Below are 72,089 nucleotides of genomic sequence, written 5' to 3' on the forward strand. Positions count from 1 at the left end.
AAATGTCAAGGGTGGAAGATTGTGAATAAAAACCTCTCAGAACATGCATTCAGATGATAATGTAATCCTTGGTGATGAAAAGGTTGAGAACCACCACCCTGTCCTCAAGTCCAATGTACCAGCTTGCTGCAGTTTCCCACACAGACTTGTATTTTCATGGCCCCCCAGGACTTTGTGAATGCAGTTCCCTCTGCCTTAAATGCCCTCCCCACCATCCCCCAATACCTAAGTCTTCCGCATTCTTTAGAGCCCTTATCAGATGTCACCTGTGTCCTCCACATCAGCCAGGACCCCCCTAAGTACTGTCATCTTTCCCGGTTCTGCAGCCTCCAGCGCTCCGTCTTTCCTTCCAGATCCAGAACTGCATCTCGCATCCAGGATCTCACCCAGTACTTAGGGAACGGTGAATAACATGGAAATTGTGCTGAACAAAATAATCCTGTAACCCTCGGAGCCCAGCCCCAGTCCGCCCCCGCTGGGCTGCCCTGAATGCATTTCCACAGTAGCTCGGCCCAGGCTCGCCCCCACCGGTTCCCGCTCTGTTCCCCACTCTGACATGACCGCCTCCTTCTTCCTTCTCTTTTCCCTGTCATCTTGCCAGCGCAGCTTCTATCGCCTCACGGATCGTCGCTTCGTCTCTCTTTCCCGCGAGCCTGTCTGGGTCTCTGTCTTCGCGTGTTGCGCTCTGCCCTGCGTCTCCTGTCTACGCTCCGCTCCGGAGCCCCCTACGCCCCACCCTGTCTGAGTTTCTCCAATCCCTACAGCGCGGGCTCGCGCTCCACGATCCCATTGGTCGAACCCCTCCCCTCCACACACACACCGCCCTGCCCTCCCGGCCCCCCTCCCGGCCCTCCATTCACACAAAGTTTGGCTCCAGAGCTGAGGAGGGAGGGGGCGGCCCGGCCCGGCCCAGCTCTGCCCCCAGCCGGCCCGACCCCGGCTCCGGCCCCGGGACTAGCCCTTATCTGATCCCAGCTCCTGTTTAAGAGTCCTGGCCCTGCCCGTCGCACAGCTCCGTTCCTCACTCCTGCCCGTCCCTGCCTGTCCCGCTGCCCATCCGAGGGGCCATTCCACGCGGACCCAAGGTAAGCCCCTGGCCCTGATGAAGGAGTTGCTGCCGCCCCGGCCGGAGTCCTGTCCAACTCACTCTCCAGAGATATCGGAGCCCCAAACCCCAAAGTCCCTACCCTGCCGGGCCTCCGTGGTATGACCCTATTTCCCAACCTCCCGCCTTAGGCGGCCCCACACTGACCTTCCTGGGAAGGGCTCCCCAAGAAGGTAACTTTACCCAAGCTGGTCACCACAGTCCTTTAGACTAAGGAAGGGGCTTTTCTGATGCTCCTTCCCACTGGGAAGACCGGCAGTTGCATCACAGCTCCCCCAACAAATGCAGTGGCCATCACCCTATAACCATGCATCCCCACACTGGCACTCCAGACAGTGCCCCCTCTTCCCAGGATCATCAGGTTACTTCCACTCCCATAATTAGCCCCTGCGCCCTACCCCATACAGGGACACTCACATAATGACACCCACTGATCACTAGTTCACACCTGGGAAGACAAACACATACAGCTTAGATTAGGGATCCTCCATAGCCTGTTGTGCCTGGGACCCCTATTCACCCAGTCTTCCCTCCATTCTGACTTACCTTCTACTTCAAGACACTCCTCCGCATTACTCCTCCTCTCCCCCAGATGTTTCACACTGAGATCCCCAGGAAGGAAGCAGCAGGGCCCTGCTAGGGGAAGAAGGGTAGATTGGACTCTAACATTCACCTTCAGATGGAGATGCCTTTTTTATCCCACCCCTTCTCTCCATCAGGAACTAAGGGCACCTGTCTTCAGAAAGAAGTGAGGGTTGGAACTTCCTGGTTTGGGGGAGGAGAGCTGAACCCCAGGATGGATAGAAGGACAAAAATGGACAAAAGTGGGAATAGTGTCTCTATTATCTTGAGATTTCATTCCTGTTAATGAAGTACCCCAGGCAGAGTAAGGCAAACGGGGTAGTGGGGATGCTGCAGAAGCCAGTACAAATGTGCACCCAGAGGAGGCCAAGGCTTAAAGCCTGATCATGTTGCTTATCATAAGAATTCTGGCTACAGGTTTTTGACCAGTCTATCTTGGCTGTAGGGTTTGAATTTTTTCCGTACCAGGACTGCTTTAGGCAATTCTGGATGGGAGGGAGATGAAAATGGGAGATTTGGTATCTTTATTGTGAGGAGTGCCACTTGCTTAGGGGTGCTAAGGAGGGCCTGGAGCGGGTTTCAAGAGACAAGCCTGAGGAAGGGCCAGAGCCACCACTGGGTTCCATTAAGTTTCATCTCCAAACCCTCACTCTAATCTCCAAGAATTTCTGAACCTGTTCCTGGCATGATGGAAGGCACCATCCTATGCTGAGGAGTAGGGCTTGTTAATTCCTCAGAGTATAGGCTGGATATGGGGGACCAAGTGTAGAAGGAGGCAGGTGTCCTGGCTCATAGCTAGTTTTTCAGGGAGGAGGAAATGAAGGAAGAGGGGGAGGGAAGATGCCATGCTTGGCAGAGGGGCCAGGGCTGGTCTGCGGAGGCAATAGCATGGCCCAGGCAGTGCCAACTTCTTTTCCCCCACCCCCCCAAAGTCCTTTGGTGGTGGTGGCAACGGAGGGAGAGAGGGGGTGTTGGGGGGTGATCTGGGCCAGTCCAGCCTCCCAAAGCCTTTGCCAACCTGGGTCCTGAAAGGAGCTGCTGTTTTCTGAGCCATCCCCCCAGCCCCCACCCGGAGCCTGAGCAGCCAACTTGTCTCAGTGGATATCAAATGGCAGTGATTCCACTGTGTGTGTGTATGGGAGGGGGGGGGAGGGTTATGGTACCATTCCTGTGGTTCTAATGCAGAATCCCACTGCTGCCCCCTACCCTAAGGAAGAAAAAGTCTCTCCCCAACATGCGCCCCCACATGCAATCTATTGACACATGTTTGTGTGGAAGAATTCATTGTCTGCCCTCTGGCGTCCCAAACCTACTCCCTGTGCCCCACTGAACAGCACCTGTGCCCCACACCTGCACCTCTATGCATGAGCTCATTTATAGCTCCAGCTTGGTTGGCTTGGACTATAAGGGAAGGGCCTGGCAGAAGACCTAGAGGCCTTCTTCCCTTGCTCTCCGTAGAGACCAGAGAGGCTGGGTCACTAGGATCTGGGTGGGCTCAGATGAAGTCCTCTGGGGTCATCCTGGGAGTGGTGGGATAAAGGGTTTAGGGCCCTGTGGTGAGTCATGGAGGAACACCCACCTCCTCGGAGGAAACAAGGCCTCCTGAGCCTTCTAGTAAAATGCACACAAGATGGAAGAGAGGTTGAGCCCCTGGCACTGGTGGAGAAGGAAAGAGACGTTGGGCAGTGGAGCCCCTCAACTTTCTTGCCAAGGGTTATTTAGGATGGAAGGAAAAACCTCCACTCTCCCTCCCCTTTCTGGCCTAGATTCTTCTCTTGCCTGACTGGTCAGTGCTACTGTTCAGGCTGAAGCCAAGCTGTCCAGGATAGTGGTGAGGCCCTGGAAGGGGGCAGAGAGAAAGGATAATCTGAAGTACACCATTGAGATGAAACAGTAGAAAGACTGGAGAGAAGGGGAAGATTGGAATCCAAGTGTTTTAGCACCCAACAAAGGGTGGTTGGCCAGGGCAGCTCCCAGGAACTTTTTGAGTTTACCACATCACCCCACTCTACCACAGCCTGAGTTCATTGCTTATCTTCCTTCATCCGAGTTTAACATATGTGTTGCCGCCATTGTTCATGCAGACAGTGCATTTAGGTAGCCCCTCTTCATCCCCTCCCCCTCATCAGAACCTTGAAAGAGCAAAGAGAAAAGGATTGTGGGAAAAACTCTCTCATGGGTGCTTGCCAGCTTGGAGCTGGAGTTGAGGTAGTAGGGAGGAGGGGGAGGCTGACTCTGGAATGTGGGAGAGAAGTAGGAACTGAACTGTGTAGCCTGGAGAAAGAGGATGAAGAAGCAGGACCTTGAGGGACGTGAATTAGCACTTCGGGCCTATAAAAAGGTGTGACATAGAAAGGGTGTATATGGCCATCTGCTCCTCTTCCAATGGCAGACGACCTAGGAAAGCGGTGAGGCTGCATCTGGAAGGACTTAGGTTAGATTTCAAGAAGCTCGTCCCATAAAAAGAAAGAAACCTGAAATGAAGATTGGGAAAGAAAGGTAGACCACCTTCTGGACTAAAAAATAAAACAAAAACAAAAATCCCAACACAAAAATGCCAATTGTTAAGGCTTCTGAGGGGAGATGTAGCTCAGATACACACAGGGATTATTGTGGCAGTTATCAAGAGGCCTCTCCTGGGTTTCTATCCCTTGCACAGCGCTGTCCTCTGGCTCCTTTCTGTTCTGGCTTTGTCTGAGAGGCAGTAGGTGTAGTGGTTAAGAGCATAGCCTTGGAGTAAGACTACCTGGGTTTAAATCCTGGTTTCACCACTTAGCTACACAAGTCTCCTCATCCTGACAATGCAGCTAATAATAGTTGTGGATTGAAAGAGTCAATATTTGTAAAAGGCTTGGAATGGTGCTTAGCCTGGAGAAAGAGCTCTGACTTTTTCTACTCTGTCATCTTTCCTGGCTCCTGGGCCTTGCCCCAGCCCTTCACTGTGGTTTTTCTGAGGTTCTGTCCTAGGTCTCCATTCCTCCACCCTTCTAGAGTTTGGGAAGGTGGGAGAATTATCACACAGTTTAAGATGAGGTTCCTGTCTTTACTCCAATCGGCTGGATAGCACCAGGGCCTGGGTTCCCATACCATAGCCCTTCCTCCCATGCTTTTCACCAAGCAGAAGTCCTATCTTCAACTCAGATTCAATAACTTGAGCTTCCCCCAGATAGTCTCCTTCTCTATTCTGAGAAACTTCTGTCAGCTTCTCTCTACCCCATCTCCCACCCCTGTACCCCTCCAACCTCACCTGTCCCTTTCCCTGCCCATGTTTCCCCCATACCTTCTCTCAAGTGTGTGTCCTCCTCTTATTCTGTCCCCTCGTCAGCCTGTCCATCACATCAACTTTGGCACTCACATTATGACTTCCCTGACTCTAACCTGTCTCTCAGAGATTTCTTCTCCACTCTACCACAGAATTTTCACTGTGCAGCATCAGTTTTATCTTGCTCCTTTCCTACCGAGACATCCCCTTTGGTTTTCAGATGAAAACTCCCAATCATAGTCTTCGAGATACTTTGTGTAAGCCTTTTCCCCTGCGCCCTCCAGCATCACCATTTTTGGGGACTGCCGCATTCAGACTTTGTTCTAGGGGAACATATCCGATGGCAATTCTGAGCCACACTCTTTCTCCCACTCTAGGCCTTCACACAGACCATTTCGAGTCCTACCCCTCTTGCCAATCTCCATTCCCCTGTTTCCCTGTCTGCTCTGTCATCTTCTGAACCCCCTTCTCCTCAGCATCCTTTGTCCCTTGTGTCTGTGACTTTGCCTAGGATGCCAATGCAGTGATGATGTTGGAGGGGATATCATGTCTCCTTCATTACATGGGGGCTTTTCTGGGGTTGGGCCTCTGCCTGTGTCAGATTGCAGACTCCCTGAAGTAAAAGTGTCTTTTTCCACCACAGACCCTCAGCCCCAGAGTATCTGCTGACCAGCTTGGCTCTAGCTAGGAGACCTTTCTGATTGCTGATTCTGGAGGGGAGGATTCTGGTTATGAGTGTCCCTGAAGTAGGACATATACCCTCTCCTACCAACAGGCCCATCTTGTGGAGATGGTGTCACTGAAGATTATAAGCATCAGACCCTAGAACCCCCAATTTCCAGTCCTTTAAGGGCTATTGGCCCAAACACAAAAATCCGTGTGGGTATCCAGGCTCCACAGAGCCTTTCTCTCCTCACTGGGGAGGTCTACTTCACCTGATGCTGGGCTTGTTAGCAGGCATACAAAGTGGAACAATGGCAAAGGTCAGAGTCCAGTTTAAGATAGGCCCATTGTCTCAAGCATACCTCTGAGCAGGGTCTTGAAAACTGAGAGACATGTGTGGACACCTCCCAAGTGGGGTGTAGGCCTGACCTGTTAGTTTTACATTCCCCCAGGACTGTCCCCTCATCTCCACCCCTGATGCTAGTCCCAACCACGAGACCCTGGCACATACCTCCTCCCCACACCTAAACCTCCCTGTCTGACCCTCTGATAAAAAAGACACAGGCAACTGGCAAGAAGAGAGGGTGACTATGTTTGAGTATAGGGCAGTGGTTCTCAAACTTTTTGATTTCAGGATTTCTTTACTCTCTTAAAAATTATCAAAGATACCAAAGAGCTTTTGCTTGTGTGGATTATAGCTATTGATATGTTAGAAATGAGACCTGAGGAGACTTAAATAGTTATTAATTCATTTAAAAATAACAACAAACTCATTGTATGTCAACATAAATGACATTTTTAATGAAAAATAGCTGTATTTAAAAAACACAAAAAGTTTAGTAAGAAGACTAGCAAAATGTCTCACATTTTCACAAATCTTTTTAATGCCTGGCTTAATAGAAGACACTTGATTTCTCATAGCTATGTCTGCATTCAACATGTTGCAATATCATATGTCATGTACGATTCTGGAAAACTCCTCTGAACACTCATGAGAGAAATGAAGTGAAAAAAGCAAACCACATATTAGCATTAATATGAAGATAAGTTTGACTTCAGAGAGCCTCTGAAAGGGTCTCAGGGACCCTGGGGTCCCAGACCATGCTTTGAGAATTACTAGTCTAGAGGAACCTCAGGAAACAGTTTTCAAAACTCCCGGGCCAATCTGGACATCCTGACTGATCTCCCCCAGCTGCACATGGTATTTTGAATGTTTTTACTAGGGATGCAGTATGGGGCCATAGTTAATCATGTGGATTCTGGAGACAGACCACCTACTTGAGCTTGAATCTCAGTTCTACCACTCACTAGCTGTATGACCTTGGGCAAACTATTAACATCTCTGTGTTTCAGTTTCCTCCTCTATAATATAAGGCTTTGAGAAAGTGTCTGCTTTTTAGAGTTGCTGAGAACTAAATGACATAATACTAGAAAAGGGCTCAGCATAGTGCTGAATAATGTGAGCTCTTATTAAATTCCAGAGCCTTGCCCCTGAGTTCACTGCCCATCGACCCAGAAGGCAGTGAGCTACAGAGGTGATCCTTCCCGCATTACAGATGGGGCTTCTTGGCCCAAAGAGGGAAAGTACTTGTGCAAGTTCCCAAGGAAAGTTAACAGGGGGGTTGGGCCCTGAACCCAGGAGTTCTAATTCCTAGCCCTATGTTCTCCTCACCAGACTTTTCCAGTGTGTGTGTGTGTGTGGGGGGAGCGGGGGGGGGGGATGTTGGGGGGGGGCAATGGGGACGGAAACAAGGTCCTGAGAAGGGGAAGGAAGCAGACCTTACCTTTCCCCCAGCAATCCAGGTGAGCCACCCAGGGCCTGTGGTAGCATAGCAGGAAGCCTTGAGGGCAGGTAGCAGGGAGGACTTCCTAACCTCACAGCAACTGAAAAGAGGAGAAAGAAAGTCAGGAGAAGACATTGCTAAGCACAGAAGATCTTTCTGTCTTGCCTTGTGGGGAACAGTTTTGTAAACTAGCCCCAGGCCTCTCTCCTGTGGGTTTCTGGTCGGGGCAGAGGAAGTCTCTGATTGGGCAACACTGCTTCTCGTGTGGGACCTGAAGCCCCTTCTCAGAGCACTGCCTGCTCTCAGTGCTGCCACCAGTTCAGCCCCGCTCCTTTGCCCAGGTTTTCCTGACTTGCCCTCTGTGCTGAGGTACCATAGGACAGGGCACTGCACCTTGGGAAAGGCAGCGGCTGGTGCTGAGGGTATTAGTGGGGGTAGGGGTCCTCAGGGCAGGAGAAGAGAAGCCTCTCCCTACAGCATGAGGAAGGGGGTGAGGTAGATGAGGAGACAAACAGATACAAGTTCTGGGGAAGAGCTAGTCCTGGCTCTTGGGCCCATCAGGCAAATTCCCTGAGCTGGGATGCAGAAGCCACCTTCCTCGGAATCCCAGATACCCGAGTCCTGAGCACATGCGCTTTCTGCATTCCAGAGGTTCAGATCCCACCCGCAGCCCCCAAGACAACTCTGAGACGCCACAGGCTTCAGTTTGAGATCTTGCTGTCTGTTGCTCCGTTTCTCTTCTGCCCACACAATTCCCTTGAATAAAAGGGTAAAACTGAGGCAAAAAGTGGGTGGACTCAGACTGCCCACCACTGCTTTCCAGAGCTTGCCTGAAACGAAGGGGTCTGGCCTCCACAGCTCCTCCTCCCCCATCCCTACCGTCCCCAAGCCTTTTTCCCCTTGGAAAGTCCTTTCTGGCCAGTGGAATGTTTAGGGACCCTGGTCTAGTCTCCCTGCCCTGTCTCTTAAACCCCCATGGTCTAAGATCTATTCAGCCTCAGCCTTGCCCCACCCCCTGCCTCCATTGGTGTGGCCAGCAGCCCCCAGTCTCATGCCCTTGGGCTGTGGGACAGGGAGAGGAAGGCTGAGGGGCTGGCTCTGCATACTAATGTCCTCCCCATTGTCAAAGCCCTTTTGTGCCGGAGAGCTCCATTGAGGCGGCTCTGGGGCAGGCACAATGGGGGCTCTGTCCCCAAGTTCCCCCAAACAGTCACCTGCTTTCAGAGCCTCCCCCAACCCGCCCCAGTGTCCAGAGGGCCCAGAGAGTGTGGGGGAGCTGGCCCAGGGCCAGGGGGGATGGGCAGGAGGAGCACCCCCCCCCCCACACACACACACTCCCTAGGCAGGCTGGGGAAATGGGCACACAGAAGGGAGAGGCCCCAGCTGGCAGGGCGGGGGCAGCTGTGGATGGCGTTGGAATGCAGGTTCTGTGCAGCCAGCAGAGAGAAGGGGAAGGGAGCACAGCCTGCCCATTCCTCAGTTCAACTTGCCCAGCTGGGCCAGGCTGCCACCTCTCCTCCTCCTCCCACCTTAGGACTCATATATGCAGAGACACACAGGCACACACTCATCTATGCAGCCCCACATACCGCACAGGGAGCAGATGTGCCCAAACACTGCAGCCACCCTAGGTCCACAGACCCAGACCTGCCTGCCACAATCCACTTACAGATGCCCCTGCACACCCGCCCTCAGCCCCCCCACCCCCACCGCCAGCCTCTGCCAGCTCAGCACCATCCCCCCCTCGTGCCCTTGATGCCCCCTGCTGCTCTGACACAGGTTATAACAAGTTTGCACTTGTTGTGACCTGAGAATGTGGCCCTGGGGCGGAGAATGTCCCGCTGCCCTGACCCACCTGCTTATACGTTAACCACAGACATGGCCTCTGCTGAACTCTGAGCACAGCACCCCCACCCCGCCGACTATGGAGGAGTTGAGTGGGCCAGGATACTTGCCCCCCCAGAGCTGAGCCAGGTACCCTGGAGGAGCTCTGTGTGAATGACCAGACCCTGGCCTGCTGAAGCACAGGCCCAGAGGGACCATCCTTGCATTTGCCCAGTGCACGTGGATATGTCACAGCCCCTCATGGCCCTGTGAGATAGATGGGACAGTTATCATTTTCCCTGAGAGAGGTAACATGATGTGTCTAGGTGGCAAGGCTGGGACGAGAATGCAGGTTTCCTGCCTCTAGGATTTTTTTTCTCTTTTTTTTGAGTGTCACTATGTGCCTCTTGGCATCACTCAGATTCCCCAATGTGGAATTTTCACAGAGCTATGTTTTACCCACCTCCTTGGGAAGGAATGGGGGCATGGTGGGAAGGTGGGGAGGGTGAACAACAGGTACAGGGATCTTAAATAGGATTCTGGGTCTACAAAGAAGGTCACCTTGACCTGTCCATTGCCTCTAGGCAGGATGAGGCTACCTTCTTTCATTCCCTACACTCCTTTCAGCCCCCCTCGCCTCTTGACTCTGGATGGCTGGAGAGAGAAGCCAATGACCTTCTCCACAGGGTTTAGCATTTGAGAACTTTATTAATTGCAAGTCCTTTGTGATGCCTGGCTCTGATCCTCCCTGCTAATATCCTCTGTCTGTATAGGATCTGTAGGGGGTGTCTATGTCTCTCTTACTATTCTGGTCTGGAGTATCTTCTGGAAGTCTGGAGCAGGAACCCTAAAAATGGAGGAGATGGAAGGCCGATCAGGACCCCAAGGATTTGAGGGCTGCCTGCACAATGCTGTGCTGGAACCTGGGGTGGATGGGGTTACAGCAGTAGAAACTCCATCAGGTAGAGAGCTAAGCTGATATTGGTTTGCTCATCTACAAATATTATCAAATGCTGATCTCCATGATATTTCCCTTATATCAGAATGGCACAAACCCTTGCAGGACCCTTCTACTCCTTAACCCTACTCCTCACCTAGAATGCTCCCCATCTGGCTACGGGATTCTGCTTAAGCCACCTCATCCAGAACACATCTCCCTAACCCTTATATCCTGGTGTGGTTCTTCTGCCTCCAAATGCCCCTTCCAATGTCCCTTGTTGGCAAAAGAGGCCCATCCCAAGTATAACTGCAACCCCTCCAGCTACACTCAGGCAGTTAGCTACTGCAACAGGGAGGACGTGGACATAGCCACCTCTGAATCTAGTTCTGCATCTAGTCAGTGTCTTCATGCCACCCCTACCCCATCATTCTCTTCAAACAAGGAAAGTGGGTAAGGAATGAGTGGAAAGTTGGGGAAGGGGTAGAGAGATCCCTCCCAGAGCGATCCCCTTAGACTTCTCTGTGTAAGGGTCAGAGGTTGCTACACATATATGGGACCAGGAGCCCTTCGACAGAAATGGAGTTGAGAGGACCTCTGTCAGGGAAGGTGGCTCAGTTGTCTGAATATGCATTCTAAGTACAGGGTACCTATGGGTCTCCATCTCCACCAAGGTAAAAATAAGAATAAACTGCTTAGGTAACAGCAGGTAAATTTTGATATACCAGGAAGCATATCATGAGTATAAGGTTTAACTAGGCAAAGGGAAAGGATGGAAAGAGTTGGAGAACTTACACCCCCCAGTGAGAAAGGAAGGTCTCCTATTGAACAAAGGCTGGTGACCAGGGAAGGGAGATAGTTCTAAAGACACTCAGAGCTCCTGTGGGCCATGGGATTTCCAGCTGTCTCAAAGAAGTCCCTTGCCCATTTTCACACCTCCAGCAGAGAGCATTATTGAACTTGTCTCCTCCCTTTGGGCCCACAATTTGCTGTTTTTTCTTGATTTTTTTGTTGGCTTATTTCTGGGCCAGCTGCTGCAGGGCTGAGGAGAATTCCTGATACTTGCTGATGGACAGGGCACAGTGGACACCTCCTGGGCTGCAGCTGTGGTTGGACGGTGAAGAGCTCAGTGGATGATGTCCCAAGGGTGACTCTACACTACCTGGCCCTTCAGGACCTCAAGATCAAGAAAGAATCTTGTAGGAAGAGGGAGTTTGGGATGAGGAAGAAAGCCAGGGTTATTGCTTTAATTCTGATTAAAATCACATGTGCTACTAGCCATCTGTGTGGTCATGGGACAGTTATTCAGCTTTTCTAGGCCTGGACTTCTTCTTCAGTGAAATGAGGGGATTGAACAGGACACTGTGAGGGCCTCCCAGCATGGCCGTTCTATGATAGTACAGTGGCAAGGAGAGAAGCATGAACTTTGGTTTAATCAGGCTTGGGTTCAACTTACAGTCACCCCTTACTTCCTAGTCCTCCTGGGCAAGTCAGCTACCCTTTTTGAGTTTGGTTTCCACACCATCAGTATGAGGATAATGGCACTACCTGCCTCCCAAGGAGGATAGGATGAGGTGGTGTGCAAACATTCAGCGCAAGTCCTGGCTCATTGTAGAGGCTGAGGTGGGGGAGTCCATGGCACTCTGGGAACACAGATGAGGGGCCACAACACCCACTGGGTGTGTGGGCATCTGGAAAGGCTTTCCAGAGAAAGTGACATCTAAGCTGAGTCCTGAAGGAAGCATAGAAAATAACCAAGCAAAGTAAGGAGAGGAAGAGTGCTCCATGGGAGAGGTTCTGTTATTTGCCAAGACCTGTTGTTGGTAAGAGAAAGCGGAGCCTGGTCAAGGGCTGAGAGCAGCTTAATGTGGCTGGAGGGCAGAGTGTGTGTGTGTGAGGTGGGGGATAGAGCATGGACAACACTGACACTGAAGAGGTCAGCAGAGGTCAGGTTATTATGGCCTCTTTTCCTCCTGTAATTCTAGGGACTTAACAGCTGGTGCCCCTCTGCTACCCTTCCATCTTCCTTTTCCTATTCTTTCTCCCTACCTCCCAAGTCTCAGTTCTCTTCTCCTTGGTCACGTGGGCACGAGGAAGCACTGGGCTTCCCAGAAGGAACTGTTTGGTCCAGAGAGAAGCTCAAGTCTAAAGTTATCCAACTCTAGACCAGTTTTTGGCCCAGGTCTGAAGATTTCTGACCCTCTCCCACTATGAAAGAGCAATCTACTGCCCACAGAAAGAAACCTCTGGATGTCTGGCATTAAGGTCCTCCTGTTAAACATTGTGCACCCTCTTTGGACCTGTTTTCCCATCTGGCTCACTCATTACAGAGAGTTGGGATAATGATGGAGGTGGGCTGAGAGCAGCATGGAGTGAGGACTGAGGAAAATGAGAGAAAAGATGGCTCTTCAGCTTGGGGTAAAGGCTGATGGGGGAGACTGAGTCAGTGCCCCCAACTGTTGGAAGGTTGAAACTTCAATAGGAAGCTTGGAGGGAAAAATTCCCAAGGAGGAAGCATGTCACACACCAAAAGGAGGCATGAGGGAGGAAAAAGGAATGTAGATCAATCCTACGGGCTCTTGTAAGCCAAGAAATACTTAGCCAAAGCTCTACCAGGCACTGAGGAGGACACAAAAATGAACAAAATATAGGTTAAGAATCAGTTCAGAAAAGACTCTCCTGTTTGGGAAGGTAGGCATCGTCTTTCCTGGAAGAAGTGGGGAGATGAAATGACCCCTATGGAAGCTGCTCCTGAGGGTGCTTCCATACTGTGGAGTGACTCTCCTGCCTCCCTGCCAATACTGTCCCTTGGACTCCCCACCAACTAGGCCCAATCCCTTCCTTATCACTAGCCAGTGCAACCTCTAAGATCACAGATAATGTGTATAGAGGAGGGGCCTTCAGCTGGGATCTAGTTGGCCTGCCTCTCTTTTCTCAGGTAGAGGACCCCACTGGTCGTGGAACCCTAAGGAACAGGTCCCATCAGCTCAGCTCTTCTCTGGTTTCTCAGATTCTGGTTGCAGATCTTGTGACAGCTCAATGGCTCACTGGCCTCCACCCAAAAAATCTTATCTCCTGGGGCCTGGCCATCCTTGGCTCTGAGAAGACTTCCAGCTGCCTGGTGCCACCAAGGCTGGGGAAAGTAGGAGGGCAAGGGGCTGAAGGGCAGTAGCTGAGGAACTTGGCTCCATGAAGCACCCCTTACTGCATGCCTCTCCCATGTCTTGGCAGGTTGGAAGGGTTTTGGAGGGAGCCTCCTCTTGGGAATTATAGGAGGTGGGATAAAGCACAGTAGGTTGGAAATTTTCTCCAATTCTGTGGCTATGGTAACTACTACCCTACAAATCACTGTTCCCCTAGAGAAAAGAGAAATAAGGCAGGGGTTTACCTTGAGCATCATCAAGCCCACTGGGGTGTAGAGAGGCAATGTGACTCAAAGACCACAGAACTGGAGACAGAGGTTCCAGTTAAATAAATGTAAGCAAGTTACTTTACCTGTTTGAGCCCTAGTTTCTCTAATTCAGTAGATACTTTCTTTCATCTACAAAGTAGGGTAATAATAATATCTTGTATTTGCCTAAGGGCCTTACAGATTTCACATACTTTACCTCACGTACTTTATCACACAATGGAAGGTTTTATTGCCTCCTTAGGTGAGGAAACTGAGCCCTAGAGAGATTGAAAGATTGACTGAAGTTCCCATAACTAGTAGATGACACAGACTAGGATGGCAAATAGTGGGAAAGAAGAATAGATAGGGACCTTTGGCTGTGACCCAGACATGCCAGAATAACAAATAGGTTTCATTTGTTAGGCTAACTCCATTTGATTGATAATGGCTGCCTGTATCACCATGTTGAGAAAGATTCTGAGGCTCAGGAAGAACTCAAGTACTGTGGTGAATTAGTGATATCCATTAAGGGTGGGGACAGGGTGAGTGGTGGCCCACATGTTGTATGTTTGACGTTCTTAGCCCAGAATCAAACCAGGGATTTCAAGTCCAAGTCCTTCCTCTATATTAATCAATTAAGTTAAATTCAAAGGTACTAGTTTAAAAAGAAATATAAGATATAGTCTCTGACTTCAAAGAGCTCATGATCTCTCAAAAAAGACAAAGATGTACTATACTGATGATGTGGCAAAATGTCCCAGGAACATAAAGGGAGCGTCAGTCCTTCTAGAGAACATTCTGGGCAGAGGGAACTTCATGAGCAAAAGCATGGAACATGGAAGTGATGTGCAGCCATGTTTGAAGGACAAACGGAAGTTCTGTGTAGCTAGAAGATAGGTACCCAGGGGGAAGTATCAAAGGAGAGTCTGTGAAAATTAGAGTGGCATCTGATGGTGAAGGGTTCTGACTGCTATGTCAAGCATTTGGGTTTCATTACAAAAGCTGTGGATTAAAGTATTTAAAGCAGGAGTGATGGGAAAGGCCCTTGTGGCAGCTGAGGTGGGTGGAGGTAAGGAAGGTGAGGCTAGGCAGGAAGGGCAGGAGATCATTGCAACATTTCAGGTGGAAGAGAGTATGAGGCTGAACTAGAGCAGCCTCCAAGGAGATGGAGAGGAGTCCACAAAGGCAGAATTGATAAGACCCAGTGATCAAGTGGAGAGGGGCAAGAGAGAAACCCAGGGTACTAAATGGATGGGAATGCTGTGAACAAGAGGGGAAATACAGAAGAGATTTCATTTTGAGGAAAGAGGACATGAGTCTGAACATGTTAAAATTGGAATGCTCCACATAGGGGGATCCTGTCAGTACTTGGACAGACAGGCAGAGGTGAGGTGAAATCCATGAGAGGGGTTAAAACAGCCATGGAAGAGAGAGTGGAGTGGTTAGAGATGAGAGCAAAGGGTGGATCCCTGAGAAACACCAACAGGTAAGGGGCAGAGGAGAGAGAGATAGATCAAAAGTAAACAGAGAGAGAACCTGGAGGATAATGTCAGAGAGTAACAATGAGGCTCTTCACATACTCAGTGCTTCACAACCCATGAAGTGCTCTTACGTATATAATCTTATCTCATTCTTCCAATACCATGGTGAGATAGGTATTATTATTAGGTCCTTTTTTGCAGATAAATAAAATGGAAACTCAGAGAGCTTAACTGATTTGCCCCAAATCACGAAGCCTAGAAGTGGCAGGGCCACTGAACAGTTATTCAAGGTGCACAAAAATCAGTGGATTCCCACCATATCACAGGGAAAGCCAAAGAAAAAAGTATCAGGAAGAGACGGGCTGGTCATCAGTTTCAAATGCTGCAGAGAGACTGCTGGTGTCAAGGACTGAGAAAATGCCCTTGGATTTAATGATTGGAAGGTCAGCTGTGACTTCGGAGGGAGGGTTGTGCTGCTCTAACTGCCACCCAGCCTGGCTGTGTAGGTCAAATGGAATTGTTTCTAACGTGCTTTGTAGACTGCAGAGCCTCATGGTCTGAAGGTGGCCGATACTCTTATTTTTATTATATATTAGTAGATTGAATCACTTGATATCGCTGACATGGGACCCAATTTTTTTAATTGGCAATTTCATATGGTTCAACCAAATAATAAAAGGAGTGGGCTGCATTGGGGACGGGGTGGGAAGAGACTATGAGAGAAGGTAAGCTGCAGAGATAAGCCCTGCCCTCTGGTGGTGGGGAGGTAAATCTTCAGTGCTGGGCAGAGACAGGTAGATACCTGGTGAAGCTTCAAGTTTGCAGGAGTTGCCCCTCATCTCCTGCTCCCCCTGCCCCCATCTGTAATCTTTCCAGCCCCCTCTGCTGTAAGGGCAGCTGGGGTGGGGTGTGAACTCTCCTGAGGGAGCTCTGTCCGGAAGAATACTTCTAACCTCTAAGCTAGTATGAGCCCCTCAACCGTATCTTTCGGAATGAGTTGGGTGCAGATATCCCCTGTGGAGAGTCTCAGGAGCCAAAGCCAGGTGATGAGTGATTAGAAAGCCAGGGCAGACTGGTGCATGAACAAGAAAGCTTGGACAGACATCTCTGTTATTGCCCTATTTCTACCTAACTCAGTGTCTGAGATCTCCTCCAAGGTCTTTGGGATCCTCTTCAGTGTCTCATGTCTCACTGATACTAGAATAACAATGGCAATAGAAGTTATTCCCATTAATATTGTTGCTTCCAGCTGTATCTTAGCACTGATACTGATTTTTCTGGCTCTTCAGTGGAGGTGAGGAAGTATGGGTTAACATCTCGAGTAGATGTTCTTCTGAAGTGAGGACCCAGATGGGGCCAGGCCAGGAGGCTCTCGGAATTGCTGGAGCTGGGGCTGGGGAGGCAGTAGTGCATCCTTTGTCCTCAGCTAAACTCTGCCCGGTGCCAAGCTCCTCATACAGGACCAGGATGTTCAGCCTGCTTCCCCAGACGGAGGGGAGGAACAGACACTGGTGGGGTGATGACTCGGGTGGGAGGGTGGTGCTGTGGGTGGGTGGAGGGGGGGCAGGTGTATCAAAGAGGCAGCACTCTTTCGCTGCATGTTCCAGGAAGTCAGTCATCCTCCCTCTCCAGCTGAGGACAGAGTGGGTCACTGAGATGCCTCCCTCTGGGCAGTTCTCTGCAGGAACACTCTCCCTTCCTGCAGGGGAGAGAAGGCACTGCCTGGGGATTGGGTGGAGGAAGGGGCAGTGGTCCTGATCAGCCCACACTGACAGGCAGGTGTGGTGTCTGCACAGAAGAGAACATCTGACGTGGCCCCATCTCTGTGTCCCTCCCTCTCTGGACTGGAAAATACACAGGAGGGTCAGAAGGGCCAGACAGAGGTCACAGGCTCCCAGGAAATGTTCTGAAAGCTTCTATCCTTTCTTTTGATCAGACTATGAGAACTTTTCAAACGCTGACACAAGGGAAGAAAAGCCCATTCTTTCCTTGGCTAGGACCTTGGTGTCAGGCTAAGGCTAGAGGATAGGAGGGAAGGGGATGGAGACCTAAGGGTGGGGGGCAGAGGCAACAGTGACTCAGCTGGAAAGGCAGGTCCTGGACACACACACTGCTCTCTTTTTCTCCACTTCAAGATTTGTGTGCATCTGGCTTTATTTCTAATTGTTTATTTCTCTTTGGGGCAGGACAGGAGGGAGATTAATGAATAAAGACATCCAATTTGGAAAGAACCCCAGACCCAACTCCATTCTTTTTCCAACCTTGGGGGCTTACATAATCCTGCAGTGCTTTTCTTACTAGCCTTCCTCTTATACTCCTTTCCTTTCTCTTCTTTTCCCCTCTCTTTCTTATTAAGAACACTTGGAAGTCAAACATGCTTCTTTTCAGTCCCCAATGCAAGCTGATCTTTTGGAGGCCTCCAAGATTGTTGTTCAAGTTGGGCTCTGTATGCAAAAAAAGAGATACATGGTTGGTGAGAGGAGGCTGAGTAGCTGCTTCCTCTCTCCACTGAGGCCAGTGGGAGGGATGTGTCCAAACTGCAGTGGGAGGGACTAAGGCTAGACATGCAGTTGTTTTTTTTTATTAAATTTATTGGGGTGACAATTGTTAGTAAAATTACATAGATTTCAGGTGTACAGTTCTGTATTACATCATCTATAAATCCCATTGTGTGTTCATCACCCAGAGTCAGTTCTCCTTCCATCACCATATATTCGATCCCCCTTACCCTCATCTCCCACCCCCCACCCCCCACCCCCCTTACCCTCTGGTAACCACCAAACCATTGTCTGTGTTTATGAGTTTCTGTTTCTCATTTGTTTGTCTTGTTCTTTTGTTGCTTTTGGTTTATATACCACATATCAGTGAAATCACATGGTTCTCTGCTTTTTCTGTCTGACTTATTTCGCTCAGCATTACACTCTCAAGATCCATCCATGTTGTCACAAATGTTCCTATATCATCTTTTCTTACCGCCGAATAGTATTCCATTGTGTATATATACCACAACTTCTTTATCCATTCATCTTTCGAAGGACATTTTGGTTGTTTCCATAGACATGCAGTTTTAAAGCAGAACGTGACCTTGATAATCTTCAAACACAGGACCTCCCAAACTGACCCAGTAATTCCTTCTGAAAGACAGAGGAGAGGGAATTGTACCCCAAAAGATACAGGGATGAGCCACCCGTTGGACATTCTTGAAATCTTTTTTGTCTTTTAAATCATGTAAATTTTTATTCCACTGTGTTATTTATTTAATATTAAAATAATATTTTACTTCAAAATCTTTGAGTAAAATTGATTATCTCAGGAAAATGCACTAAACTTAATCCTGTGGCTTTGAGTAACTCCTGGCACACTGGTTTGAGACATGTGGAACTAATATAACATCCTTATTCCATAAGTAAAGAAATAAAGTCCTGCAAGGTTTAGAAATGTGCCCAAGGTCACTGCGAGTCAGTGGCAGAGTTGAGAATGGCTTCTATGCCTTTTGCTTCCCAATTCAGCCCACTTTCCACAAAGCAATGATGCCTCTTTTTTCCTGGCAGTATCTTCAAACAGCCTTATGCCTGATTCTTTCACTCCATTTCAGAATTCTATGCTGGGCATGTACCTAGTTCAGATGTCCAAGATGAGTGTGGGCTTAGAGACCAGCCTAACCTCAGCTTCAGAGGCTGATACTGCTGTTTGTGTACAGGGCTCTCCCAACACATAGCACTTGAGCATGATGGGCAGATACTGGGACAGAGAGAGCTGGTACTATCACTCATTATTTCTATCCACCTATTTATTTATCTATACACCACAGTGAATGGTTCAGGAATGCCTTCAAACCTAAAATAATTGGATTAGTTAATACCTATAATGGAAACTGCCTCCCTTTCTCACCCTGTTTCTAAATCCTAAAATGAGAGGATGTTTTCTGGAGGGAAGAAGTAGGGAGACAAGGAGGCTGCAGGGCTTAGAATGCCTCCATTGATGTGGACATGCCGATGGAGATAGTGTGGTACAGAATTTGAAGGTTAGAGTGTGATTAGATATATAGCATACTATTCCTCCATAGCTTCAAAAATCAGCTCTCCAGGAGGCTGAAGAAACTATAATGAGAAGAAGGGACAGTCTAGAGAGGTGTGTAGGGAATGAAAATATACAGAGGAAGATGCAAAGGAGGACAGAAGGGAGTAACACTTTAGTAAGTCAGCATGAAATACAAAAAGGGGCAAGCAGGGCAGCACAGATGATAAAAGAGATGGGAAAAGAGCTGGCAACAGAGCCCAAGGGAAGGAAATGGGGAGAATAAAGACATGCCATGCAAACCCAGAAGAAGGAACTTAGGATAATGCAATAACAAAAAGAGTATCACCACCAACCAGCAGATACACCCTTGATGTCACTGCCGGTGAGTTTTCATACCAGGCGAGTTCCCGCTCACCTCCTAGCATGCTCTAGGTGTCATCTTCTCTGGTTGTTGAGTGTTGTTGTATTTGCTCAGTGAAGGCAAATTCACTATATGATTCACCTGATGACATAGTGGAAAGGACTTTGGAACACAGCCAGAACTAGGTACTAATGTCAGCTCTGCTGCTGGGAAGCGCTGTCACCGGGGTCTCTGAACCTGTTTCATCAGTAATCATGAAGACAAAAACTCTGTTTTACAGTGTTGTTGTTGCAGAGACGAAATGTGAAGTGCTGGTCTAAAGCAGGCATTTCAGTAAATGGTAGTCACCTCCTTCTCTCTCCTTCCATTTCGCTGAACCAAATGTTAGGAGGAGGAAGGACTCCACAGTCAAAAACAGTGGCTCTGGGAAAGGATGTCCAGCAGGCCAGTGCGCTGTGGGGAAGAGGCCACAGGGCTGCATTCCCAGGACGTTGCTCCTCATTCTGGTGATTGACTTGTAAACACATGAAGCAGGAGTGTGTTAAGGATCAGAGCACATCATTGTTTTCCCAATTTGTCCTATTAAATCTCTCATGTGCTCCCAACACTTCAACCAAAATAAATGGCTCCTGTCCCCTGGCTGGCCCTGGATTTCCTCAGTGTTATGCCTTTTGCTCACACTGTTCCCTTCCCTGGAAGGGCCTTCTCTTTGACCTTCAAACCCCAATCTCCAAAGGGTCCAAATCTTGCCTATCTTTCAGGACCAGTTCCATTGCTGCCTTTCTCTATAAAAATCTTCCCTGAGTGAGACAGTTAGATATGCAGGAAAAAACTCAGCTCCTGCTTGTTACTGATGTTTCCTGGTATAAATGGGGATAATAACATTCTGCTGGGGTTGTTGGGGGAATTATATGAGTTAGGATATAGAAAAAATCCCCAGCAACCTTACCTGGAGCCTAGCATGTAATAGGTGCTCAATCAATACACGCTAATTTCCTTCCCAGCCTTGCTCCCTTAAGCTAGATGTCACCTTTCCCTTTGCAAGCTCCCCTAGCACTTCATGGATACCTCTTCTATGGCACTTATCACTTCCTGCCTATTTTATTGTTACCTCCCTTGTTAGATTATAAGGTCTTCAAGGTCAGAATCCACATCTAAATCATCTTCATATTCCAGTGTTTTGTTTCGAATCTCACACCTAGTAGATGCTAAAAAAAATTGTTTATGAATGCATGAAAACACAGCTGAAACTGCATAGGTCTTCCTGTGTGATGGGAAACATCATTACAGATGAGAACATCTGGCTCATTTGCATATCTATCAGTGTTGATAATTAGTTATTGGGTTTCTGTGTGTACAAGAAAAAAGAAAAAACATAAGAAAATCAATACACAAACAAGAAGGGAAAATGAGAAGGTCCACATATGAGAGAGGCCCTGGACCAGAGGGAAGTTTCATCAGTCCTGCCCAGGACAAGAGCTTTCACATTTCCTTAGCCCTGCTATTTTGGAGAATTGTGGAGTCCATTCACAATTCTCTTAGATTGGCCCCTATAGCCTTAGTGGTTAGGGAGCCCTCTGAGGCTCACTCATTCACACATAAAATACTTCTTGAACACCTACTATTTGTCATACATTGTGCTAATCATACATCAGGCTAATCAAAACATATGCCCTGAATCCTTATTTCAATAAGCTTATTTGTAGTAGAAGACAAATGATGTACCAAATAAATGTGCCATAAACGTATAGCTGGATATGTAGTTGACCCTTGAACTATGTGTGGGGGGGGAGATAGGGGCTCTAACCCAACCCAGTGGAGCATTCATGTATAATTATTGACTCCCCAAAAACTTAACTAATAGCCTACTGTTGACTGGAAGCCTTACCTATAACATAAACAGTTGATTGACACATATTTTGTATATTAAATATACTATATACTATATTCTTACAATAAAGTAAGCTAGAGAAAATATTACTAAGAACATCATAAGGAAAATACATTTACAGTATTTATTTTTAAAATATGCATATAAATGGGCCCACACAGTTCAAACCCTCCTTGTTCAAGGGCCAACTGTATTTCTGATCCATAGTTGGGAATCTGTATATGTGGAGGGCCGACTTAAATGTTTGACTGCACAGGTGGTTGGCTCCCCTACCCACCATGTTGTTCAAGAGTTAATACTTAAGGTACTAACCCTGTGGGGATGAGAAGGCTTTATGGCAGAGGGGTCATTTGAACTGGGCTCTGAAAAAGATCTTGGACATAGAGACAAGAAGAAAGGTGAGGCCCAGAAGAGAGAAGAGCATGGATGTATACAACAGGAAGCAGGGAACAGTTGGTTTGCCTGAAGCTTTGCCAAAGGACAGGAAAGGTAGGAAATAAGGTGGAAAGGAGGTTTAGAAGCCAAGTAAAGAAGACCAAATGTGCCAGACTGAGTTTGGCCTTTCTTTGGTAGATAATGGGGAGACATTAAAATCTTGTGAGCTAAGGAAGGATCTGAGACAGTTATAGTACAATGAAAGTGGTTGGGTTTGGGAGACAGAGGACCTGAGCATGAGTTCAGTTCCACAGTTTACCAAGGCACGTCATCTCTCTGAACCTCAGTTTCCTTTTTCATAAAATAAGGATTATAATCTTAACGCTTTATAGGAATGACATGAGAATGAAATCTGGAAGTGTTTTGTAAAGTATTGGATACATGCTCATTGATTCCTGATCAGAGGTGTAGTTGAGGAAGAGTAACCCAGTAGCAGTGTGGGATGGATTTAGGAGAGAAAGAACGGAAAAGATGAGTGAGAGGCTGATGCAGTGATTCAGCCAAAATGCATTAAGATAATGAACCAAAGAGGAAGAGGCACAAGTAACAAGTCCACGTGGCATCAGATGAATGTTGAGATGTGGGAGTTTGAGGTGATACAAGATTTGTAGTGTGGTAACTCAGAGGATGATGACATCATTAACTGTTTAGGAAACCAAAGAGAAGCAGCAGGTAGGAGAAAAAAGAGGATTTGTTCACATTTGGAAATAAATGCATTTAGTATTAGTACCCAAAATTCCTTTCAGTCAAGTTGCTTTTGCCACAGAGAAAACAAAGTTCTTGGCTCAGGTTCACACTGCTGCCAATCTAACCTGACAGGAGAAGGTGCACAGCTCTTCCCTACCCCCTCCACCATTGCTCAGAGGAGGAGGTTGAAGCTTCCTTTTTAGACACTTAAATTGACATAGTCCACTCCAATGACCACAGCAATTTACAAGGCTCATTCTCTCTCTCCATCCAGCCTGCAAAGGGAACAGCTGACCCAGAGGAGAGCTGGGCCTAATGCCTTGGGGCTTGCTTTCTCCCTCCTTTGGAAAAAAGGATTTGTAAACATTTGCAGCTTTAGTGGAGCCTGTGTAAACTTGGGTTCCTCCCAACCTGCCATGGCACCACCTGAAGGTCTCCATAAACTCATCATCTCCTGTGAAACAGACAAAGGCTGCAGCGCTCACTCAGGCCTCTGCCTATCCAGATCAGGCTTTCAGTCATTTCTTTACTTATTCTTTCTTAACAAACTGCTGGGTACTAGGGAAACAGGTGAAAATCACAGTCTGTGACCTTAAATTAAGAATTCACAGGTGACAAACAATGGTAAAAAACCGTTGCAAAGCACAATGATTTTTTTAATGTGAAATTAAATTTGTACATTCCATTTTTTTAAGAATGTTTGATTTTTTAATTTTATTGGGGAATATTGGGGAACAGTGTGTTTCTCCAGGGCCCATCAGCTCCAAGTCCATCAGGTCCAAGTTGTTGTCCTTCAATCTAGCTGTGGAGTACGCAGCTCAGCTCCAAGTCCAGTCACCATTTTCAATCTTTAGTTGTAGGGGGCGCAGTCCACCATCCCATGTGGGAATTAAACCAGCAACCTGTTGAGAGCTCACACTCTAACCAGCTGAGCCATCCAGCCGTCCCTCTGGAAGCTCAGCGGCAGCTCATTGTCTTCAATCTAGTTGTGGAGGGTGCAGCTCACTGGCCCATGTGGGAATTGAACCGGCAACCCTGTTGTTCAGAGCTCACGCTCTAAACAACTGAGCCATCTGGCTGTCCCCACAATGATGTTTTAAAATAGGATGTATACAAGTCCGTGCTTAGTAAACCATGCTGGGGTAGGACGAGAAGATAGAAAAGATGAACTATTTCTTTGATGGTCGGGGAAAACTTCAAATGGCAACTAACACTTGAATCTTGAAAGATAAGTAGGAAGTCATCAGATAGGCATGGAGCGGGGCAACGTGAAAGCATGTCCAAAGGTAGAAAGAATGAAACAGTGAGGCTCTTTACAGGGCTGGAGTCCAGGATTCATGTAGAAGAGTGGTAAGAGTAAAGCCAAGAAATAGGCAGAGACCAAATCAAGAAGGGTCTTGAATTCTGTGCTCAGAGGCTTGCAGCTTATCCTAAAAGCAACAGGGAGCCATAGATCAATTTGAGTCATGAGAGGCACCAGATCAATGTTCATACTCCAGAGAAGTCCTGTACTCAAGAAAGGCTCTGATAAATCCATTAATTCTGGAGAATAAATGACTCATGGGCTCACAGGTAAAGAAAGCAACTCTGGGTTGGCTGATCGACAGGCATGAAGCAGTGGGTGGCAATGGTATTTGCTGAGGAACATGCTGGGCATCACTGTAGGTATGACTAGCCTTTGTTTCAGGGAAAGAATCATTAGTTCAATTTTCAGAGGAGAAAGAAGGTGATTGTCTTTGTTTCTGTTTTCACTCCTCAGAGGCTGGTTTTCAGAATTCTTCAGATCCGGTCCCTTGCATCTAACTGGGACTGTTTTGGGGAAACAGCACCCTCTAGAGGAAAGAGTATGTGTTTCAGGTGGGGCAGTAACTACCATTTCCAGAACTTTGGCCTGTTCCCTTCCCAGGGGCCTGGACAACTGTGGGTGGAGTGTATCTGATTGTTTAACCACTTCTGATTCTCACCACCACCGAGAACAGAGCTGTTTGGCTGTGGGTGGTGGCATAACAGCTGGGAGCAGCAGGTAACAGCTGGAGGAGGCAGATCTAAAGGCTGACAACACACACAACTGGAGGCTGTAATCACAACAGAGTTTTAGCCAGTAGCCAAAATCTCCAGTGCTATGTCTGTAGCCTTAACATTGGACTCTAGAAGCTCCAGGCTCTGTCTTCTCTGTCTCAGCCATGATCCTCCATACAGGGTACCACAGAGGTATTATACCTCCTGAGAACATGAGATCCATGAGAATCAACCTGAGGAACACAGGAGCAGTTGCTACAATTACAAAGCTCTGGACCAGAAGTCAGAAGACCAACTCTATCACTGATCTACTTGGGGGAAATCTGTCTGAGCCTTAGTTTCTAACGATGTCTTTCCTACTTACCTCATGGTGTGTGGGTCAAATTACATATTTTATAAACTATAAAGTGATCTATAATCAAAGACTATTGTTTTGAGAATGATAAGCAAAGCTTTTCTTGAGCTTCCATTTCCCCAGATATGCAGAATCTCTGCTCAACACAGACAAAGTTAGGACTTTGGTGAAGGACCCCCGAATGTTACCATAGGAAACGCAGGGGTAGGGATTGGGAGGAGGAGGGAGGCATCTTGATCCCCATGAGTGTAAGTGGAAGCTTAAAGACAATCTTTCAATCTACCATCCAAAGCTTTACTCTCCTCTAGAGAATATCTACAAAGTGCTTGTCCAACCTGTACTTGAATACCTCAGGGGACAGAGTACTCGCGCTACCTTTCGAGAAGTTCTTTCTACATTTGAATGTCCCAGTTGTTACAGTGTTCTTTGTCATATGAATCTGGAATCTTTTCCTGTGTTGTTTGAACTCATTGATCCTGGTTGCTCCTCTTGGAGTGCAAAGAAAAATTCAAACCTGTTCACTTGACAGGCCTTCAAATCAAATATTTGCACACAGCCATCACATGACTCAAATCTCTTTTCCCAACTAAACTCCATATCCTTCAATAATTTCTTATACGATCTGGTTGTAAATCCTTTCATATCCTCATTTTTCCTTGCTACTCAATACTGCAGGTATGAGATGAACAGAGCAGAGCAGAATCATCTACTTCTTTATTCTACTTTAATTCAACTAAAGTAACCTAAGATTGCATTGCTTTTTTGGCAACCAAAACACATAGGTAAGTCATACATGATTCTTTTCTGCTAAAATTTACTTTCATAGTTCTGCTTCCTAAATCAAATCTTTGCAATCCAAAACATACTCAGGTAATTTTTGGACCCAAACACATAACCCAACATTTATCCTTTTTGTTAGATTTGGCCCACTCATCTGTCCCCTTTTGGATCCTAATTCTGCCCACAACCTTGCATTTGTGATTCATCTCATTTGTGTCATTCACATAATTGATAGCCATGCGTTCTATAATTTTGAATAAAATTAGTGTTAAGAACTTGGAATAGGGTAAGGCCAAAGATAAAGCTCTCTGGTACATCACTAAAAAACTGAGTCCAGGCTATTACAACCCGCTCACCAGTACCATTCTTTTTCTATTTTTATTTTTAATTAGAGTAGCATTCTGTTTATTGTTCTCTGACATATCCCTAAGGATATAATGAGAGATCTTGTCAAAACTCTTGCTTAGATATGCTATATCTATTGCATGTCTCTGATGTGTCAATTTGGTAACCTTGACATAGAAGGAAATTAGGTTAGTTTGATGTGACTTATTCTTATTAACCCCATGCTGGGTCTTACTGCTAACTACCTTTCCCCCCACTCTGCCCACATACTTACAGTCTTACTGTTCCATTCTAGAGTCTTGCCTAGTATCAATAGTTCACTTATTTGTCTGTAGTTTGTGAAACATATCTGATTTTTCTTATTGAAAATTACGTTCACTCATTCACAACTTTCCAGCACTTTCTCTGTTCTCTAACAGTGCCTCAAAATCTCTTATAGAGGTTTCACATATTTCAAGAGTTTGAGGATCAAATGAGAAGGCATGTGAATGTGTGAACTTTGAAATGGTATATAAATGCAGGCATTATAGCGGTTGTTTCTTAATATTCCTATTACTATAGAGTACTGAATGGGCTTTACTTGGGATCTAAATAAAAAACCTTCAAACTTCATAATCACAGAGCTTTCCTTTTGCTCCAAAGTAGATAAGGATATTGGGAAGTAGATGGTATCCAGGTCTGGCTGAGTAGTCTCACTCAGGCAAAAGTTCCAAGTGGGTGGGGGTTGGTAAAATGGGCTCCTGGTTAACTCTGAACATTCTGTCTCATCCATTGTTGATCTCCAACTTAGTGCTTACTTGGGTGGGTATATGAATGGACCCAAATTATTTAGCGTTTTCCAGGTGTAAGGCCATGGAGAAGATAGAGTTGGAGGCAGCGTGAAGAAAAATGATAAAATGCAATGGCTCAGACTTCTCAGAAGGGAGAATGTGATGAGCCTCTCTGTTCTCCAAGGACCAAACTCCCCAGAGATCACTCTGCTCCTTCCCAGAAGATCTGGCCATCAGATCCAGAGTCAAAGGGCTCAAGTGATTAAAATTATTTCTCTACTGGAAAACTACAAGTTACTCCTTGGGCAGGGGTGCCAAGCACCTTGTATTAAGTGAGCTGTCTCCTATTTCAGAGTCTTGTCCCACTTTCTACTATCAGGACAAATAGCAATCCTGAATTTAAGCTTGTGCAGACATAGCCACTAACTAACATATACTCCTAACCTCCTACTTCATTCAATCAGGACAGTTTTGCCACCTCCAACCTGGCATTTCTCCCAGTCCCTGGGAAAATATTCTAGTGCTGCCAGGAAGCTTCAGCATGTTGCTTCTCCACCACCATTGCTTATTTCTTCTTGCTCTTTTTGTCCTGTCTGTTGCTCTTCCTAATACCACCCCAGACCCTAACCCAGACCAAAGTTCCCCAGATGATGCAAATAGATGATGATGATGATGATGATGATGATGATGATGATACTAGTACATAGTGATATGGGCTGGGTGCTTAGAGAACATCTTGAAGGGTAGAAGAACAGGCAGTTTCTGCTATTTTCTAAGCTAGATGAATATCTTAGTATCATCAATGAGTATAGACTTGGGGCTAGGGGAAAGAATGGACAAATTAAGGGTATGTGTGTATTAAGCAGGGTTAGCCTGGAAGGATCTCAACAGGGTAGTCTTTCTTGCTGATGCCATTCATGAGGGTGAGGAGGGGTCTTATTTTAGAATTAGAGATATTCACAGAATTGGTTTTGTGGTAAATGGAGACCAGTAGAGCTCTCTTTACTCTGGCCCTACATTCAAGAAACTGTGAACTTATTACTCTTTCTTCTCTGCCTCTCCTAAGAATTACAAATACCTAATAGATGGTATTGCAATCATTTGCTCATTGAACACATGTCTTTCTCACTAGGCTGCGAGTTCTTAGACAGCAAGGATGATGTTATTTTCATCTTTGACTTACCAGCATCTTGCATAGTGCCTGGCATATCGCAAGTGCTCAAGAAATATTTGCTAATAAAAGAACAAATCAGTGGTACCAAAATGAATGTTATTTCTTCCTTCCCATGGGGTGATGGCTGGGAGTTGGCTGGATTCCTGCAATAACCTCCATTATACTGTCTTGCTCCCTCCAGATGACATCAGTTGCCAAGGTATATTACAGTCAAACCACTCAGACAGAAAGCCGGCCCCTAATGGGCCCAGGGATACGACGGCGGAGAGTCCTGACAAAAGATGGTCGCAGCAATGTGAAAATGGAGCACATTGCTGACAAGCGCTTCCTCTACCTCAAGGACCTGTGGACAACCTTCATTGACATGCAGTGGCGCTACAAGCTTCTGCTCTTCTCTGCCACTTTTGCAGGCACCTGGTTCCTCTTTGGTGTGGTGTGGTATCTGGTAGCTGTAGCCCATGGGGACCTGCTGGAGCTGGGCCCCCCAGCCAACCATACTCCCTGTGTGGTACAGGTGCACACACTCACTGGGGCCTTCCTCTTCTCCCTTGAATCCCAGACCACCATTGGCTATGGCTTCCGTTACATCAGTGAAGAGTGCCCACTGGCCATTGTGCTTCTGATTGCCCAGCTGGTGCTCACCACCATCCTGGAAATCTTCATCACAGGTACCTTCCTGGCAAAGATTGCTCGGCCCAAGAAGCGGGCTGAGACTATCCGTTTTAGCCAGCATGCAGTCATAGCTGCCCACAATGGGAAGCCCTGCCTTATGATCCGAGTTGCCAATATGCGTAAGAGCCTCCTCATTGGCTGCCAGGTGACAGGCAAACTGCTTCAGACCCACCAGACCAAGGAGGGCGAGAACATTCGGCTCAACCAGGTCAATGTGACTTTCCAAGTAGACACGGCCTCTGACAGCCCCTTCCTTATTCTACCCCTTACCTTCTACCATGTGGTAGATGACACCAGTCCCTTGAAAGACCTTCCCCTTCGCAGTGGTGAGGGTGACTTTGAGCTGGTGCTGATCCTAAGTGGGACAGTGGAATCTACCAGTGCCACCTGCCAAGTGCGCACCTCTTACCTGCCAGAGGAGATCCTTTGGGGCTATGAGTTCACACCTGCCATCTCGCTATCAGCCAGCGGCAAATACATAGCTGACTTCAGTCTTTTTGACCAAGTTGTGAAAGTGGCCCCTCCTAGTGGCCTTCGTGACAGCACTCTACGCTATGGAGACCCCGAAAAGCTCAAGTTGGAGGAGTCATTAAGGGAACAAGCTGAGAAGGAGGGCAGTGCCCTTAGTGTGCGCATCAGCAATGTCTGATAGCTTGGTTTCCCACCTCCTTATCCCTCTGGTTTCATTTCTTTTTTTGGCACCCTGAGTGAGAATATTACCCCAGCTTACTGGACAGTTCTAGAAACACCTATTCCCTATTCCCTTTCCTTTAAGCCAGTGGTCTGTGGGTAGTCACCTCATCCCACTTTTACCGTATTTTACATACCTCCCTTAAGCCAGGATAGGGACAGGGGAGGGAAGATTAGGCTGAAGTGGCTTAGAGGCCTCAGCAATGCTTGGAGACTCATATTAGGAAAACCATGCAGTTGGATGGATAGACTCCCCTCTACCTCCTGCCACCACGAGAAGTTTGGTGACTTGAGGCTAGAGCCCCCTCCCTCTCTAACTTTCAACCTAGCAAGTTTCCTAAGGCCAGACTCTCTGATGGTCCCTTTGGGGTCTGTGCCCTCAGAAATATAGGAATCTGGGATCAATTTCTCCTTGGGGTCTCTAATAAGCCCTATTCAAAGAAGTTAGGGTTTTTCATGGTGAGTTTCTGTTAGCAACTCCGGACTATAACCTAGGTCCTTGGTCACTACTATTTTCCTCTTTCTAGTTTTGAAAGTGAACCCTCTCTTAGCATACCCATTTCTTTCATAGATGCCTCTGCTCTCAGAGAATTGGGTTGACCAAGGAAATAGAAAACCTATAGTCACAACCACCACACCTGCACCCATCCTGGATTCTGAACTCTTCAGTGTGGAGTGACCAATGCAAAGCTGTTGTCCAAACCTGTGAACCTATCCTCCAGGCTGCCCTTGGAGGATTGGTTTCCCTGTGTCCACTGAATGGGACAATATGTTTCCCTGGAAAAAGTCCAGTGCTTAGACCCCATAAAAAGGTTTGGAAATGGTGTTCCAGATTACACTGCCCCTGGCTTCTCTTCTTTTTTGCCCAGCCCACTCTTCCCTTAACCCCAAAACTTCAGAGGAAGGCGGGGGGGGGGGCAGGAGGGCAAATCCAAGGGCCTCCCTTTGTTAACACTGTTCAACTAAAACTGGACTCACAGGGCACAAAGTTCCCAGGAAAGTTACATCAACCCCACCATGTGGGATGAATAATTTATCTGGACTGCTGTACACAGAGCCTCTGGGAATTGGCGATGTTTTGTTAAGGTTTGGGCAGAGGCAGAACTCTGTGGCTAGCAAACACTATTCTCCTTGTTACCCCTCCCAGTGCCCTCTGAAAAATGCCAGCTGTTTCATTAGGCAATCTTGGGAGGGAAGGAAATTATACCTCCTGATTAATTAACCATGGTCTCCCTCAGCGATTCCTGAGACTTGGTATAAAATGAATATCAGTTTCATCTCTACTCTCCTTCGCCATGAGGCCAGTTTCAGGCAAGTTAAAAGGCATACTTTAAGAGATCAGACTCAGGCCATTCCTTGTTCCCTGGCAGGGACTGTGGTACGGATCAGGAGAGGTGTATGAGCACCAGAACCTTCTCAAAAGCCCCAAATCCCAAGAGTGCTTCCTGGTCTCATTTAGATACCAAGGAACTCCCACCACCATACCCCAAAGTGGTTCAGCAGACAGTCTCTGTATGAATCAAGTGGCAGTTTATTTAAGGTGGACTCAAGCCACACACTTACATAGAATGTGTACATGCATCTGTGTGCAGAGCCTTGCAGAGAAACAAAATTCCAAGGCGGGAACCATGGTTACCACTTACTACCTACAACTGTACAAGATCCTCTTATATTGATCTCTCCTTGAGCTCTAATTATACCTTGAAAATGAAGACCCTTTATTCTCCACTTATTGTGAACCCCACCATTACGCTCTAGTTCTTAGGAAAGCAAGAACCAGAAAAACTTGAAAATCTTAAACAGAGAACAGAAGGCAAAGAGCCAGCTTCTGGACCCTCAACTTTATTCAACATTAAATGTACCTGATTTCTTTCAATGTGTAAGGGTGAAAAGTATTGCACTATTTGTGTATGTCATTTATCTATTAGCAAGTTATCCTCCTTCTAGTTTCTTCTGCACACAGCTGCTTCCCTTCTGAGGGAATTACTCTCTTCCCACCCCCTGATGTCTATTCAGATTCTCCTCACATTCTTGGATAACAAAATGAGAACATTTTCTGACTTACCCTTTTTGATTCTCCTCCACGATTCCAGACTTTACTCTAAATTGCACTTTATATCATATTGTCCTTTCACTTCAACCTGGCTTATTCTCCCATAAGCTCCGTCTCTCACTGTCAACCCTAAATGGCTTTTTAGACTACAGACCTCATCTTCTCTAAACTGAAATCCTCTTTCAGGCTATCAAATAGGCTTTAGAAGCAGCCAGGTCTGGTAAAAAACAGGGTCCCTTACCACACTAACATGGATTTGGCATGTCAGGAGCACTAGGCACAGATGTTCAGGGGGGAGATTTCAGAGAATAGGCTAAACAACTGATGAGGGCAAAACAAAAGATGAGAAAGGGTGCTACTGAGGAATCTAGTGAAATTGATGACACCCTTGAGTCTTACTTGAGCTAGCAAACAAGAGCAGGTGGAAGCTTGGGGAATTAGGATATGATATATATGAAAGGTTTATCTAAGAAGAAACAGATTATATCTATACCTATCTATATCTATAGATACAGAGATCTATCTATCATCTATCTATCTATCTATCTATCTATCTATCTATCTATCTATCTATCTATCTATCTATCATCTATCTATCTAGGGATGTATATAGATATATATATATAGGACCAAATATACTGAATGTACAGAAAGGAAGTGTTCAGAGATCTTGGCATTGGGGCAGATAGCTTGCTGTGGTTTTGGGGTAGGACTCCCCATATTTCCAAACTTACAACAAGTAATCCTGGTTTCAATATGGAACTGAGATACCTGATAAAGGCTTTCAGGTTTGATGATAGGAAAGTGAGTGGTGGAAGCTTCTCTTCAGAAATAAACAGGCATCATTGAGACTTCCGATAAATCCTGTGCTGCTGATAGGACCAGGAAGATGGGAGACAGGAAGAAAAGGGAGACACTCCATCCATGGAAATCTAGGAGAATCCCTATTTATGCTGTGTTCCCATCCCCAGAAATGTCTTGTCACTGTAGTACTTTAAAAAATTTTAAAATAAAAGCACCCTTCTATTTCCCTCTCTCGAAGTACACTGTATTTCCCTTCTTCCACAGGGGTGGGGGCAACTGCAGCTCCAGCCCCTGGAGGCGATGGCTATTCAACTGAGAACCTGAACACTTTATTGTGTGGAGGCACTGAAGGGGAGCTTCAACCCTAGAATTCAAAGGCCAGGATAAAAGAGGTGTTGGGCCCAAGATAACTCCCAAGGCAGAGGCCCAGCCCTCTGTGAGACTGCCAGCAGCCCAAAGAGAATATTGTCTATGCTAGGGGAATCCCAATCCTGACATTTGGGCATGGGGCATGGTGCTTTGGCTTTGATGCTTCTGTATGAAAATGAATGGGGCTACCAGCTGCCCTAGCGGATGGTGCAGATACAGAAGAAGCTCCTGAAATCCCTGCTCTTGCTTCACTATTGCCCCAACCTCTGTCAGCTAGTAAGACCATCCAGGAATTTCCCTATGAGGCCTTAGCGGAGAAAAGAAGCCAGTTTTACTATTGCTACAAGCCAGGGACACTGCCCCCTCCCCAGGGCTGCTAACCTGGTCCTTTACTCCTGCTAGTTAACCTAGTTTATTTGTAAAATAACACACTAACTTTGCTGTAAAGTTATCAAGGGCCTCCAAGTTCAGTAACGGCCAACTCTACTGAGGCAAAAGTATCTAGGGATAGTTTTCCCATTCATTGCATTAAAGACTAAACCAGGTCAAATTTACCTAGGAAAAAGATGTGTGAGACGTTTTTGTTTTTGTCAATTCAGAACAAGCTGCTAAACAAAATGGACGAATCTCTGTTCTTCACTCTAGCTTCTTTTAGAAATCCAAACCAAGGCCTGAACTTACAAGCTTATCTACGGGAAAGGAGGCTAAATTAGGCTGTGCTGGAAGAACTTCTGATCATGTGACCAGGCTTCCCTTCATTGTTATTATCCATTCCCTCTACTCCTTTTCCGCACCTCCCTGCATTAACTTTAGGATCTTTTAGCAAATACTTTTCAAACTCAGTTTTAAAAGGACAATATATACATATTTTTCAAAGACCCAGAAATCCAAAAATTGGCTCAGCATAATCCAGGAAAGTCAAGTTGCTTTGGATCCCAGGCATTGGATCCCTTTTGGCATGTATCATGTCTTTGGATCCCTTTTGGCCAGTGACCATGCACCCAATTTTCCTTCCATGCTATCACGTAGACATTCTTTATATATCCTCAAGGCTCTGTAAGCCTACTCATTTAATAGTTGGGCACTTCTTCCCCTAACTCTCAAAGAAATGGATTTCTTTTTAACCCATTTATGTCATTAGCCTGGAAAAGGCCTGGTTGTCAGTATCTAGCCCTAAATTCTCTCTGATGAAGAGCAATAGATCCCACAGTCACTGACTCTTGTTCCTCAGAAATGGAAGGATGGGGGCGGTGGGGGGTGAAATTGGGGCTCTTATCATCATCAATAAATACTTATCTACAATATTTGGGAAATACGAGTTTAGGGGTGAGTCATAAGACATACAATATAAATGATACATGAAATATGTCATCCCTTAAAGTTTGAAGAAACTTACAAATTTGTAAGGAAAACAAGATAAAATGACAAGTACCATACACTAAGGGCCAGATATACCATTAATATGTTCCAGAGTGAGATCTCTTTGGAAAACATTTTATAGGAACAGACACTAGACAGGGAATGGTATCAATCTAAGAGCTCTGGTTTAAACACATTTGACATAAGAGTCAAGAAAAATGAGCAAATACTGAGTTCCTGTTAGGTGGAAGGTACCATTTACATAACAAAAAAATAGAAGATGTGATACATGCCATAAAGGGACACAGAGTCTTACTGGGCTTTGCACCTGCTATTCTTCTGTGGAACTCTCCCTAAGGCTTGCCAATCCCCAACCTTGTTAACCCTTACTTCCGTGTTTCCCCGAAAATAAGACCTAGCTGGACAATCAGCTCTAATGTGACTTTTGGAGTAAAAATTAATATAAGACCCAGTATTATATTATTATTACATTATATTATATATATTATGTTATATTATACTGGGTCATATTAATTTTTGCTCCAAAAGACGCATTAGAGCTGACTGTCCGCCTAGGTCTTACTTTTGGGGAAACATGGTACACCCATCTTAAAAGCTATGATTGTACCCTGTATCCTTCTTTCATAGTATTTACCACAGCTGCAATTTTACATTACTTGTGAATTTATTTGACTAATGTCTGTCTCACTCAGACATTAAGAGCTATGTGAATGGGATTCATGTCAGTGTTTGGTCACCAGGAACCTAGTGACCAAGGTGACCAAGCTTGGCACTTAGCACAATACCTGATAAAAGGAAAGGAAGAGGGAGGAAGGAACTTGCCTAAAGTTCACACAGCTAGTATGCAATGCAGTTGGTATAATTGCTAAATAACAATAAAAGATTTAGATAACATATTTCATAAGGCATAATTGTTAACAAATAGAATAGACAATAAACACTGCTTGGGGGAGGGAGAGAGCATTTCCACTCACTAAAATCTGGAAAGAGTTTACAAAGGAATTGAGATCTAAGCTCAGCATTAAAGGACAAATAGTATTTAAATAAGTGAAGAGAAATACAATTCTTTGTAGGTAGCACAGCATGAGCAAAAGTATTATAGGAAGAAAGCACAGGCATATTTAAGGGATGGTTAATAAACGTAGAACTGAGGGCTTTATAGGTAAATAGGTTGACAAGGTAGGACAATGGCAGGATTAAATGTCAGGCTAGTTTATTATTTTTTTTATAGGCAGTTGGGGGCTATTGAAGATGTCTGAGGAAGGACAGAATCTAATTAGTGTTTCTAAATATCAATCTGGCAGTAGAATTTAAAGACAGGAAACACTAAACCAGTAAAGAGACTTGCGAAAGATTGGGGGAAAGGTAACTGTCACAGATCCTAGAATAGTATAGGTGTTCAATTCATATTAAATTGAGTTTTGAAGGTCTGGAGTAAGGATGCTGAGCATGAAAAGAATTAGACACTAATTCAAAAGAAATTACAAAGTAGGAAATATAAGCAAGATTTAGAAAAAAAAGAAAACGAATTAGTGAGGGTTCCAGCAGGAAACAGATGACACACTCAAAGGGCTAACTGGACATAGTTTAATGAAGGGCTTATTTACAAAGGTGTGGCTGGGGTTAATAAATCAACAAGGATAGTGAAGCATCCAGGGACTCACAACAGTAGGAAGACTTTACCAGTCTTAAACCTAAAGAGATAGTTATTAGACCTTGGTGAGAATTGTAGCCAAGGGAGAGGGCTTTAGCTTCAGCAGAAGCTATGGCCTTAGGTAGAGGAATGCAGCCACTAACAAAGATCTGCTAGTACCTTCCATTGGCCTATTTTAATGGGAAGGTAGAACCCATAGAATTAACCATGTACAGCACAGGACAAAAATATGGAGAGGATCTGGAAAGGCAATGAAAGCATATACAGCATAGTAACCAAGGTCAATGTTCTGGCTAAGGATGCTGGGGATGAACTATTCATGTCTGTGTGTTTTCCCTATCCATTGGCTCTAAAATAATGAAAACCTAGAGGCAGACAGTAAAAGGGGGCATTAGGAAGAACTGTAATAGTTCAAGAGGTAATGAACAATTGAGTATATGAAACAATGTAGTTCTTTCAGGGAGAGAGAGGTGAGAGGACAGAATCCCTAAACCCAATGCAAAAAGCTCAATATGGGGTCCTGAGACTCTGTGATACTTCTCTCTCACCTAGAAAGTAATGAAAATCAGACCTCACTGTCCAATTTATTTTTCTGGACTCCAGTCCCTTCTGTACTCCCCTAACTACTATCTACATCTCACTCCTTTGACTTCAGTGATCCAAACTTAGTTTCTTTTGATTAGTTGTTTCCCTATCTGCCCAAATTAAGTGCATCTCACCTCTTTACTAGATCAGCTCTCAAGGGACAAATTGGCTGAGGCCTTTCTGCCATACCACCTAAACCAACCCAGCCAGGAGAACCCTTACTTAATTAATCCTCAGACCTCCTATATCCTCTATTGTCTGGGACTAAGTCTCACTTTTCTGGCAGAGGAAAAGAATAAATCAGAGACAGAGTCACAGAGAGACTGTCAGAAAGATTCAGACAAGAGATCGATGAGAGGAGGCAGAAATTATAATTCAACATCAACATTTTATTTGCAAGTTAGCCACATAGTGGTTATGAATATGCTGGGCCAGAAGACCTGCTTTAGAGTTGCAGCTCTGTCACTATTTCACTATGTGACTTAGGAACATTACTTAATATCCATAACCCTTGATTTCTTCATTTGTAAAAGTGAGAATATCTACCATACATGATAAGTATTTAGCACATTACAAATAATTCCTCAACAAAGCTGGCTATTAGAAATCATCACCAGCATTATTATTTTTTAAATGGTGATGTGCTGCCACTGTACATATGGCTATTGTACTATAAAAAAAAGGTTAAAAGTTATTAGCAAAATAAGGCATGTAATTACACCAAGGTACATAAAAGGACAAAGATATCAGAATATGAAAATGGAATGTAAAAGATTAACATGATTCCTCCAAAGGATAAATACAAAGTGTATGATGGATGAATGAAGGGTAGTCCTGGGAGCTGCATGTTCAGACTGGATGGAATCTTCCACTCTCCTTATGCTAGTTTAAAAGACTTCCCCTAGGAAACAGGCTCAATCTGTAAAATTAACTAAATCAGGATTTACTGAAAATTTACCATGTGCCTAAGGCTACAATAAATATGAGTAATTGAAAAAAATTGAGGCTGAGATATAATCTCTAACCTCAAAAACTCTACAATCTCATTGATAGGGTTATGAATACAATCTAAAATAAATTATAAAATTCTACAATGACAATGATAAGTGTACTACGTGCCCACAGAAAGGAAACAGCTAATAGGTTGGAGTGTTTGGTGAGAAATTCATGGAAGTAGGGTTGAAGTGCGGTAGGTGAAGGGGGCAGAACTTTAGCTAAGTAAAGGATATTTGAAAGAGAAAAAGACTGGGAGTTGGGAGCATTCCAAGGATGCCACTCTAGAGCTATTTTGGTAATAGGAACATAGAAAATCAACTCAACTGTTACTGAATGCCTACTGTAGTTCTGGTAATGTGTTAGATAATGAGGTTCGGAAAAGAACAAGATAAATCTATTCTCAAAGAACTCAGGATCCTGATGGGAAATTAGGAAAAGAGAAACAAAAAAACAAGTTGTCACAAAGCAATGTGACAAATGCTGTAATAAAGGGATGGTCATTCCAAAAAGGAGTTTTGGAGCTTGGGACAGCAAACACTGGACAGGACTTTTATGTATCAAGGCAGGGTCTTCTGTGTGAATGATTTTCTAGAGCTTAGAGCCTCTCTGCCCTTGTCCATCTATCCTCAGTTAGTGGAGAGGACTGGCATCTAAATCATACTGCCTGATGAGAACACGAGCTGAGAGCCAGGATGTGCCTTTAGGAGTTAACACTTGAGCCTATGCCTGAAGGGTTAAATAGGTGAAGGATTAAGAAGTGACTGGGGAGGCGAAGGCAACCCTGACAGAAGGAAGAGCAAAAACAATGGCACAGTGGCATGAGCCTGGCAGTTTACAAACGCTATGAAGCTTCCCGGTCCTCCTTCCCATCCCTCCACCTAGCGTCGCCTAGTTAGATTCGAATTTAGAGAAACAACTAATAATTTCAAAATACGTATAAGTATGTCCCAAATACTACATGGGACGTCCACACTCGGGGCTCCTTTCAATTCGTCCTAGGCCGCCCAGGGGGCCACAGACCCCAGGGATTACCCGCGAGCTGGCGAAGTAAAGCATGAGAAAGTATCACAGGTTTAGTTTTACTTCACTCTTGCATTTTTTACGCTTTGGTCTCCTGCCCATGCTTGAGGGATACATCTCGCAGCTCGCTCCATTACAGGGGTCCAGCTCCGCCAACTGGAGTTGGGGCGAAGGGGAAAGAGGGGTTCACTCACACAAGAAACCCACTCCGCTCCGCAAAACGCCAGCGAAGCGGAAGTTGCCTTTCCAAAGGACCGGAAGTCCCGCCCTCCGGAGGAGGAGCGAAAGCCAAGAAGGTAGTTCTCCGACTGGGATGACTGAGGAGCCTTGGTGGCGCCCGCGATCGGAAGCAGCGCGGTAACGGGGCTTCAGGTCGTAAGTGCTCGCCGGCAGTTGTTTCGGTTGGCAGCGTGACCGGTGGGAGATGCGCCGGCAACCTGAGCGGAGAAGCTGGAGCTAAAGGTAGCGTTTGGAAGGCAGTTTGGAGCTGGGGCAGAGCTGCAGTCGCGCGGCCAGGTCATGGGCCCGAGCAAGCATGGGGTAGAGTGGGTCCTGAGCCTGCGGGTGCCCACCGTTGGAGTGTTTGGTGTGGCCTTCCTTGTCCGAGTCGCTCTGGTGTTCTACGGGGTCTTCCAGGACCGGACGCTGCCCGTGAGGTACACAGACATCGACTACCAGGTCTTCACGGACGCCGCGCGTTTCGTCACGGAGGGACGCTCCCCTTATCTGAGGGCCACCTACCGTTACACGCCACTGTTGGGGTGGCTCCTCACTCCCAACATCTACCTCAGTGAGCTCTTTGGAAAGTTTGTCTTCATCAGCTGCGACCTCCTCGCCGCTCTCCTCATGTATCGCCTGCAGCTTCTTAAGGGGCTAGGTCGACGCCAGGCTTGCGGTTACTGTGTCTTTTGGCTGCTTAACCCTCTCCCTATGGCGGTATCCAGCCGAGGCAATGCGGACTCCATCATCGCTTCCCTGGTGATTATGGCCCTGTACCTAATAGAAAAGAGACTCGTCGCGTGTGCCGCTGTATTCTATGGTCTCGCAGTACATATGAAGATGTATCCGGTCACATATATCCTACCCATAGCCCTCCACTTGCTTGCAGAACGCGACAATGACGAAAGCCGCTGGCAATCCCGGTCTTCGTTCCACGCTCGTTTTTACGAATTCCTCAAGAGGCTGTGTAATCGGGCTCTGCTACTCTTTGTAGCAGTTGCTGGACTAACATTTTTTGCCCTGAGCTTTGGTTTTTACTATAAATACGGTTGGGAGTTTTTGGAGCACACCTACCTTTATCACCTGACTAGGCGGGATATCCGTCACAACTTTTCTCCATACTTCTACATGCTGTATTTGACTGCAGAGAGCAAATGGAGTTTTTCCCTGGGAATTGCTGCATTTCTACCACAGTTCATCTTGCTTTCAGCAGTGTCTTTCGCTTATTATAGAGACCTTGTCTTTTGTTGTTTTCTTCATACCTCCATTTTTGTGACTTTTAACAAAGTCTGCACTTCCCAGTACTTTCTTTGGTACCTCTGCCTACTGCCCCTTGTGATGCCACTAGTGAGAATGCCTTGGAAAAGAGCTTTAGTTCTCTTAATGCTATGGTTTATAGGGCAGGTCTTATGGCTGGCTCCTGCGTATGTTCTTGAGTTTAAAGGAAAGAACACCTTTCTGTTTATCTGGTTAGCTGGTTTGTTCTTCCTTCTTATCAATTGCTCCATCCTAATTCAAATTATTTCCCATTACAAAGAGGAACCCCTGACAGAGAGACTCAAATATGACTAATTTATGCTCCAGTTCTTCTGCCACTTCTATTTACATTCTGACTGTTCTTAATGGACTAGCAGACAGCTTCAGAAAATTTTTCAAACATCCTAAGCACTCTAGTGAAAGTTCAGTTTGGAGCATAAAACCCTGTTCCAACAGAAATTAAAATGAATATTTGCCTTACAAAGGGGCTTAATAATTGAGGTCTAGCCTTTATGAAGTCTTAGGACTCATTTATCTGGGACATGATGGGAAGTAAAGTTTACTTGTTTGAAAATGAAAGGGCTGATGAAACTATCAGACGCTAAAAGGTTTTTATAGAAAAATACAGAAAAAGTCAGAGACATAAAGTGTAAGCCAGCATTTGTTCCAGTTATGCTGTGCTATTGTCTGAAGCTGTCTTATATTTTACTCCCCACTTTTTCTTGCTAAAGCTTTCCTGATAGCCAAAAACTCACAAAATGTTCCTAACGTACAGCTTTTAGATATAAAGTGTTAAATAATACTACATACTGTGCTTAGGTTGGGAAAGTTTATTCTGTATTAAAAGTGGGGGCTTATAAGATAAAGAATACAAAGAAGTTAAATTGTAATCATGTTTCATGTATTTGTTTTGTAACTACTTAGTCCCAGTGGTATTAGAATAACATATGGATTAAATTTGTTTATTTATTTTTAAAGATTTTATTGGGGAAGGGGAACAGGACTTTACTGGGGAACAGTGTGTATTTCCAGGACTTCTTATTGGGGGAACAGTAGTATGTTTTTCCCAGGATTCTCATCAGCTCCATCCAAATCACGTTGTTCTCCTTTCCATCTTAGTTGTGGAGGGATCAGCTCAGCTCCAGGTCCAGTTGCTGTTGTTAGTTGCAGGGGACGCAGCCCACCATCCCTTGCAGGCTTCGAACCGGCAACCTTGTGGTTGAGAGCATGCGTTCCAACCAACTGAGCCATCTGTCCACCTGGGAGCTCAGTGGCAGCTCATTGACTTCATTCTAGTTGCGGAGGGCGCAGCTCGCTGGCCCATGTGGGAATTGAACTGGCAGCCCTGTTGCCCAGAGCCCACCCGCGCTCTAACAACTGAGCCACCCGTTCACCCCAAGAGGATTAAATTTAAATTCATCCATCTTTAACTTTGAGTTATTATATGTTTTAAAATAGCATCTTGCTTTTGATGTTTGAGATCCACAAACTATTAGAACATTTTAGTGTTCTCTTATACTCCTTTGTTTTTAATTTTCTGATTGTTAAAAAAATATTTTTCATCTAGAATTTAACTTGATCAAGTGTTATTTGTGTTATAAAAATGAACATTAGATTTTAGGTAATAAAAAAAATTGTTAGTAAGGCATTTCACAGCTTAAAAGTGCCCCACTTATGAAAATTCCATGATAGAAATGGAGACCTGCATATGGGAGGCTCCTGAAAAGCATAAGAAGCATCCTAAATATCCATTAGTCTTCTAGACCAGGAACTTGAGGGAGAAGTTGTGGAAATGAGCCGTTGCTGATCCATTTTCTGTACTACTTTAATATTTCTTGGATAAAAAGCTTTCTGAGTTTCAACCAAACAACCTAAATAAATATATATATATATATATATTTTTAACATAGTCCTTTAGGTTGGGGATTCCGTGACATTCTAAACTACGTAGCAATATATAAGTTTGATTTTATGGTTGTGATTTTAAAAGATGAGTAATTTAACAACATTGTTCTTTCACAGTAAAAAAAGTAGTATATTTCATGTCAGGTCAGGCCTAAAAAAGCCTTTAAGAACAAGATGTGTCTGTAGGCTGGTCATAATTAAGAATGCCTATTACTGGCAGCATTTTGATGGATCTCTTTGGGACCTGCCATTAGAAAGAAGGGAAGAATGGGTAGCTTTGCATGGGTTGCTGTTTGGGTAAAAATAGCAGAGACAATTAATTGTTGAGGACAAGGACCTTTCTTATAATATCTAGTCTCATATCCCACATTAGGTATTATCTTGAGGGCTCTCTATATATGACTGTTCACTAGTGACCTTCCAGCCTTGGCATTCTTACCTTTTTTTCCCCCATTCTTTCATAATAGTAATTAAAAACTGGTTTTTAGTAGAACTGATGGGGCAAGGGGTGGGAAACAGAAATAGAATTCCAACATCTCGATATAATTGTCTTTTTGGTATTTATGGCTATTCTTTTTAATAGTCATAAGTATATTTACTTATTAATATTTTTATTTTTTTACTTTAACATTTTATTTTGTGGGTTACTCTTCATACTTATATTAAATTACTGAAGAATATTTCATCACATGGATATTTACCTTGTAAACGCATCATTCTTCCACTGTTAGACTTTTAAGATTGCTTCTCATTTTTAATATTCTAAGACTAAACATTTTCCATGTTTTAGATCATTTCCTTAAACATTCTTAGAAATCAGTCAAGTTCTGTTGGGGGTCTTTGGAGAGAACTTCAACTCCAGATTCTGCCCTGCAAGAAATTCTCTCCCAAAGAACTGTAGTCTTTTCTTAAAAGATGCAGAGAGTATTTTGCAAAAAAATTTAGTAAATTAACTCAAGAAATTGTTTTATTTGGTCTCTTGGGGTTTTTTATTTTTTTCATTTTGTTTTTTTGATTTTATAAAATCTCTTTTTGTCTTCTTTTCGTTTGCATTTTTTTCTTTATTTATTGGTTCTTTAATCACACCTTAAAATTGTATAGCACTTTGGCTTATTTCCTACATAATTGTTTTTGTTCTTATACCACCACTCCTTAAGATCAATATACCTATTTACAGATAAGCATTAATAGTTAACATATGAGAATTGGTTCCCCTAAACAGAGGGGCTGCATAGCTTATTTTCTTCTGTAGTTGCTTTAATGTCTTCCAAATGTGATTCCTAAATATCCTTAGATAAATTCCCTGGATTAGGTCCATTGGAAAGGTACTTCCCTTACCCACACACAAAAGAATCTCTTTCTTAAACCCATAGATTTTAGTCACTGACTTCTTACCATCTGGCTGAATGACTCTAAATAACATAGTTTCAAAAGTTTTATAAGACTTGTCTTTTAGTTAATTGACTTATGGCTTAATATGGAATATTATTTTATTTCCCCATCAGCTGTTTCTGCACTAACTCCCCCCCCCCCCCCCACCTCAACCATCTGAACAATACGTGGAAAAAGGAAAATTTCGTATGGGACAGTCCCTAAATGCAACCTCTCCCCCCCAATACTTTATTATGAACAATTTTAAACATTACCCATATATCTACCATCTAAGTTCAACAATTAACATTTTGCCATATTGGCTTTATATATACTACTTATATAATTTTTTCTGAACCATGTGAAGTTGCAAGCATCATTGAACTTCACCACTAAATACATCAGCATGTATATCCTAGAAATACTGTTTTACAAAGCTGTAATATTGTTATCTAATACAGTTTAACATCCTGTTCAGTTTCAAATTTCTCCAATTGTTTTGTGTTTAATCTTAAAGAACAGATACTCTTGAATCTCAAAGGTTTCCTGTAAGAAAGCATGATAGATAATCCATAATTAAGAAGTTTGGGTCCTTCCCTGGTCTTTAAAACAACAAAAGGGATTTACCTTCCATCAAGTTGAACAAGTCATTTTTGGTGCAAGTCTTTCTGTCTCCTAAAAAAACACGGGATAGTAATCATCCCTAAATGATAGTAATCATCCCACAGATAAAAGATTATCTGTGTTTGGATTTCTAATATCCACCCCCCCGCCCCCAACAACTGATTAACTGATTTTACATCTTGATGGTAAGTTCTGGCTTTTCATGATTAACTGATTTGGAGTAATTTTCACAGCAACACTTTAGAGTTGGGATTCATACTCCTCATTTTATAGGTGAACAAAAAGCTAAAAGATTAAATGACTTACTAATAAGTAATAGGGCTAGAATTTGAAGTGAGTTTTTCCTGACTTAATGTCATACTCTTTCCACTATATATATTATGTTTTGGATTTTTCCAAAGTGCCCAGACCCAACAGATGAAGATTGCTGCAAAATAAGTGGAACTCAAAACCAACCCTTAACAAATGACTTGCCATCCAATTTGCCCTTCCTATCATGTCTTCCCTAAAATAAGACCTACCGGACAATTTAATACGTCTTTTGGAGCAAAAATTAATATAAGACCCAGTCTTATTTTACTATAATTTAAGACCAGGTATAATATAATATAATATAATATAATATAATATAATATAATATAATATATACTGGGTCTTATATTAATTTTTGCTCCAAAAGATGTATTAGAGCTGATTGTCCAGCTAGGTCTTATTTTTGTGCAAACAGGGTAATCTTTTAGGTGTTTGCTTGAGAGGCAGTTCTCTTTCAGTTATACAAAAATTTCTGTGTTTCCCAAACTTTTCAATAATTCCAAAACTTTAATAACTCTATCCCACATCCAGACCCTCTCACCAAACTATAATTTTTTTTTTGTTGTTACTGCTGACTTCGTAATGCCCTTTCACTCCATAGCCTGGTCTAAATAGTTAATTTGCTGAACCACATGTTAGCTCAACTATTTGTAAGTCAAACTATGGAAATAATGTGGCCATGATTTCCAAAAGGTAAAAGGCCGTTGTTAAATTTCTCCTTCTCTACAGTGTACAGGCTGTACTGTGCATTCATACAGGTAAAATTCGTGACTTAGACTGATAAGAGAGCATAGCATAAAAGAGCTCAGATTCAGATAGCTTGGGTTCATATCCCAATGTGTGACTTTGGGCAAGATTCTTTTATCTAGATAAATTAGTTTTCTGTCTGTGAAATGGGGATGATAATATAGTCCTCATACTAGTATTGTTTCTAAGGATTAAATGAGTTAATACACCCAAAGTGCTTATGCTAGTATAGAACAAGCTGTTACCCATCACCTCCCCAGCTTAACATCTTTTTATAAGTCTTTAAAGAAGGAGCTCCTTTTGGAGTCTAGACTTAAGACTCCCCCAGCACCCCCCAGCTAGTGGATATAGGAAATGAACCTGGATTTATACTAAATAATTATTTTAACTCCCTGTTACCATAAACTTTATTCCTTCTAATATTGATCTGGTTCTTTGAAAAGACAGTAGTTATAAATGAAAATGTATGTACAAATTTTTCAGACGTCTGGTTCCAGCTTGACAATTTTGTTTTTGTGTATTCCTGTCATGCATTTGCTGAGTCTAAGCAGTGGAGGTTTGTCTCATGCCTCTAAATTACACAGCACTTCTTCACTGTGTTGAAGGGTCATTCAAGGGTTGGTGCTCTGTCAATGGAAGCACATATCTTCTGCTTGGGTCAGAATCATCAGAGTAACACAAGCATTTATTCAACACTGATCCAGAAGAACCATTCATTTAATTAAAGCAAGCTTTCATATTCATTATTCTTAACAAAATCCAGACTAAATGGGAATATTTCTTGTTGCTCAAACACTTTGCTAATTATGTCTGCTATATAAAATAAAATGACACTTATAGTGACTATTTAAGAGTAATTTAGAATATGAATATTTGAAGCTCAGTTCATTTCACAAAGGAAATTTCCTACTTTTTCTACTTTCCATTCTTTTGGCAATTATTTATAAATCCAGACCCTGTGCCAAGTCTTGTAATAGATGAGAAAGACATGGTCTATGTTCTTGAAGAGTTAATAGTAAAGACAGAAACATACCTTATTAATAAAATGCAATATGTTACAATAAATGCTAAATGCTATAATATTAATAAAATGCCACAACTCTGATTTGTAAAATGGGAAAGTAGGGGATAATACTCTTTCTAGTTTACAGATTAGAAAATTGAGGCTCAGAAATAAGTAACTTTCCAAGGCCAAATACCTTGTTAATGGCAAGACTAGGTGTTCTACTGTGTTTTACAAGTCCTTAATTCCATATGATGGTAGGTGATTACAATGAAAAAGCTCATTATTTACCAAATATCATTAATTTAGGAAACTACCTAGCAAAAGGTTGTTATCTTCTATGTGCCGGGCATTGTTCTAGGCATTGGATACAGTTGTGAGTGAGGCACTCTCTCTTCATGGAACTTAGATTTTCATGAGAGGCAAAGGATAAGCAAATACATGATTGCGATGATTGTCATAAAGAAAAAAATAAGGCAAGCTAAGGAAGTAGAAAGTGATGGCAGTAATGGGAGGAGTGGGTGCTGTTTTAGCTAAAGTACTTAGGGAAGGCATCTTGAGGTAAAATTTGAGCAGAGACCTGAAGGAAGTAGAGACATGACATTCATGCAACTATCTGGAGAAAGAGCATATTTTGCTGTGTGAAAAGGAGTGCAAAGGCCCTGAGATAAGAATGAGCTTGGCATATTCAAAGTATAGCAAGAAGGTTAGTACCACTGAGTGGGGGTGAGCCAGGAGCAAACAGAATGTATTTCGAGGTATCCACTAGAACAACATGAATGCTGGTTGAAAAATACAATTTAGCATTTCTACCAACATGTAATACATAACTTTGGGCTCAACCTATTTTTTTTTTTCTGACTTGTGAGTACAGGTTAATTTGTAAGGAAGATGAAATATATGTAAACAACTTATATTTGAGCAATGCTACAAAGTATTTTCACACATTATTTTGAGACTGAGGAGTTTTAAAAATCCCAGTTTTACAGATGAGAACCCTAAGTCTCAGAATATATGTATTTTGCCCAACGTGCATAAGACAGGACTAGAATCCAGATCTTCTGGAGCCAAATTTTCCACTCCTTTCTCTCTACTCCCCTTATTGTATAGACATAGTGAGAAGACAACCCTGTGAACCCTATAGGCAAGAAATTCAGGAAAAGGTTGTTTACCAGATCATTCATTCATTTAGTAGACATTTAATAAAAGCCTACTTTGTGCCAGCCACTCTGCTGGGCTAGGAGTATAAGGATGATAATGACAATAGTCCTAGCTTCAAGGAATCCCTGTATCAATGTACACAGATGAAAAGATGATAACTCAATGTGACAGTGGCTAGAGTAAAATACATATGAAGTAGTTGGGAGCACTTCACTATTCCATCAATTGGACAAGGCCAACACAGAACTTGGTACATATTAGTGTGAATTAAACAAGGAGGCCGTTAGACGGAGGTGGTTCTAATGCCTTAGCAGCCTATGTAAGCAAACCTGGCCTGTAAATGCCTCAAGATTAAGAAATTGAGTCGGATCAAAATGGCAGCGTGAGGTCTGCCTCTGTAAAGCTCCCCTGGAATTTACAAAGAATCGAACAACAAAAACTCCACAAAGGACTCCCTGCACAGCAGACAGGCAGGACGAAGAGGCCCACTACTGAATTCACCTACAGGTGGGCGAATCACACGAGCAGGGGAGGAGGGAAGGGAGAAGTGCGGAGACGGAGCCGCGTGGGCGCAGGACGCAGACCTAGCTCACTGCTCCGAGCTCACTGCATCCCGGAACTACTGCAGCTGTGGGAGAAGGCAGAACTCGGACTGCTAGGGCTCCGCTTATGGCCCACAGAGGTGAGGGGACAGCATATAACACGGCTGAAACCAATGTTCATGGCAGAGACTTCGGAGAAAAGACTGAGGGAAGAAGCCTGAAAACGATGGTTTAAGTCCTCCCTGCTGAGCAGAGAACAGAAGCCTTAGGCACTGAGACTAGCCGCTTCCTCTCTACCCTCCCAGAGCTCGCCCCGCCCCAACCTGCCCGGTGCTAGAAGCGGAACAGTAGCAGTGTCAGATCAAAAGAACAGAATATTTGCTGTTCTGAGAACTGTGGACCGCAGACACAGATTCGCAGCCCAACTAGTTCCGGCAAAGGGAGGGAGCTGTGGAAGCAGGACTGACTGTAGTGGTGGTCCATGCCATTGTTCTGGGCAACCTCTCACAACTCACCACACCCCTGGCCCCACCTATCTGGGCGGATCCCGGCAGGAGTAAACAGAACTGCTGAAACATACGGGCTCTGAATCTGGTGCAGGAAGACCTTTGGAACTTCAAAAGCACTCCGCATACCCACACGGACACTGCACCCTGTGACCCAGGTGAACTATTAACAGAGGAGAAGCCCGTCTTCCAGGGAATCCCCCCATTGTGTGAGAAGCTGGAATAGTGCAGAGAAAACATAGCACTACCGTGTGAGAGAAAAAACAAGGTGCAGAGGGAGAGAAAATAAAACATTCTACCAACAAGTACTGGAAAACAAAAGAAAGACCTCTTCCTATCAACCTGCTGCAGAAGCCACTCCTGTAGATGTCTAGGAAGAGAAATAATAAATCAGTAATTGCCATGAATAACCAAGGCAACAAGACAGCTCAGAAAGAAAGTGAAAAGTCTCCAGAAAAGGAACTTAAAGATATGGAAATATGTGACTTAAGTGACAGAGAATTCAAGATTGCAGTTCTGAAAAAACTCAACGAGATGCAAGAAAACACAGAAAGGCAGTGTAATGAACTCAGAAACACAATCAAAGAATCTAAACATACCGATCACCAGTAACGAAATTGAATCAGTCATCCAAAACCTTCCCAAAAGCAAAAGTCCAGGACCAGATGGCTTCACTAGTGAATTCTACCAAACCTTCAAAGAGGATCTAATACCAATCCTGCTCAAACTCTTCCAAAAAATTGAAGAAGAGACAGTACTCCCTAACTCATTTTATGAGGCCAACATTACCCTGATACCAAAACCTGGTAAGGGCAACACAAAAATGAAAACTACCGACCAATGTCTCTGATGAATACAGATGCAAAAATCCTAAACAAAATTCTAGCAAATCGAATACAACAATGCATTAAAAAGATTATTCATCACGACCAAGTGGGGTTCATCTCCGGGGCACAAGGATGGTTCAACATCTGCAACTCCATCAATGTGATACATCACATAAACAAAATAAAGGACAAAAGTCATATGATTATATCAATTGATGCAGAAAAAGCATTTGACAAGATAGAACATCCATTTATGATTAAAGCATTTAATAAAATAGGCATAGAAGGAAAATACCTTAACATAATAAAGGCCATATATGACAAACCCTCAGCCAATCTCATAATTAACGGTGAAAAACTGAAGCCCTTTGCTCTACGTTCAAGAACACGACAGCGCTGTCCCCTATCACCTCTGCTTTTCAACACAGTGTTGGAAGTCCTTGCCAGAGCAATCAGGCAAGAGAAAGAAATAAAAGGCATCCAAATTGGGAATGAAGAAGTTAAATTATCACTCTTTGCGGATGACATGATACTATATATAGAAAACCCTAAAGACTACCAAAAAGCTTTTAGAGACAATCAACGGATACAATAAAGTTGCTGACTACAAAATCAACGTACAAAGGTCCATTGTATTCCTATATACTAACAAAGAAATCTCAGAAAAAGAAATACAAAAAACAATTCCTTTTGCAATTGCAGCAAAAAGAATAAAATACCTTGGAATAAACTTAACCAAGGATGTGAAGGACCTATATGCTGAAAACTATAAGACATTTTTGAAAGAAATTGAAGAAGACACAAATAAATGGAAAGATGTTCCGTGCTCATGGATTGGAAGAATCAACATAGTTAAAATGGCCATATTACCCAAAGCAATATACAGATTTAATGCAATCCCCATCAAAACCCCAATGGCATTTTTTAAAGAAATAGAACAAAAAATCATCAGATTTGTTTGGAACCATAAAAGACCCCGAATAGCCAAAGCAATCTTAAGAAAAAAGAACGATAGTGGAGGTCTCACACTCCCTGACTTTAGCTTGTACTACAGGGCTACAATAATCAAAACATCATGGTATTGGCAGAAAAACAGACACATAGACCAATGGAATAGAACTGAGAATGCAGAATAAAACCACATAAACATGGACAGATAATTTTTGACAAAGAAGGTAAAAACATACAATGGAGGAAAGACAGCCTCTTCAATAAATGGTGCTGGGAGAATTGGATAGCCACGTGCAAAAGAATGAAACTGGACTGCTATCTGTCACCATTTACCAAAATTAACTCAAAATGGATCAAAGACTTAAGCATAAGACCTGACACAATAAACTGCATAGAAGTAAACATAGGTACTAAACTTATGGATCTTGGCTTCAAAGACCATTTTATGAATTTGACTCCAAAGGCAATGGAAGTAAAAGCTAAAATGAACGAATGGGGCTATATGAAACTTAAAAGCTTCTGCACAGCAAAAGAAACCATCGACAAAATAAAGAGGCAACCAACTGAATGGGAGAAGATTTTTGCAAACAGTGCCTCTGATAAGGGGCTAATATTCAAAATATATAAGGAACTCATGAAACTCAACAACAAAAAAACAAACAACCCAATTGAAAAATGGGCAGACGACCTGAAGAGACATTTCTCCAAAGAGGTCATACAAATGGCAAATAGACATATGAAAAAATGCTCAACATCACTAATCATCAGAGAAATGCAAATAAAAACCACAATGAGATATCGCCTCACCCCAGTCAGAATGGTTATCATCAACAAGACAAGTAGTAACAAGTGTTGGAGAGGCTGTGGAGAAAAAGGAACCCTCATATACTGTTGGTGGGAATGCAGACTGGTGCAGCCGTTATGGAAGGCAGTGTGGAGGTTCCTCAAAAAATTACGAATAGAATTACCATATGACCCAGCAATCCCTCTCCTGGGTATCTACCCAAAAAATCTGAAAACATTTTTCCATAAAGACACGTGTGCTCCAATGTTCATTGCAGCTTTGTTTAATGGTGGCCAAGGCATGGAAACAAACAAAATGTCCTTTGATAGATGAATGGATAAAGAAGTTGTGGTATATATACACAACGGAATACTGTTCGGCGTTAAGAGAAGATGAAATAGGAACATTTGTGACAACATGGATGGATCTTGAGAGTATGATGCTAAGTGAAATAAGTCAGACAGAAAAAGCAGAGAACCATATGATTTCACTGATATGTGGTATATAAACCAAAAACAGCAAAAGAACAAGACAAACAAATGAGAAACAAAAACTCATAGATACAGAGAATAGTTTAGTGGTTACCAGACGGTAAGGGGGGTGGGGGTGGGAGATGAGGGTAAGGGGGATCAAATATATGGTGATGGAAGGAGAACTGACTCTGGGTGGTGAACACCTAATGGGATTTATAGATGATGTAATACAGAATTGTACACCTGAAATCTATGTAAATTTACTATCAATTGTCACCCCAATAAATAAATAAAAAACTGAAAAAAAAAGAATTATCTCTCCCATTGACTTGTATTATAAAATTAGAGATGATCACATGCAAAATATCCCAATTGACTCAACAAAATGCATAGTTAAGACAAAGGTGAGAATGTGCTTGTTTTATTCCACAATCAAACTGTAAGTACTTTAAAGAAAAGGGGGCTGGGACTCCTATTTCATAGCTTATAGAGAGTTAGTACAGTACATGAAGGTTCCCTTTTTTCTACATTCTCGCCAGCACTTGTTATTTGTTGATTTACGGGTGATAGCTTGTACAATGCTGCTGGTAGGATTGCAAATTGGTGCAGCCACTATGGAAGGTAGTATGGAAATTCCTCAAAAAATTAAAACTAGAATTACCATACAATCCAGCAATTCCTCTTCTGGGTATTTATCCAAAGAAAACAAAAACACTATTTCAAAAATATATATGCACCCTGTGTTCATTGCAGCATTATTTACAATAGCCAAGATATGGAAGCAACATAAATGTCCATCAATGGATGAATGGTAAAGAAGAAATGGTAGATAGATACAATGGAATATTACTCAGTGTCGTGCGGGGAGGCCTGCGGGGTCTCAGCTCCCGCTCCCCACATAAGAACGCAGGATATGGTGAGGCCAAAAAGAAACACCCATGGAGCCATAGGTAGGGGAGTCATACTACTATATTCTCACTGGCGGCACTATAGTCTCACTGGAGGCTGGATCCACACTGTCCGCAACCCACCATCCTAACTGCAATCTGTGCTTGCCAGCCCAGCCACCATCTTCTTGCTAGGCCCCATTTTTTTGCTAGCGTAGCCACAGCAGTTATATTAGTGGCCAATGGCTCACTGGTTGCAGCTGACAGCCAACTAGCCACAGCTGATGGCCATGCAATCACAGTTGATGGCCATTTACTACCTGAGCCAGCACCTGTCTATGTGAGGCCGAGAGCCTGGAAACTGCTTTCTGGAGCTCTGTCCCCACACTCAGCCATGAAAAAAAGGAAATCTTTCCACGTGTGACAACATGAATGGGCCTAGAGGGTATTATACTGAGTGAAATTAGTCAGACAGAGAAAGACAAATACCATATGATTTCACTTATATGTACAATTTGAAAAAGCAAACGAATATACAAAAGAGAAACAGACCCATAGATATAGAGAACTGATGTTTGCAAAAGTGGAGGGGGTTGGGAGGGTGAGAATAAAAAAAAAAAAAGAAGAGTTATTGCAAGACTTTCAAATATGGTAGGCACAGTAAATGTTGACATGGGTTGGCCAAGTAGAAACAAAACCTTTGGAAACTTTTAAAACAAGCCGTGGAATTATTTTTGCAAACAGAATATTATTCAAAAATTAGTATATGAAGAGATCAAAAGAGAAGTGCATAGATTAGAGGAGAGGAGCCTCACTCTCCTGGCCCTCCTTCTCAGACATGGTTGTGAAGTTGCCCTTAGTGCTTTGGGGACACAATAATAAAGCCTCTGAGACAGCATGACCCAGATCCTGTGTGATTCAAGATGAAGCTCCTGGGGCTAGGACACCAAGTAACATAACTACGTCTATACAGTTAATGATAGTAAAGGTGGGAGCAGAACTCGGGCTTTTAACTGCAATGGGAGATTCTAAGATCTCCCCTCTGCTTTTTCTGTATAACAGGAATGTTTCCTATTTTAATTTACACTCAGAGATTGGAATTTAGCCTCAACCAGCTTCTTTTATTTCCTATAAAAGAAAATTGAATGTAATGCCACAATTTACCAATAGATGTCACCATATGGCCTATTATTGTGCATATGGTCTCCCACTGGGCTTGCCCTTGAATTTTTAAATTCTGGGTCTGCAGACGCCTGGGAATCCCTGGATTTATGGGTTGGAGAAGGGGGAGGGTGGGGGAGGGGACAAAAAAGCTATGAGAACTTTCAAAATTGTGTTTTAATCATGATGAAATTTTTTTTTAAAAAAGATATTGGGGAAGGGGAACAGGACTTTTATTGGGGAACAGTGTGTACTTCCAGGACTTCTTTCAAGTTGTTGTCCTTTCAGTCTTAGTTGTGGAGGGCGCAGCTCAGCTCCAGGTCCAGTTGCCATTGCTAGTTGCAGGGGCACAGTCCACCATCCCTTGCGGGAGTTGAAACCGGCAACCTTGTGGTTGGGAGGACGCGCTCCAACCAACTGAGCCATCCGGGAGCTCAGTGGCAGGTCAGCTCAAGGTGCTGTGTTCAATCTTAGTTGCAGGGGGCAGAGCCCACCATCCCTTGCGGGACTCGAGGAATTGAACTGGCAACCTTGTGGTTGAGAGCCCACTGGCCCATGTGGGAATCGAACTGGCAGCCTTCGGAGTTAGGAGCATGGAGCTCCAACTGCCTGAACCACCGGGCCGGCTCCATGACGAAAAAATTTTTAAAGAGTTATCTGACCAGTTATAATGGCAAAACTCTTAGTTGAAATTCATTTTCATAGAAAAAGCAGGTTTCTTAAACTGAATTCCCCAGATGAGAAGCAGTATTAGTAGGACTTTGGGGAGCCCCATCTTCTTTTCAATCAGCAAAGCCCCTTTCTTTGCTTCACAGAGAGGGCTTTAAACGGTTAAAGAGCCTGAGGTTTGAAGACAGAAGTGGGGTTGAATTCTGGCTCTGTGGTTAGCTGTGTGATCTTGAGTACATTACTTAAACTCTTCTAGCCTCAGTTTTTTTCAACTGTGCAACATAACAACACTGATCATATGGTATTGTAAGGATAAGATGAGAAGATATATGAAAACACAAAGATTAACTGTCATTATTAATTATGATTATTTCACTTGATGAAAGTATTTTTATAGCTAAAATCGTTTGAAAACTACTGAATAGTCCAAGCCGTTATCTCAAAGATGTGGGAACTGGGACTTAAGAGGCTAAGTGATTTGGTTCTCTAAGTTTAACAATTTCGTAACACAATACAATTATTTATGTAAAACAAGACATACTCATGCTAATCTGTTTCAGGTATGTCCCTCCCCACTTGGGGGAACTTGATATGTCAACATTTGAATTTATAAAACTGATCAAATGCAAAACAATCCTTCACCTACTGATTTAACATGCCAAATAATTCAGTTTATTTTTAAGTTTATGTTTATTTGTTCTGTTTACAAAAGTAATCCAGAACAAGTTTGTAAACTTTCAACAAGTGACATACTTAACTAATTATTCTGTTGATGTAGTGAAAACATCATTTAATAAATAAATGTAGATGATTTCATGACTTTTCAGCCACAGATTTAATGCTTCAATTGATTCATTGAGTAAGCAAATATTTTGGTTGGGAACTTGCACATTCACTGTGTCCATTGCCAAGTGGAGACATTAATGAAACGGGTATTCATAGATCTGTGGCCGTGTGAGACTGGTTGCTTTGATAATTAAATGGAAGAATAAATAATTCAGTGTTGTGGGTCTCTCCTCATTTGTAATATGAATTTAGTTTTATCTTTCTATGAAAATCTGCCTGTACACTAGCACTTAACTTCTGTTTCCCTGAATTCCTAAGGTTTCCAAATAGTTATTTTTAAGGAAATGTAATTGTATTATGATAAAATCCCATTACTCTAATATGCAGAGTCAGAGAAACCTCTGGATCATGGGACCAACAGTTCAAGGACTGGTTTGATTATACTCATAAAGTTTTGGCTATTTTGAGGGTTGCCCATGGTAGTCAAGGTGAGGCAGAGAGGCTATTAGAGTCATCGTCACTGGTCCCTTAAAAAAGTGACTTGGGTTTCTGGAGGGTAGGTTACCCTGAAGGCTCTGTAGCTGCCGCTGCACAGAGACAGTGCAGGTGGTCATGCATGGGTGAATTGGATGCTGGGTTCAGTGACACCTGCTGACTTACACCACTAAGCACGGAAGTTAGGGTCTAGGGGCTACGACACTTTGGGGCTCATGAAAATGTTTTAATTTATTTTGAAATAAAAAGAGAAAACAAATATAATAATGAATCCAGCCTAGATTACTTTTGTCTTTATACTAACAATTGTGAAATACACACTTTTTTTTTTTTTTTGGTAGATGGGGCCCATAAAAGCCAAAGTGCCTAGGGCCCATGAAAGTCATAATGTAACTCTGAATTCTATTTCCAAATTTGGAGTCCTAAATTTACCATAAGGGGAGAGTGGAGAAGGGAGAAAGTTGAGGGAAAGGATCCCTGCCCTAGGGCAAACAGCGGCTTGGGACTGAGAGGAAGTTGGGTGAAGAAATCTTGGCTCTTGGGGGCTTGGGCCTGGCTGTATGGGAGGTCGTGAGAGTGTATGAACCATTCTAGAACTGGTAGTACAAAAATCATCCTGACCTCAATGCCTCAATCTCTTAGCCTGTCACCTGCCTTCCAAATCTTCATAAATGGACAGTTTTACTTCCCTTGCTATAGTCTCTAAAACATCTTGTGATCTGTACATCACAGATCTAGACTGGTAAACACAGGGTGGGCATGCTGGATGCTTCCTCTCACTAGGGCCTAGGGGATTATGCTTCAGGCAAACTAGTAGCTTGAGTCTACTTTTCCCTCCTCAGGAAGTTACCACTGGAGGAGCTCTGAGATGTCCAAGCAGGTTTCTCCACCTGGACATTGGAGGATACAGGAGACCACCCACTGGATAAATAGCAGACCTTCATGGTTAACTCAGAGAAACTCTTTCAGTGGGCAAGAGGAGAAGATTCGCTTCTGGCCTGTGGTTTCTTTCTCCAGACAGTACACTGTGGTCTGACAGCCCTGGACCCTTTAGCCTGGTCTCCTGGGGGTGGCTCCTATATCCTCTGGGCTGCAGATCCACAGCCTGGGGCCTTTGATGGCTTTCTTCCAGGTGAGGGGAGGCGTGGGGCATGGTAAATCTGGGGGTGAGGGAGAGGCTTGCAGGGCAGGCCCAGGAATGAGTGGAGGTTGTGACTACCAGGGGACCCTGGGCGGCCCCCAGCCGCCCCTCCCATTCTGGAAAACACCAGGACTCCTGGAGCAGGGCTAACAGGCTCCCTCCATCCTGTCAGGGTCCAAGGATTAGGTGAGTGTTTTGGTTATTTGACTGCTGGGGTGCCTTGCGTCCTAAAGGCACCAAGACCTCTCTTCCTCTGTGGCCTCTCCTTGGTCCCTTCACTAGACTGACTCTGGTGGGAAGCAGGGGGGTGCCACTATCACATTCATTTCTACATTCATTGTTGGTTTCATCTTTCAGCCTTTATGGAGCTAGGTAGGCCTGGGGACACAGATGGGTAATATATGGTTCCAGCCTTCAAGAAGCTCAAGGATGGGGGAGACAAAATGCAAGGCTATTAAGCGACAAGTGCTGGGCTAGAGGTCTGCCCAGGAGGTGGCAGAGCTGTGACAGGTGTGTGCAGTGGCAGAGCAGGGTGGACCTCTCCAATAAGGTGAGTCTTCAAGGGGGCCAGGAAGGACATGTGAGGCCCTGGTGCCGTAAAACATGGAGTGTTGGGGACTGCCAGTGTTTGATAAGTTGTGAGCTTAGGGGACCAGATGGCATGGAGAGAAATAAGCAGGAGAGAGGCAGGGCTTCAGGTTATGCCCAAGAGCCAGGCACCCCTCACTAATGGATGGGGGAGTTATTGCAAAATTTCCTCAAGGGAGAGACACAATCAGATTTGAATTATACAAAGATTGAGTCTGGGAGAAGGGTGGAGATGGGAGCTGGAGGCAAGGAAGCCTGTTAGAAGGTACTTACAAGTAGGAAATGATGAGAAGCTAAGATAGACGAGAAGCTTCCCTTTCTGCTTCTCAGCCATCTTGGGTTGGCAGTCGGTGGCTTCCAAAATTCAAGGAGTGGCGCTCCCTGTCTTAGAGTGAGGAGTCAAGAATGGGAGGAGCTTCTTAATCCCCCATGCTCCTCCTGCTTTTCCAGCCCCTAGCAGGTGGGTGGGCTGAACCAGATCTTGCTCCAGAGTGGCACTGCTATTGGGCTCTGGTTGAGGCCAATATGTGGGAGTGAAATGGAGAGCCCAGGATGCCTAAGATAGTCTGAAACACTAGGGGAATAAATAGGTGGCAGTGGCATTAAGGAAATTTAGGGCCAAGGGAGGAAAGGGAGTTGATCCCAGTGCTTCCCCAACTCAGGGACCTTCGAAATAGAGAATAGAGTGGGGCATGAAGCTGATAATAGCAACCTTGGAGGGAACATGAAATTCTTCCCATGTCTCAACACCAACCAATGAAAGGGATGAGGAGATTGCTGATTCACTTGTCTATGGAAGGATCCTACTCTGGGGAAATGGAGCTTGTGAGGATGAGAGAAAACGAGTCACTTTTCCCTGGGGAATGCTGGTCTGTCAGCAAGCTCTGAATGTTATGTATCTTAACCCCAACCCATGCCAGCCCCAGCAGTTGCTGCTGTGCAACTAGGAAAGGCAGGCCCCAGGGGTACAGCCGATGCTACAGCACGCAACTAGGATTCCCCAACCACAGTAACAGGGCATCTCAGAACCATAAGTGCCGAGTGTGTGAGGTACTACCAGCCCTGATCTGCTCTCAGGCCTCTAGCAACACCCTGGGCTGCATTCTCCAAGCCCATGGTGAGTAGGAGGCCAGAGGACTAGAAATTCCAGATCTTTCTCATGTCCCTGGGGCACTCTACAGAGATGGCACGCGCGCGCACACACACACACACACACACACACACACACACACACACAGTGGTCTCCCTGGGAGGGTCTTTCTCCCACAGTTTGCAAGACCTTTCCCTAGAGTTCTCCTGATCCCCTAGATTGGTGTTATGAATAAATCCTGAAAACCTCATGAGTCTGTCAGGAGCAAGAGGATATGAAGAGATCATCATTATAGATGGCAGTGGTGTCAGTCAATGCCCAACAGCTGCTCAGAGACTGACCAAGTGCCTCTCAACCTACAGTGTGCATTAGACTGTCTAGGGCGCTTTTTAAATAATGATTTCCCAATGCCCCTCCCCCCGTGGTTTTTTGACAGGATTTTTAACAAGTACCCCAGGAGACTCTGATTCCATTGGACCTCAGACCACCTGGACCAAAAGCTGTCCCCAGAGGCTGAGAAGCCCACGCTCTCTGGGAAGGCTGGTGATTTGACTCCCAGCCCCACAGACATGGTGTCTGGGAGGACCTAGCCTCCCCCTTGCAGCCTCTTGGGCCCTCCTCCAACATCTTAGGCAGGACCAATTTTGACTGTTTCTCAGCCAGGACAAATTGGGAAGATTCTTGGCTCAATGTAGAGAAGTTCAGGTACACCAACAAGGATGCAGAAAGCCATTTAAATTAAATTACATTAAATTAAATTATTTCCTGGCTGCCTTGAACTGAGACCTTTTCTTTCATTTTATATCTTGCATCCTCTCCAAAGCAGTTAAGCCCTCCTATGTTAAGGTTCTCCAGAGAAATGCAACCAGTAGAAGATTACACATATATTATTAGCTCACACAATTATGGTGGCCAAGAAGTCTGTCGTCTGCAAGCTGCAGAACTAGGAAAGTATAGTTCAATCTGAATCTGAGGCTTGAGAATCAGGGGAGCCAATGGTGTTAAGCCCCAGTTCAAGTCCAAAGGCCTGGGAATGGGGGGAGGGGAGATGCTGAAGGTACAGTACAGATTCCTTCACGGACTGAGCACTGATGTCAGAGAACAGGAGAAAATGGATATCCCAGCTCAAGCAAAGAGAACAAATTCTCCCTTCCTCCACCTTTTTATCCTACTCAAGCCCTCAAAGATGGGATGATGCCCACCTACATTGATGAGGGTGATCTTGTTTACTCAGTCTCTCTGACGAAAATGCTAATCTCTTCCAGAAACACCCTCACAGACACAGTCTGAAATGTTTTACCAGCTATCTGGTCATCCCTTAGCCCAGTCAAACTGACACATGAAAATTAACCATCATATCTTTTGAGGGTTCACAGGAAAGAGAGGAAGCCATAGTAACTTGAGGAAGGTGGGGAAAGAGAAACTAAATCCTAAAGTATAGGTGAGAAGGTGTGAGCCATACCGTAGCATCTGTCATTTAATACGTTTTATAGAACCTGTTCTGTCTTCCTATTAAAGGCACTTAGTGGCAAGAAACATTGTGGAGACAGAGCCGGGAGTGCAGTTTCCAGGCTCTCGCCCTCACATGGAAAGGTGCTCACTCGGGTAGTAAATAGCCATCGACTGTGATTGGATGGCCATTAGTTTTGGCTAGTTGGCTGTCAGCTGTAACCAGTGAGCCATTGGCCACTAATATAACTGCCGTGGCTACGCTAGCAGGAAATGGGGGCTAGCAAGAAGATGGTGGCTGGCAAGCGAGTTTTGCAGTTAGGATGGTGGATTGCAGTTAGCAAGTGAGGTTGGTTGGCAGAGAAGCGGACGGCAGGTTGCGGATCATGTGGCTCCTGCTTCCTGTGTCTCTAACCCAGCTGCCAGAGAGAATATAGTCCCCTATCAATGGCTCCGTGGGTGTTCCTTTTTGGCCTCACCATGTCCTGCGTTCTTGTGTGGGGAGCGGGACCAGAGACCCCGCATGCCACCCTGCATGACAAACATTCAAACCCTACTTAGATTCCATGTGCCCCCTTTTCCCAATTTGTAAAGAAGAGATTCAGTTTCACATTCTTGCAAACAACCTAGAGAATTTGTAGATAAGAAGAAACAATGGACCTGCAAGGTTACAGGGTATTGTCACTAAGTGGCAATCATAATTTAGGATACCCCTTGAGCCCCCTCTTCCTTCCCACTGAACACCCTCTCCATAGACCAGCTTCTTTTTAGCAGGAAATCCCTCCCTCTCTCCTGCACACATGTGGTCTTCTCTCCCTTTCCTGAATGCCTGTAACTGTTAGTCTGGTCCTCAAATTCTTGAATAATCTGAGCTCCTCAAATTGCTTCTGTTCCTCCCCCCAATAAAATGCAACTAGCTGACCTCCCAAGTGGAGTTGGGAAGGTGAGATAGACTGGGGGACTGGTGGTCAGAGAGCCACTCTGCAGCCCCTGTGTGCTCCTGGTGCCAGATGGACAAAGGACCCGAGGAAGAGCTGGGGCCTGGGTGCCAGGCTGTCATGCAGGGTCTCAGTTCCCGCTCCCCGCACAAGAACGCAGGATATGGTGAGGCCAAAAAGGAGCACCAACGGAGCCTTAGATACGGGAGTCACGCCACTATAGTCTCACTGGCGGCTGGGTTGGAGACACAGGAAGCAGGAGCACACGATCTGCAGCCCGCCATCCGCTTCTCTTGCAACCAACTTCACTTGCTAACTGCAATCTGCGGTTGCTAGTTTAGCCACGGCAGTTATATCAGTGGCTAATGGCTAACCGGTTACAGCTGACGGCCATTTACTACCCGAGCCAGCACCTTTCCACGTGAGGCCGAGAGCCTGGAAACTGCTCTCTGGGACTCTGTCTCCACACCTCTTTTTCCAACAATTACTGGACCCCTTGTTCCCTTGTCTCTGCATGTCACTGGCTGTCCACTGCCCCCAGTATAGCTCCAGAGGATGGTAGTGAATATCAGCCCTGAGTCCTTGTCCCTGCTCTGCACTCATCACCAAGCAAGCAGGTGCAGGAGCTCAGGGGCCAAAACAACCTGTAGGTGGGAGGCAGGAGGCAGGGGGTTCATCTTCCTCGGAGATAGAGCCCTGGACTCAGTAGGCCTGGGCGCAGGCCTGATCCTGCCTCTGTTCTCAGCTGGTGGCTGGTGGCTTCGGATAAATCTACTCACTTCTTGAGGAATTGCTTTTCTCCTCTATTCAGTTAGGGAGTTGGACGAGAAATATAACCCGAAGGCTCCTCAAACACCTGCGTCCCGTGCAATGGTGTAGCATCAGGGCAGGCCCATCATCATCAGGGTGAGTCCATCATTATGTCTTGCCTCCCTCACATCTATGCCAACTGCTCATTTAGGGTTTCTTTTTTTTGGGGGGGGGGATATTGGGCAACAGTGGGTTTCTCCAGGGCCCATCAGCTCCAAGTCATTGTCCTTCAATCTAGTTTTTGATGGTGCAGCTCAGCTCCAAGTCCAATCACCATTTTTCAATCTTTAGTTGCAGCGGGCACAACCATTTGATGTGGGAATTGAACCAGCACCTCTGTCGCTAAGAGCTCACACTCTAACCACCTGAGCCATCCGGCCACCCCATCATTTAGGGTTTCTTATGGGAGTTTCCTCACACATGTTCTCCTTCGCCCTTTTGGTTCCGGCTCAGTGGCCTTTCTGAAGGCCACTTGGTGAGGTGGGCTATCTTGGTGATGGGGCTGCTTTTCTCACACTGCTAGGACCATGTCACTGGTTCATTTAACCTCCAGAGGCTCTTAAGAAGAGAAGATGAAGGAAGTGTATATCCTGGCCATAGCTCTGAAAGCCCCGGATAACTGACTCCTAATCCTCCCTCCAGGACAATGTCCCCCTTTCTAGCACTGCAGCTCCTGTGCATGTTCCCCACTCACCTTCCCTTTTCCACGTTTTGACCTCAAACCAGTGACTTTCCCTGGCGTTTTCCTGATTTCGTCTCAATCATGTATTAATTACAGAGTAAGATTCCAATCTCATGTAATCCTTGTGTCAGGGATCTTCAGAGGAACATTGCCACTGGCCTTCACCAGGGCCTCAGGAGCTGGGGTCAGAAACCAAGGAGGGTGAGAAGTGGGTGCAGGAGAGGTCACTGGGCTGCAGCGGAGGCAAGAGTACCACAGGCTCGGAGACACCTGCCCTGTGGGTGCACTGGCGTTACCCCACGTATACCTGTGTTTTTCCTAACAGCAAACTCAGGACTTCTCTACTACAGAACTGGCAACGTGGGGCAGGCAGCCTGGGGTGAGGCTAAGCGCTTCCCTGGGAGGCAGAGACCTCTGTTCTAGTTCTGGCTCTGCCCCTTTCCAGCTGTGGGACCTTGGGGGAAGGGACTTGACCATTCTGGGTTTCCTGCTGCTAAGTGAAGATAGGGCTTCTGTGATTGTGAGATCACAGTGAGACCTTGCTCCAAGCCATATGCTCACCTTCTAGATGGCCAGTTACGAAGAATAACATAATAAATGGAAAGCATCCAGCACAGGATCTGGAATATGGCCGATGCTCACCGCGTGTTCAAACACCACTTACTCCAAACTCCCCTCAATTTCCTCCACACGCTACCTAATGAGCTCACACTTGCTCCTCCTCCTGTATGGCCTTTATTAGTGAATGGTACCCTGTCACTGCACAGCCCAGAAACTGGAGTCATTCTCTCCTCCTTCCCTGTATCCCCCGCACCCCTACCCTGGTCCCAGGGCCATCCACCCTGCCTTTAGCTCTCATATAGGCCCTTCCTTAACATCAGCACTACCACTACCTCAACCCTGGTCCTCCTCATGTCTCCTCTAGACCAGAGAAAAGCCTTCTAATGGAGCTCCTGACTCCATTCTCTCCCTGGCTGCAATCCATTGCCCACACCATTTTTCTAAAGTGCAAAGTGAACACATCACGCTTACTTCAGCAGACCCTGTTTACCTTTAGGATAATATGCAAGAACGTTAGCCCTGCATCCAAAGGCTTCCATGTCAGACTTCTCAGGTTTCCCACATGCCCCAGCCTCTCTCACACCTTAGTCTTTGCATATATTGTTCCTCCTGCCTAGCACATTTCCCTTCTCTACTTGGGATTAACTCTTATTTGTTCTTTAAGGCACAGCTCAAGTGTCACCACCTTCAGGAAGACTTTTGTGACCAATTTCTTCCCCATAGCTTGGGTTAGGAGCTGCATTTCCAAGTTGTGACATTGAGTGCTTGTAGTAATTACTTCTATCATAGTGCATTAAAATTGTCTAATTACTTGTCATCTTTACCCACTAGACTGAGAGCTCCATGAGTGCAAGTTCTTTCCTTACTAATTATGTATTAAATATGTATTTACCCAGAGCTTACTTGGTAAGCCAGAAACAGAATTAGACACTCAAAATATAGCAGGTTCTCTAATAATGTCATTTCTGTCAATGTTGATTCATTATAATGTTGATGAAATGATGTTCGGGAACTTAACTCTTGTTTATATCAATTAGCCTGTGGCAAAACTGGTTTTATTTAAAGTTGTAGAACCTAGTGATGACATTAAGTGAGGACTTACTGAGCAAGGATGAGGGGAAACACAGGCACCAACTGTGCTCTCCTAGAACTTATGGTCTGTGTTAATAAAAATAAAAAAAAATCATGCCATAATGGGAAGGAGAAACACAACGCTATGAGAGTTCCTCGTAGTGTTAGGGTTATACAAAGAAACAGAATCAATTGGATGGATGAATAGATAGATAGAGAGATAGATGATTGATAGATGGATAGACAGATTGATAGATAGATGTAATATTGTGATTTATAATAAGAAATATATATTTAGTCTTTGTCCTGTTCCTGGCACAGAGCTCTTAAAACACTGGGACTTTCCTAAGTAGTGAGAGAGATCAAGGTCAAGGTATCTTTCGTTATGTTGATGAGGTGACTTGGGAACCCCCTTGTTTACCTAAGTCTGGGGGGAATGTTAGGGGAATCAACAATGTGATTGCAGGGCTGGAACTTTCCATCCCACCCCCTTAACATCTGGGGAGGGGAGAGGGGCTGGAAATTGAGTTCGATCAACAGTGGCCATTGATTTAATCAATCATGGCTATGTAATGAAGCCTCCATAAAAACCCAAAAGGATGGGGCTTGGAGAGCTTTTGCGTTGGTGAGAACATGGATATTTGAGGAGTGTGGTCCTTGGAGAGGGCATGGAAGCCTATGCATCTCTTCCATCTGGCTATTCCTGAGGTATATCCTCTTATGATAAACTGGTGATCTAGTAAGGAAAATATTTTTCTATATTCTATGAGACACTCTAGCAAATTAATCAAACCCAAGGAGGGAGTTGTGGGAACCTTTGATCAGAGGTTGGTCAGAGGCGCAGGTGACAACCTGGACTTGGCAATTGGCATGTGGAGGGTGCAGTCTTGTAGGACTGAGCCCTTAACTTGTGGGATCTGATGCTATCTCCAGGTAGATAGTGTCAGAGTTGAGTTAATTACTTGGTGGTGTGGGGAAAACAATATATTGGAATTGTCAGAACCTTGATATAGATGTAGATATAGATATGAAAAAATATTATTATAAGAAATTGGTTCCCACAATTATGGAGGCTGGCAAGCCCAAATCTGCATTGTGGGCTGAAAGACTAGATACCCAAGACAGCTGATGGTGCAGCTTCAGCCTGAAGACCAACAGGTAGAGACCCAGAGCCAATGGTATGGGTGAAGTCTGAAGACAGTCTGGAGAATTACCTCTTGCTTGTGGAGGCCAGTCTTTTTGTTCTATTCATGCCTTTGCTTAATTGTTATGAGTCCTACCACATTAAGAGGGCAATCTGCTTTTCCTGAGTTCACCAATTTAAATGTTAATCACATCCAAAACCACCCTCCAAGAAGACTCATAAAATTAACCATGGCAGTACCTTTGCCCTCATTCAAGAGATCAGAGAAACTTCCTTTGAGAGAAGAGCAATAATGTGAAGAGTGGGTCAAGGACACATGGATAAGGGATGGGGTGGGGGAGAAGAGGAGAGAGCATGTCAGGTAGAGACAGCAGCTTGTGCAAAGGTTCTGATTCAGGAAGAGCATGGTATTTGGGGGGATCTGAAAAAAGGCCAATGTGGCCAGAAGGGAAACAACAAGGATGCTTGGCATGAGATGAATCTAGACAGGTGGGAAGAGGATAACCTTGTAAGGCCTTATAGGCTACGGTAAGAGTTTTGGTTCATATTGCAAGAGCATTGGGAAGCTATTGAAATGTTATGCAAGAGAATAACACGATCAGATTTGCATGTTGAAAAATTTCTGCTGGCTGCAATGGAGAAAATTAAGTATAAGCAGATGAGAGTGGCCCTGGAGACACTGGTTAAAGGCTATTTCCATCATCCTGTATGAGTCAATGTAGCTACAGCAGTGAGGTGCAGCGGTGACAAGCAGGTGGACATTAGCAGTATTGGGAAGGCAATGTATCAGGACCCGGTGATAAACTGGGTATGAGGGATCAGGCAGGGAGGGGACTAAAGCTAATAATGTTTTAGCTGAATTCCGAAACTGGTGAGTTTGCAGCCTGGGGGCAAGACTGAGTCTCCCATCATGTGTCCCCAGTGCCAACCACAGCATCTAGTACGTAGCAAGTGTTCAGTAAATATTAGCTCGTGTTTCTCTTCCCACTCGGTTTTCTGCCACTGCCAACCTCACAGATTATTATGAGGAATAAATGTGTTATTATTTGTGAAACTAATTCACAAACCAATAAGGCTTGACCTGAGTATGGTAGTTATTATCCATGATTGGGCAGGGGAGACTAGAGGTCTGTTTCCTCCACTGACTGTAGAAATATCTCTCAACCATGCATAGTCTTCCCTAGGTCTCAACACTTGGCTATTTTCAGGCCACACTTACTGCAGATTAGAGCTGCAAGGACCAAGCATTTATTCATCAATCACTGAGGGATCATGTAGTGTGGGAAGGGCTCTGCTCCTTGTCATAACAGCCTCACTCTTATCTCCCACCAGGCCACTACATGTGTTCAGAAGTGAGATCCTGAGACCCTGACCCTAAGTTTTGCTTCTGGTTTAGAGAAGCTAACCAAATTCTATTAGTTATAAGGAGAACATGGCAAGGAAAATCAGAGTAGGCCTGGGTAGGGTGGTAGCCCTGATTGGACATATACTACTGATCCACGCAACATTTAGCTTTGCTAGACAACATGGACCACCACTGGCCAATTAGACCTCAGAAAATATTTAATGTCCTTTTATGACTCCCTAGGACACTCCCTGAGAGTGAGCATTGGAATAAAAGGAAAGCAAGGGAAAGGGAGGGACTCCTTCCTCATCTCTGTGACTTTCGTGTTCATTCAATCAGCATGTACATTTCTGATAGCATCAATAGGCATTCCACATTTCCTCAAGGAGCAAAACTAAGGACCCTATGCCAAAGGGTCCAGGTGAGTGAAGCAGGCACAGATCTGGAGGTACGAGGCGTTGGCTGGGGATAAAATGATGGAGAGATGCTCACCCCAGAGCTATGGGCTCTAAGGAATTGGGATGGAGGCATGTGTGACCTCCTCACTGAGTCCTTAGCATTTGAGTGCTGGAATATTACAGAATTTAGAGGACAGGACCAGGTCACAACTCTCCCAAGGCAGTCCCATCTCTCTCCTCTACTGGCATAAAGGAATCTCCACTCCACCTCTATCTTCCTATCACCCAAAGGATTGGGGTCAAGGAGGGTGGGCATGAGGCCAAGCTTCAAGCCCATTCTCTGCTACCAAGCAAAGCCATACAGCTCAGATTTGCCAAGAAAGCCCTAAGTTTGCATACCATTTCCCCTTTATGAGTCTCAGGATCTCACTTCTGAACACATGTAGTAGCCTGGTGGGAAATGGAAGTGGGGTTCTAAAAAGAGGGTGCCTCTCTGTGACTGCAATTCAGAAGAGGGGCCTAAAGAAATTGTGTGTGCCTGATTGGGGTCAGAAAGCATGGTCACGGCATATCAGCACAGGACTGCCTTCAGACCCATAATCATCGGCTATCACATGTTGTGTGGAACTGGATACCCCAAAAGTTATAGGGGGGCAAGCCTCAGGAAATACTCCCTAAAATGGGGTGGGGGCAGAGAGACAAAGCTCTTTTTGGGGTCCACCTGCTAACTTCTAGAGCAGTGTCATGAGACATATTGGAGCCTAGAGGCCAAAGAAAAGTCAGTAATACTGATACCATCTTTATTTAAAATTTGGATACTTTGTTCACAATGGATTTTTCAGCCTTTAGATTTTTTAAAAATATTGCATTAAAATAAAATTTACCTTGATTACTGAATTTTTGGGCACCCCGTTGAATTTGTACTGAATGTGATGCCTCATTCCTCTCACCCAAGTCTCAGAGTAGCCCAGAACCAAGGAAACCTACAGCCAGTGTCCCTGACAGGGAGCTATGCAACTCTCCCTATTAAACTTTCTGGACATTCTCCAGGGAGATGGGATAGTCACTGGGAAGGTGGGCCTGTCTGCAACAGCTTTATTTCTTCACAGGAAGAAAATGTTTCCACATTCAAAGCCAGGACAAAATGAATACATAATGCGTCTGTTACACAGACTGATGAAGACACAAACTGATATGATATGAACACACTTTGAAAGTAGAGTTACCTTATTAAAAGCTATAATAAAAACAAAGTAATATTGAGGTCGGCTCGGTGGTTCAGGCAGTTAGAGCTCCATGCTCCTAACTCCGAAGGCTGCCGGTTCGATTCCCACATGGGCCATTGGGCTCTCAACCACAAGGTTGCCAGTTCAATTCCTCGAGTCCCACACGGGATGGTGGGCTCTGCCCCCTGCAACTAAGATTGAACACCGCATCTTGAGCTGAGCTGCCGCTGAGCTCCCAGATAGCTCAGTTGGTTGGAGCGCAGGCTCTCAACCACAAGGTTACCAGTTCGACTCCTGCAAGGGAGTCTTCTGCAACTTCTGCAACTAGCAACGGCAACTGGACCTGGAGCTGAGCTGTGCCCTCCACAACAAAGATTGAAAGGACAACTTGACTTGGGGAAAAAAAATTCTGGAAGTACACAGTTCCCCCAATAAAGTCCTGTTCCCCTTCCCCAATAAAATCCTTAAAGAAAAGAAAAGTAATATTATTATGAGTGCTATTATACGCTATTTCATTGTTTTTGCAGATCTTTTTTTCCTAGCAGATTTTTTAACCTCTTGGATTATATTTTTCTTTAGCCATTAATTAAGTTATTCTGGATTCCTTGAACACAGGTATCATTTCACAAATGTTCTGCTTAGATGATAGGGAGAAATCTGCTTAGAATAAAAAAAAGAAAAAGAAAAAGAAAAACTCCACCTATTAATGATCCACACAGGGAATAATCCACATCATCAACTGGAATTAAATGAGAATTGATTGGAATCATCTTAATCAGGTAATTCACTGAGTAGATTAACCTGGTGTAAACTCCTCCAGGCCAAGAGTATTATCAACATTGGGTGCCCTATCTGTCTGGTCCTATGGCCACTGGCTTCTGCCTCCAATGAATGTGGGGAAGTTTTGCATTATCATCTGTATGAATTGAATGCTTTCCATGCAGAATGTATTGACTATAAAACCAGCATCTGACCTGGAGTTATTCGTGATATTTTTTCCATGACAGACAAGGCAGGTGGTGAGAGACGAGTCAGATTCAGGTGCCCATGGATTAGTATTTCAAGTTGGCACATGCCATGGTAAAAACGTTTTAGCTGAATTCCGAAACTGGTGAGTTTGCAGCTTAGGCCATTTCAATATTCACACACCTCTCCCATCGCGACATGCCCTCCAGACTCGTTTCTGTTCTTGGGCTTTCTTCTCTGTAATGGGAGTCTGTGATCTTCAGTCACCCATCAACCCTGATCCCTGAAGACTCAGCCCTTCTCATGCAGCCAACCAGAGCTGCCAAGTGTATGCAGTTGTACTCTTTTGCTCCCTTCTTTAAGGGAGTGCCATACTGTTTGGGGTTAAACGGCTCCCAGACCTAGGCTGAGTGCTAAGTCCTCCAACTCAATGGTATTTGCACTGAGTGAACTCTTCCCTTGCAACTTCCTCCTCACCCCAGCCCCTTGCCTCCCTTTAATGATGAGGACCACCCCAATGAGAATCTCCTGAGGTCTGTGGACTCTTAGTATAGTCTCTCTGCTAGTCAACTACACTTCTATCTCGCACTTATTCTCTTATAAGTTCACAATAAATTGAGGAATTAATTAATTACATCTGCAAAGACCCCATTTCCAAATAAAGATACATTCTGAGGTTCTGAGTTGACATGAATTTGGGGGGACACTATTCAACACACTGTGCCTTCCCACCAGAGTACATACATCATCTGCATATTTGACTGAAGCCAAACAATCTACTGTTCTTTACATATTTTATGTAGATAAATGGCTGACATAAATAATTTTGGAAAACTAAACATTAAGATTGATAGATTTTATAAAATTTTATTTCTGGTTAAAATTCATGGGCCATGAATCTGGCCAAACGTCTACACATTTGATTGAATACTTATGAGAGGCAACCGGTGGTATAAATCCAGGAAATACACAGTATAAATCCAGGACAATCTTCATCCACATTTTGAAGGTAAGGATCAATGTGGCACATTAGTTAATAGTTGATTTTTATTTCATCTTTGCCTGAACACAGCTTTGAGAGATATATTTTATACTGTAATTATAGTTGTTTATAAACCTGTTTTCCCCTTAAATGTATTGAAGAGTGCTGGGGGTAAAGGAAGCTAAGATGAAGTAAAAGGTATTTACATTTGAAAAGTAAAATTTTGTAACAAAAGAATATTTTTGTTGTTACATTGGATTTCTTAAAAACCCAAAATTAATATATACTCATTGCAGAAGACTTGGGAAAACATATCAGCACAAAGAGAAAAGAAAATACTCTTGTAATCCCAGTAATCAGAATTCAGCATTGTTAATGTTTTGGAGTCTTTTCTTCTAATCATAGGCACATGTAAATATGAAGTGTCAAGGGAAAGAGCCATATATTTATATACATATAGTTACAGGATTGTAGCTGCTTCTGCATTTAAGGGCATGACAGAATTCATCTCAAGAAAGATGTTTTAATTTAGAAATATTTCTAATGGTCTTCATAAAGTGTGACTATTGGACACCACTCACCTCTACTCCCTTTCAGGACATGAAAGAGGAGGTGAAACTAAAAGAGTAATAAATTTCTCCCCACAAGAACAGGAGGAAACTTCGAGCTGGCAGCTCAAGAGACCAGGGGGATGAGTGCCCAGGGGGTAGAGAGAAGGGGAAATGTGAGAAAGGGAACTGGGGAGAAGCTCTGGGAGCATAGAAAAGGTTAGATTCTATGGAGGAGCACAACCAATGAGGAATTCTCCTGTGGCGGTGGGTGTCTAGTATTAAATGTGAAGTGGTTTCCTCCCCAGGGCAAGAAATTGTAATTATATTCCATGACTCAACCCGTCAGTAAAAAGTTTGCTATTAATAAACATATGAAAAAATGCTCAACATCACTAATCATCAGAGAAATGCAAATCAAAACCACAATGAGATATCACCTTACCCCAGTCAGAATGGCTATCATCAACAAGACAAATAGTAACAAATGTTGGAGAGGCTGTGGAGAAAAAGGAACCCTCATACACTGTTGGTGGGAATGCAGACTGGTGCAGCCGTTATGGAAGGCAGTGTGGAGGTTCCTCAAAGAATTACGAATAGAATTGCCGTATGACCCAGCAATCCCTCTCCTGGGTATCTACCCAAAAAATCTGAAAACATTTAGAGATAAAGACACGTGTGCGCCAATGTTCATTGCAGCTTTGTTTACGGTGGCCAAGACATGGAAACAACCAAAATGTCCTTCGATAGATGAATGGATAAAGAAGTTGTGGTACATATACACAATGGAATACTATTCGGCAGTGAGAAAAGATGATATAGGAACATTTGTGACAACATGGATGGATCTTGAGAGAGTAATGCTGAGCGAAACAAGTCAGACAGAAAAAGCAGAGAACCATGTGATTTCACTGATATGTGGTATATAAACCAAAAACAACAAAAGAACAAGACAAACAAATGAGAAACAGAAACTCACAGACACGGGCAATAGTTTAGTGGTTGCCAGAGGGTAAGGGGGGTGGGGGGGGGAGGTGAGGGTAAGGGGGATCGAATATATGGTGATGGAAGAACTGACTCTGGGTGATGAACACACAATGGGATTTATAGATGATTTAATACAGAATTGTACACCTGAAATCTATGTAATTTTACTAACAATTGTCACCCCAATAAATTTAATTAAAGAAAAAAAAAAAAAAGTTTGCTATTAACACCCTTGGGTTCGTATTGCTTTGGTTGAAATGAAGCATGGAACAAAGTGGAGTGGCGAGAGAGCAACGGAGCTGGGAACAGAGGCTAGGAGCAGACATTATGGAACACCAGAATGTACCATGGACATATAATTCTGTAGTTAGCTTTTGTCATTTAACAAAAAAGTTTCCACAGCATGTCCTCATATTATTAGATACTCTTGCATATCACCACAGTACTCAATCTTATATTTATAGCATTCTTTCAAATACTAGAATTTTTAGTGGCACAGTGGAAGTGATGACAAGACTGGACAGCATTAAGTAAATCAGCAATTATTGTACAATCATGAATGCAGTAAAATAGTGTCTATACCAGTTTCTCTCCCCAGAGTCTAGGTAGAGGCCCTGCTACTAGGTTATACATATAACATGGAAATAAACATTCTTGTTCCTACAACATTGTCCACTTCTCTAATTATTTCCTTTAAAACCCCAGAAATGGAACTATAAGGATCAGAGAAGCATTTCAGAACATTCAACTGGCATTATCAATTATCTTCCTCAAAAATGGTATCAGTGTTACTTCAACCAGCCAAATGCATTTCCCAAAACTGAATGACATCATTATTTCTTTTTTTTTTAACAGTTTAGTTTAAAATATAGCATATAGCTGTTTTTATTTTCATGTTTTGATCACTATTGTGAGGTTGAACACTTTTCTGCCCATCTACACTTTTCTTTTATGAATAGTCTGTTTATATCCTTTGCCTATTTTTCCTATTAGGGTGCTCATCCTTTTCTTATTACTTTTTGTAATCTTATTATGTAAGACTATTAACTCTTTGTTGTTCAATATATTGCAGGAAACTTTTCCTAATTTGTCACTTGGCTTTAATTTTAGTTATGGTGCTTTGGGACTAAGAGATGTGTTAAATTTTCATGAAGTCAAAATTGTCTAGCTTTTCCTTTATGGATTCTATGTTTGGTGCTATAGTTTGAAAGTCTTTTCCAAACCCAAGATTATATGTTTTTGTCTAGTTCTTTTATCATTTCATTGTTTTATGCTCAGCTCTTTATCCATTTGGAATTTATTTTGATATAATGAATGAGGTGAAGCTTTAGCTTAACTTTTCTCTTAAAGTCTAGTCAATTATCTCCGCACCCTTCATGGAATAATTCATCTTG

General features: G+C 44.1%; 2 protein-coding genes across 3 annotated transcripts; both read left to right on the top strand.

Moving 5' to 3' along the window:
• Positions 1-862: 862 nt before the first annotated feature.
• KCNJ10 (potassium inwardly rectifying channel subfamily J member 10) lies at positions 863-32,315 on the top strand. 2 transcript variants are annotated; one of them, XM_019716432.3, is made up of 3 exons: positions 867-1,085; positions 24,183-24,280; positions 28,048-32,315. In XM_019716432.3, the coding sequence occupies exon 3, from the start codon at positions 28,048-28,050 to the stop codon at positions 29,185-29,187; it is 1,140 nt and encodes a 379-aa protein (XP_019571991.1). In that variant the 5' UTR covers positions 867-1,085; positions 24,183-24,280; the 3' UTR covers positions 29,188-32,315. The 2 variants fall into 2 exon arrangements, with proteins under 2 accessions (XP_019571990.1, XP_019571991.1); XM_019716431.3 differs by lacking the exon at positions 24,183-24,280 and having other exon boundaries at positions 863-1,085.
• Positions 32,316-38,282: 5,967 nt separating this feature from the next.
• PIGM (phosphatidylinositol glycan anchor biosynthesis class M) lies at positions 38,283-41,466 on the top strand. Its single transcript, XM_019716430.3, has one exon. It carries the CDS (start codon positions 38,609-38,611, stop codon positions 39,878-39,880), a length of 1,272 nt encoding a protein of 423 aa, XP_019571989.2. The 5' UTR covers positions 38,283-38,608; the 3' UTR covers positions 39,881-41,466.
• The last annotated feature ends 30,623 nt before the right edge of the window (positions 41,467-72,089 follow it).

The sequence above is a fragment of the Rhinolophus sinicus genome, chromosome 11 (genome assembly GCF_057876585.1).
Source record: "Rhinolophus sinicus isolate RSI-liver-muscle chromosome 11, RSI-T2T, whole genome shotgun sequence".
Taxonomy (NCBI): domain Eukaryota; kingdom Metazoa; phylum Chordata; class Mammalia; order Chiroptera; family Rhinolophidae; genus Rhinolophus; species Rhinolophus sinicus.

Bases quoted from the DNA above. Each gene is read 5' to 3' on its own strand.
- KCNJ10 (XM_019716431.3), top strand. From the start codon at position 28,048: ATGACATCAGTTGCCAAGGTATATTACAGTCAAACCACTCAGACAGAA.
- PIGM (XM_019716430.3), top strand. From the start codon at position 38,609: ATGGGCCCGAGCAAGCATGGGGTAGAGTGGGTCCTGAGCCTGCGGGTG.